Here is a 72,089-nt window from a genome sequence, read left to right as displayed (position 1 = left end):
GGTCTATCTTTCTGTCCCCCTCTCTGCCTTCCCCTCCTCTCTCCATTTCTCTCTGTCCTATCCAACAATGATGACATCAATAACAACAATAATAGTAACAACAACGATGATAAACAACAAGGGCAACAAAAGGGAAAAAATAACCTCCAGGAGTAGTGAATTCATGGTGCAGGCACTGAGCCCCAGGAATAACTCTGGAGGATATATATATATATATATAATTTTTTTATTCAAGTTTGGCAGATACTCTCTGCCCTAATACAATTTTCTAGTTCTATACGCAACTCTTTTTTTATTTTTATTTTTATTCTTTTATTTATTTATTTTGTTTAAGAAAGTATTAGTTAACAAAACCATAGGGTAGGAGGGGTACAATTCCACACAATTCCCAACACCCATTCTCCATATCCCACCCCCTCCCCTGATAGCTTTCCCATTCTCTATCCCTCTGGGAGCATGGACCCAGGGTCATTATGGGTTGCAGAAGGTAGAAGGTCTGGCTTCTGTAATTGCTTCCCTGCTGAACATGGGCATTGACTGGTGGGTCCATACTCCCAATCTGCCTCTCTCTTTCCCTAGTAGGGTGGGTCTCTGGGGAAGCCGAGCTCCAGGACACATTGGTGGGGTCTTCAGTCTAGGGAAGCCTGGCTGGCATCCTGATGACATCTGGAACCTGGTGACTGAAAAGAGAGTTAACATACGAAGCCAAACAAGTTGTTGAGCAATCATGGACCCAAAGCTTGGAATAGTGAAGAGGAAGTATTAGGGGCATACTCACTGCAAACTCTAGTGTACTTCTGCTTTCAGGTAGATATTTTGCAGTAGTTTATGGATACGTGTGAACAACTCTTGACATCATCTTCCCAAACAATATTTTCAGTCCACCTCCATGTTAGCTATCAAGGCTGAGCTAAGATTTTTAAACTCATGGGCCTCTAAGTATACAGTTAAAATAGACTTCCTAACTTCTTTCCACCCTAAGGTCCTGATTCTTATCTGCTCTATTCCTACATTTGGGTTCTGTTTATTAACCATTTTGGCCTGCTTTATATCTTACTGCCTTTCAGGCACCAAGTTTCAGATGCTATTGATTCTATTCTGACTTCCCTGAGCAGCTGACTTCACCAACTTGTCCTGGGACCTCACCTTTCCAGAGCTCTATCACACTAGGGGAAGACAGAAACAGGCTGGGGCATGGATCAAGCTACCAATGTCCATGTTCAGCAGAGAAGCAACTACATAAGCCAGAACTCTCACCTTCTGCACTACAAAAAGAGCTTTGGTCCATACTGTTAGAAGAGTAAATGATAGGGGAAGATGACCAGAGGGCTCTGAGCCCCAATTCCACAAGGACCCAAAGCATCTGTCAACAGAATTTGTTTTTATAACATCAGTGAAAGGGAGATGAGTCTGGAAACACCAGAGAAAGTAAGGCACTCTTTCTCTTATCTGTGAGACATGAGGAAAACAGGAAGGATGCTGGGAGGTGGCATAGGTGTGACTTAGAAAGGAAGTGAAGGCAAGACCACAGAGAAAAAAAAGTAGATATAGATAGATAGATAGATAGATAGATAGATAGATAGATAGATAGATGGAGATATAAAGTCAACAGATACCTGTGGCCTTGAGAGAACTACTGCAGTTTCCAATGGAGAGGATGGGAACACAGAACTCAGGTGGTGGGAAAGGTGTGGAATTATATCCCTATTATTTTATAATCTTTTAAATCAATATTTAATCACTAATAAAATAATAAAGAAAATAAATTTTAAGACTAAAATGAAACCAACACTTAAACTGAAAAAAGAGATTCACAAATGTAACACTGCTACTTCAGAAAGTAAACCTGACTACCTAAGTAATTGATAATAAAAAAAAACCTTGTCTAAAACAGTAAAATAATGATAGAACTTCAACATGTAAAAAGTTTTTAAAAAGTTGTGAAGACATAAATTTAACAGTTTTAAGTAAGTTCGCTGAATATTAACAAAATGGACAAATAGAGTGGGGAAGGTTGACTGAAGATCAAATATGTGATCATTAAATGAAAATCCTGTTGGAAAGATTAAACATTAAATGTTAAATAAAAAGGAATTAGAAGATGGCGGACTGAGAAGTCGCTGACAGCGAGCGCTCTGACCGCATCGTCGGCAACGGTAGGATTTTCTGCCTTTAGCAGGCCAGTTAATAAGGGGTGACACCAAAAAGTGAGTACAATTTAATTTGGGTTAAGAATTAGAGTAAAGGTGACACGGACTAGCGGGGCTCCAGAATTCCCAGGGCGCCGGGCAAGGCGAGTGCGCCGGGCATTGTCCTCCGCCCACCCAGGAAGGCGGCTCCTCTGCCGGTTGCAGAGCGCGGCGGGCAGAGGAACCGGAGAGAGCACTTTAGCTCGGGGGCTTTCTCTTGGGAGTCTGCAGGGTCCACCATGGCTCTGAGAGCAGATCCAAAGACTTCTTGAGTATAGCTCTCATTGGATCAAAGGATTTGGAGCTAGTTTTCATTTTTGAGAAATCCTTTAAAAAAGTCTGGAGGGAGGGGTTTCCCGGAAGATGGCGGACTGAGAAGCAGCTAGCCTTGGAGTTCCGGACATATCTCATGTAAACAATAGGATTTTCTGCCTTTAGCAGGCCAGCCAATAAGGGGCCATAGCGGTCATACCAAGGATGTGTCTATAACTTAATTTGGGTTAAGAATTAGAATAGGGGAAAAAAATTCTTTTTTCTTCCTTTTAATTTTCAAGCATACATCCTTCCCGCCGCCCCTGCCCCCCCATAAGCAGTGCCTGGGACCAGCTACTAGCAGGATACCCCATACCACCAAACAGGGTTTTTTTTTTTTTTTTTTTAAACTCACTGATACACATTTGGGAAGTTCCTCACACTGCTCTTTAATTACAACCCTTCTTCTTATCTTCTCCCTTTTCTCTCTCTTATCTCTCTCTATCTCTTTTTTTTTATTTTATTATTATTTTTTTTATCTTGTCATACACTTCTTTCTTCTTTGCCTTTCTGAATTTGTGAATTACTTTGGGGAAGAAATCTGACCCAGAGTGGACTCTCTATGTGTGTATCTCTGCTCTAGTTCCCTTTACACTCTTGTTACCCCTAGAATATACACTGGATAGTAGATTTGCATAACTGTCTATTCTTGCTATCCTCTCTTTTCTCTTTCTTCACTGGGATTTGGTTACTATTTTTTCACGGACTGGAGAAATTTTTTTGGCTAACTGGTAACGATTAAACTCCTTCAATACTTACTTCAGTTGCTACTGTAATTCCGAAGGTTGGTGAGTGCAATTGTCATAAAGGTATTTAGTACAGTGTTACTTGTGCTCAAATCACAACAACTGAAGAACAACAGAGCATTAAAAAAAAAAGAGAGAGAGAAACACATAAATAAAAAAAAATGGGTAGATTAAAAACAAATAAAACTGCTACCCCAATGAATGAAGACAAGAGCCCAGAAGAAACCACAAATCAGTCAGAAGTAACCATAGATAAGAAAAGTATGCAAGCAATAATAAACTTATTAATCACAGAAATGAAAACAACATTGGAGGAAAGGAATGGCAGTATTAGGGAAACAACAGTTGAGACCCCCAAGGAAAATACTGATTATCTTGAAACAATTAGAGAACTGAAAGCTGAAATAGCTGTAATGAAGAAAGAAGCTGAGGCAAGGGAAAGCAGATTAACAGAAGCAGAAAACAGAATTAGTCAGATAGAGGATGAGTTAGAGAAAACTAAGAAAGAGGTGAAAGAGCTTAAAAAGAGATTGAGAGACACTGAAAACAACAACAGAGACATATGGGATGATCTCAAAAGAAGTAACATTCGTATAATTGGCCTGCCAGAGGAAGAAAGAGAGGAAGGGGAAGCAAACATTCTAGAGGAAATAATACAAGAAAATTTCCCAGACCTGAATAACAGAAAGGATATCAAGGTGCAAGAGGCCCAGAGAGTACCAAACAGAATCAACCCAGACCTGAAAACACCAAGACACATCATAGTCACAATGAGAAGAAGTAAGGATAAAGAAAGGATCCTAAAGGCTGCAAGAGAGAAACAAAAAGTCACATACAGGGGAAAACCCATAAGACTTTCTGCAGATTTCTCAACTCAAACTCTAAAAGCCAGAAGGGAGTGGCAAGATATCTATCGAGCCCTGAATGAAAAAGGGTTTCAACCAAGGATAATATATCCTGCTAGACTTTCATTCAAGCTAGATGGAGGGATCAAAACCTTCTCAGACAAACAACAGTTAAAGGAGGCAACTATCACCAAGCCGGCCCTGAAAGAGGTACTAAAAGACCTCTTAGAAACAAGAACATCACTATAATACTTGTAATATATCAGAGTAAACAAATCGTTTTTTAGAACAATGGCACTACAATACATTAAATCCGTAATATCAATAAATGTCAATGGCTTAAACTCACCCATCAAAAGGCACAGGGTGGGGGGATGGATCAGAAAACATAACCCAACCATATGCTGCTTGCAAGAATCCCATCTGTCACAACAAGATAAACACAGACTTAAAGTGAAAGGATGGAAAACTATCATACAGGCTAACGGACCACAAAAAAGGGCAGGAACAGCCATTCTCATCTCAGACACGATAGATTTTAAATTAAATAAAGTAATAAAAGATAGGCAAGGACATTACATAATGATTAGAGGATCAATCAGCCAAGAAGACTTAACAATTATTAACATCTATGCACCCAACGAGGGACCATCTAAATACATTAAACACCTATTGAAAGAATTTCAAAAATACATCGATAGTAATACAATAATAGTGGGAGACTTCAATACCCCACTCTCACACTTAGACAGATCAACAAAGCAGAGAACCAATAAAGATACAAGAGAATTGAATGAAGAGATTGACAGACTAGACCTCTTGGACGTTTTCAGACTCCTCCACCCCAAAACACTGGAATACACCTTCTTTTCAAATCCACACAACACATACTCAAGGATAGACCACATGTTAGGCCACAAAGACAGCATCAATAAATTCAAGAGCATTGAAATCATCCCAAGTATCTTCTCAGACCACAGTGGAGTAAAACTAACTTTTAACAACAAACGGAAAATTATTAAAAGACATAGAATTTGGAAACTAAACAACATGCTCCTTAAGAACCACTGGGTCAGAGACTCACTCAAACAGGAAATTCAAATGTTCCTGGAAACTAATGAAAATGAAGACACAACCTATCAAAATATTTGGGACACAGCGAAAGCAGTACTGAGAGGGAAACTTATAGCTATACAATCACATATTTAACACCAAGAAGAAGCCCAAATGAACGACCTTACTACACACCTCAAGGACTTAGAGGAACAGGAACAAAGGAACCCTAAAGCAACCAGAAGGACAGAAATCACTAAAGCAGAAATAAACAACATCGAAAATAAAAGAACCATACAAAAGATCAATGAAGCCAAATGTTGGTTCTTTGAAAGATTAAACAAAATTGACAAACCCCTAGCCAGACTCACCAAACAAAAAAGAGAGAAGACTCAAATTAGTAGAATTGTAAACGATGCAGGAGATATCACAACTGACACCACAGAAATCCAGAGAATTCTGCGAAACTTCTATAAAGAACTATATGCCACCAAGCTAGAGAATCTGGAAGAAATGGAACAATTCCTAGAAACCTATGCACTTCCAAAACTGAACCAAGAAGAACTACAAAATCTAAATGCACCAATCACAGACAAATAAATTGAAACCGTTATTAAGAATCTCCCCAACAACAAAAATCCTGGACCAGATGGCTTCACAAATGAATTCTACAAAACTTTCAGGAAACAGTTAATACCCATACTTCTTAAGCTATTCCATAAGATTGAAGAAACAGGAATACTCCCTTCCACCTTTTATGAAGCCAACATCACCCTGATACCAAAAGCTGATAGGGACAGAACAAAAAAGGAAAACTACAGACCAATATCTCTGATGAACATAGATGCCAAAATATTAAACAAGATCTTGGCCAACCGGATACAGCAACACATCAAAAAGATTGTTCATCATGACCAAGTGGGATTCATCCCAGGAATGCAAGGCTGGTTCAACATCCGTAAATCAATCAATGTCATTCATCACATCAATAAAAGCAAAGCCAAAAACCACATGATTATCTCAATAGATGCAGAGAAAGCCTTTGACAAAATCCAACACCCATTCATGCTCAAAACTCTACAGAAAATGGGAATAGATGGGAAATTCCTCAAGATAGTGGAGTCTATATATAGCAAACCTGCAGCCAACATCATACTCAATGGAGAGAAGCTGAAAGCATTCCCCCTCAGATCGGGGACTAGACAGGGCTGTCCACTGTCACCGTTACTCTTCAACATAGTATTGGAAGTTCTTGCCATAGCAATCAGGCAAGAGAAAGAAATCAAAGGGATACAGATTGGAAGGGAAGAAGTCAAGCTCTCACTATTTGCAGATGATATGATAGTATACATAGAAAGACCTAAAGAATCCAGTAGAAAATTACTGGAAGTTGTTAAGCAATATAGCAAGGTATCAGGCTACAAAATCAATGTACAAAAATCAGTGGCATTTCTTTATGCAAACACTAAATCTGAAGAAGAAGACATCCAGAAATCACTCCCATTTACTGTTTCAGCAAAATCAATCAAATACCTAGGAATAAAGTTGACCAAAGAAGTGAAAGACTTGTATACTGAAAACTATGAGTCGCTACTCAAGGAGATAGAAACTGATACCAAGAAATGGAAAGATATCCCATGCTCATGGATTGGAAGAATAAATATCATCAAAATGAATATTCTCCCCAGAGCCATATACAAATTTAATGCAATACCCATCAAAGTTCCACCAGGCTTCTTTAAGAGAATAGAACAAACACTACAATCATTTATCTGGAACCTGAAAACACCTAGATTGCCAAAACCATCTTAAGGAAAAGAAACAGAAATGGAGGCATCACACTGCCAGACCTTAAACTATATTATAAAGCCATCATCATCAAAACAGCATGGTACTGGAACAAAAATAGGCATACAGACCAGTGGAACAGAATTGAAAGCCCAGAAGTAAATCCCAACACCTATGGGCATCTAATCTTTGATAAGGGGGCCCAAAGGATTAAATGGAAAAAGGAGGCTCTCTTTAATAAATGGTGCTGGGAAAACTGGGTTGAAACATGCAGAAGAATGAAATTGAACCACTTTATCTCACCAGAAACAAAAATCAACTCCAAATGGATCAAAGACCTAGATGTCAGACCAGAAACAATCAAATACTTAGAGGAAAACATTGGTAACACACTTTCCCACATACACCCCAAGCACATCTTTGATGAATCAAACCCAATTGCAAGGAAGACCAAAGCAGAAACAAACCAATGGGACTACATCAAATTGAAAAGCTTCTGCACATCCAAAGAAACTATTAAACAAACAGAGAGACCCCTCACAGAATGGGAGAAGATCTTCACATGCCAGACATCAGACAAGAAACTAATCACCAAAATATATAAAGAGCTCAGCAAACTTAGCACCAAAAAAGCAAAAGACCCCATCCAAAAATGGGCAGAGGAAATGAACAAAACATTCACCACAGAGGAGATCCAAAAGGCTAACAAACATATGAAAAACTGCTCTAGGTCACTGATTATCAGAGAAATGCAAATCAAGACAACACTAAGATACCACGTCACTCCTGTAAGAATGGCATACATCAAAAAGGACAGCAGCAACAAATGCTGGAGAGGCTGTGGGGACAGAGGAACACTTTTACATTGCTGGTGGGAATGTAAATTGGTACAGCCTCTGTGGAGAGCAGTCTGGAAAACTCTCAGAAGGCTAGACATGGACCTTCCATATGACCCAATAATTCCTCTCCTGGGGTTATACCCCAAGGACTCCATAACACCCAACCAAAAAGAGGTCTGTACTCCTATGTTCATAGCAGCACAATTCATAATAGCTAAAACCTGGAAGCAACCCAGGTGCCCAACACCAGATGAGTGGCTGAGAAAGCTGTGGTATATATACACAATGGAATACTATGCAGCTATCAAGAACAATGAACCCACCTTCTCTGACCCATCTTGGACAGAGCTAGAAGGAATTATGTTAAGTCAACTAAGTCAGAAAGATAAAGATGAGTATGGGATGATCCCACTCATCAACAGAAGCTGACTAAGAAGATCTGAAAGGGAAACTAAAAGCAGGACCTGATCAAAATGTAAGTAGGGCACCAAAGTAAAAACCCAGTGGTGAGGGGTAGGCATGTAGCTTCCTGGGCCAGTGGGGGGTGGGAGTGGGCAGGAGGGATGGGTCACAGTCCTTTGGTGGTGGGAATGGTGTTTATGTACACTCCTAGCAAAATGTAGACATATAAATCAGTAGTTAATTAATATGAGAGGGGGAAATCAATTGTATGTCTCAAAGTTTCTCAAAAGACAAACTGAATCTTTTTAATATATAAGCTATGTATTTGATATGCGGACTCTCTCAAAAGCCTAGACCAAGTAGATTAGAAGCTTCCAATAGCACAACTATATACAAGATACTGGGTACTGTCCAGCAAACCATAACAAAGTGACTTTTCAAAGTTAACCCAATTAACAAATAATGTGATGATAATATTAACTATTGATTGTCTTTTTGAACCCTAAGACAGCAGGAACCTCACATCTTCACTATAGAGCCCCTACTTCCCCCAGTCCTGGAACCCTTGGATAGGGCCCACTTTCCCGTATGCATCTCCCAATCCAAACCAAATAACATTGCATCTGCCGATCACAACCTAACCAAAGCAACGATTGCTACCTCAACATGCTTCACCTCAGAATGTATCCAGAGACTTCACGTGTGGAATGACAACCCTTCAGCTTCATTACTCGGGTGAGACCTTTCCTTTAATAGTACACTCTAATTTCATCTCAGGTAGCTCACTTTCCAACAAAGTCCCATAACCTAGATATACACCAGTTTCTGTGAGAGAGAGCTTATGTGCACACGTATCCATAAACTACTGCAAAATATATACCTGAAAGCAGGACTACACTAGAGTTTGCAGTGAGTACCTCCCTAACACTTCCTCTCCACTATTCCAAGCTTGGGATCCATGATTGCTCAACAAATTGTTTGGCTTCATATGTTAACTCTATTTTCAATCACCAGGTTCCAGATGCCACCAGGATGCTGGCTAGGCTTCCCTGGATTGAAGACCCCACCAATGTGTCCTGGAGCTCAGCTTCCCCAGAGTCACACCCTACTAGGGAAAGAGAGAGGCAGACTGGGGGTATGGACCGACCAGTCAACGCCCATGTTCAGCGGGGAAGCAATTACAGAAGCCAGACCTTCTACCTTCTGCAACCCTCAACGACCCTGGGTCCATGCTCCCAGAAGGATAGAGAATGGGAAAGCTACCATGGGAGGGGGTGGGTTATGGGGATTGGGTGTTGGGAATTGTGTGGAGTTGTACCCCTCCTACCTTATGCTTTTGTTCACTAATCCTTTCTTAAATAAAAAATTTTTTAAAAAAAAGGAATTAAAATATTTTTTATTTAATTTTTTCTAAATTAGCAAAATAAAAGTTAAAAATAATTAAATTAATTTACCTAATAAATATGCTATATGTGTTTCACAAAATATCATAATGTTTTAGAAGCTTTTCAAAATGCAGAGTAACCATTTTGAATAATATGTTAGAGGTTAAGTGAATACAATATCTCTACAAAGTTTTCCTTTAGGGTTTAGACATTGGATTTCTTGTCCAATTGACTATTCTTCTTTTTCAAAAGTTAATTTTTTTTCTCAACCTGCGTAGTGATGCTATGGAGAAAGCACTGGCCTCTCCAGCCTCTGGTTCCAAGACAGACTGATCTCTAGCACTGTATTGCCAGAGTGATGCTCTGAATCTCTCTCATTAATAAAGAAATGAAAAAATCTTAAGAAAAAAATATAGACATGATATTTTGCTTTCAGTCGCATTAACAGTGTTGTCTACTTCAACATCCTTGAATTTAGTATGACCTTGTGACTTGTTGATGTGTGAGTGACACAATCTTAAATCTTCCAGTACCGGACAGTCCACCAGCTGACTGCAGACCTGAGTGAGCCCAGCAAAAACCAGCAGAAGAATCCTCCAACCAGCCCAGAAATAGTGAGAAATATTGTTTCTGCTTAAAGCTACTAAAACCTGAGGCAGCATATTGCACAGAAATAGACAGCTATTGCAATTATTATTTGAATGCATCAGGGTCTTGTCCAAGTTTCAAATCCACATTACCCTGCCTACATAGGAAGTGTCTGCCAACCAAATGCATGGTGCCTGCTGGGGAGATCTACCAGACTGGGAAGCAGAAAAACATAAGACAGAAAGACGGTGAAGACAATTTCGGATATGAAAGAGAATATCAGATGTAGGAGCTAGGTGGTGGCGCACCTGGTCGAGTGCATATGTTACAATGCTTACGCAAGCACCTTGGTTCCCACCTACAGAGAGAAAGCTTTGCAAGTGGTGAAGCAGTGTTGTAGGTATCTCTTTCCCTTTCAATTTCTGGCTATCTCTATCGAATAAATAAATGACAAAAAAGGGGAGGATTAAAAAAATAAAAAGGGGGGATTAAAAATAAAAAGGGGGATTAAAATAAAGTAATTAATTAAAAAATAAATAATAAAAAATTAAAGAGAGAGGTAGAGAGAATATCAGGTGTGCATTCCAAAAGAACTGAAGGAAGAACACATGGCTGAAAACAGGTGACAGAAATGACTACAGATAGGTGGCAGTCTGACCACAGTACCAGAGGTTTTGCTGGATAGACCATAATCTGAACTCACCTCACCACGCTGACTATGGTGATAGCAAAACTATATGCAGATGTTCTAACATATCTCTTTACTGACTCTTTTCACCCCCACCCTCAAAATCAACAAGTAAAACATACTTCTCCCCCTTGAATATGGGCTGACTTTAGACACTAACTTATGGATATGATGCGACAAAACTGAACTTTATGGACAAGATGTCTGTGTTCCCATCAAATTCGTGGGTGGAAGTCCTAGCCCAAAGTACAATGGTGTTAGGAGGTGAAGCCCTTGGAAGACAATTAACCTGAGATGGCTTCAAGAGGATGAAGCCCCATGATGAGATTAACACATCTGTAAGAAAATGGAAACCAGAGTTGGTTCTTTTTGCCAGTTGAGGATACCTGAACTCACCAGGACTGGAAAGCTTAATTCTAATCTTCAGACCTGAGATAGAAATGTCTCTCAGCCATTCAAGTCATGGTATTTATTACAGCAGCCAGTTATTAAGACAGTGATGCTGGGAGACTTCAAAAAACAGCTCATAAACATGTAGCCAGCTTCCTTCCAACTCCTTTGCTCTTTCTCAGAATTTTGGATCCCGAAGTCAACATGTTAGCTATCACAGCTACCAACACAGGCTTCATAAGAGACACATACAGGGAGAGAATAAGGCTTGGGGAGCACTAGATGTTTGAGCCTTTCCAAGTTAGTGAGTGAGCTTTCAGGTGACTCCAATCCCTGAGCTTCCAGCTCCTCCAAACTAGACCAACTGAAGCATGGATGACCCATCCCCACTGAGTGAAATTCAGCTGATGATCCAAGTCACTACTATACTGCAGGACTGCTCCTTCAACTTCTATTTCTAACGGGGTTTAAGAAGCAGATTAGTAGGTATGTTGAACTTTTCTATATAAAAAGGGGTGAATCCATCTGTCAATGCCCATGTTCAGCAGAATTACAAAACCAGACCTTTCACCTTCTGCATCCCACAATGACCCTGGGTCCATAATCCCAGAGAGTTAAAAAATAGGAAAGCTATCTGGGGAAGGGGTGGGATACAAAGTTCTGGTGGTGGGAACTGTGTGGAGTTGTACCCCTCTTAGCCTATGGTTTTGTCAATGTTTCCTTTTTATAAATAAATATAAATTAATTAATTAATGAATTTAAAATGTGTAAAAATTCACTAACAATAGATGCTGAAATTTCTTCCACAAATGAAGTATGTGAATTTTGTGTCTAAACATTTCAATATTGATTTGGGTTTTCTGAAACCTTTTTGTACCTGATTCCTAAGGTTTTTTTTTTTCTCTTCCCAGAGGCATACAGTTGAGGTCCAGATCATTAAACAGAAGTATTTTATAGGCCTTCCTCCACACCAGTTTTCACAGACTATGTCTGTAGTGCTTACTAGAGAGGGGTAGTTATTGTTAATACTGACTCTTAATTAGATGTTCAAGGGAATTTCTTTAAATATGGAGTCTGCACTGATAGTTCTAGTCACCTTTGATTTTACACAATGATTTTACAAATGCCAAGAGAACTGCTAACCTTGCTTTTATTCAATTAAGCAGCTTTAAGGACCCAGTTAAGACATGAAAACAGACTAAGAAAAAATAACTTTCCTGTGGGACTCAAGCTCTCCACAGCAGAGTCATTCACTTTTTATGATCGTTATAATTATTAGTGGTGATGGTGATAACAATCTATCATTTATATAGCACTTTAGAACTGCACAGAGCTTTCTGACTATCATTTATTAGCTAATCTTCAGAACACTCTTCTGCAATAAGTCAATATCTCTGCCTCCATTTAACAGGTAGGAAATTGAGGCACAGTGGGATCGAGTCACTTCTCTAAAAGTCAGCCGAAAGTCAGTTTGTAGCTTGAGTTGAACACTCAGTAATGGAAATAAAAGCACTGTCCTCCCAGGCTAGCCTAGGTCTTAACCTAACAAAATGGCTCACTGTTTCTATCAGCAATGATTTCAAACTTGATTTTAAAAAGCAAATTCTCTGACATATTGGTAACATTCAGAAGATTTCCCTCACTGTGAAAATTCTCCTCAACTTGAAAGTATAAAGTGAAGGTAAAAAACAAAAAAGTGCAAAAGCTACATATCTATCTGTTTAAGATCCATTACTTAACAAGGAAGTCTCTCAAGGTTATTACTAAAATCCTTCTGAAAATAATGAAAGAGTAGAATTATACTTGTACTACACCTGGAATTATTCATCTTACTTTAATTTCTGGGATGGTCTATCCCTCAACAGTTTCGTGTATAGCCTAAAGAATATGTAACAGTTAATAATTCGGTTAAATAGTAAATACCAAGTTAAATAAGAAAGGTTACAACAGTTTTTTTAAGCCCATACCAGAGGGAAACTAAGAACTCTAGTTACTAGATATTATACTATCATTCCTAAATCTCATGAATATGGTACAATGTCTATTAACTTACTTATGCATTTCTCCATGTAAATCATGTAGGCATCACACCTACTATCTTCATATATGTCTTTTTATTTTACTTATTATGGGAGATAATGAGAAAGGAATGAGGGAGAGAAAGTACCAGAATACTTTCGATACTACCCAGATGGTATAAAGTGATGCTAAGAATTGAACCTATGGCCTTGGGGGCCTCAGGCATCTAAGTCGAAGCTTTAACAGACTAAGCTATCCCACCTGCCCCTCACCTATTTTTTTTTTATTAAGAAGATTCTGGGAGTCGGGCGGTAGCGCAGCGGGTTAAGCGCACGTGGCGCAAAGCGCAAGGACCGTTGTGAGGATCCCGGTTTGAGCCCCCGGCTCCTCACCTGCAGGGGAGTCGCTTCCCAGGCGGTGAGGCAGGTCTGCAGGTGTCTGTCTTTTTCTCCCCCCTCTGTCTTCCCCTCCTCTCTCCATTTCTCTCTGTCCTGTCCAACAACGATGACGACATCAGTAACTACAACAATAAAACAACAAGGGCAACAAAAGGGAAAGAATAAAATAATAAAAAAGAAATAAAAAGTTTAAAAAAGATTTAAAAAAAAAGAAGATTCTACCTCTCTTCTCTGTACCTTCTCCTCCTCCCCCATATCTTTCCTCTCTTTATTCAATTAATGAAACACAGTCAATGGCTAGATAAAGAAGGCAACCTAGGATATCCCCAATGCAAACTAGTATCTTGTATCTCAAAGAGCGGAACAAAATATTGATAGAATCTCCTAGTATGCTCTTGCAGAACTCACTAAAACTTGGTTATTATATTCTTATCACAAATACGACAAGTCAAAGACTTATTTTTGGACTTCCCTTTAGAGATGCCCATCTCCCAGCATCCATTTCATGTTAGGGGTTGGCTAGTTTTATCCTGGGGCTCACACACTAGCCCACACACGCACACATACACAAATACAACATAGTGCCTAAGGAACCAGAAGATTTCTTTTCTTTTGCTGGCACCCCCATCCTCCAAGCAAGAATCCAAATGTCAATCACTTTTAGTTAGATTTCATGGAGCAGCATCATAAAAACGGTAACCAATCCAACTGCAAATCACTTGATGAATCTTCTTTGAAGAGTTGCCAATAATGCTAATCATCAAATGGTTGAATCCAGCTTTGTAAAGATGCGTTTGTGAAGAACAGCAATCTCTGTGACTTTGACAAAGGAACTGCTGACTTGCATCACTGTTTGTCTTTTGATGTGAAAGAGCAAATCGATTTATAGAGCTTTTGCTTGCAGATGTAGGATATGATTAGTATGCAGAAAGACCTTTCCACAGTGTCATTTGTTTATTTAGCTGCCTCTGCACTCAGCTCTGATTGTGTATACCTAATTAATGTATACAAAGCTCAAAAAAATAAAACCAAGGACCCACAATCACAGGATACATACTGTATAGTATGTCATTTGTCACCATTGGGTAGGGGACAGTCCAAGTTTACTGTCTGCACACCAAATAAAGCATGTGGATTTATAAAACATTAACAATAAAAAATGCAAGATTTTTTTTCTCATCAAAGTCTCCTTAGCTATTTATAAACTCAGATAGGTGCAAATTAACCTGTTTAAATATGAAAAGGATGTACTTTCTTTTCTGTCTTGGTATTTGAATTTTTATTCAAAGCAGTTGTTGAGTCTTTATGAAAAGTACTGTGATTTCTTCCAGAGGTCAAAGTACTTTGTAAAACATCCTGTGAGACCTGAATCATCCCATTCTTCAAGGCTCTGCTGTTCAGATGCTTGGAAATGTTAGCAGAAAAAGAGTTTAAAGTGAAAAAGCAAAGACTCTAGAGACCTTCATGTCAATAACGAATGATCAATACAAGTCACACACTTGAAAATTGACATTCAGTCAGCAGAGCCCTCTTATTTATGCACATTATGCATTGTCTATTCAGGATCTGCTGGAGGCATTGGTAGCAAAATGGCAAAGCTGCTGAAATCTTGAGACTACCAAATAATGAAATCCAGAGTGACATCTAGTGACATCCTGCATTAGAAGCACTTGCTTTGCATCTCAGAAACCCAGCGACATCTTTCAGCATCAGCTACTCATTAGCCTTTCCAGAATAGGACGCAACACCTTCGGTCAAGTCTCTGAGATTCTCTTAGTTGAGTTTTTCCAATGGCCTCCACTGTTTGCTTCAGCCTGACACAAACAAAATCTCTTCTTTTCAGTCGCTAAACTATGAACATTTTAATCATTGACGACAAGTTTAAATGGCTCTCTGAATTTCCCCACAGCTGTTCGAGCCATGGCAAGCAGGTCTATCACGACTTCCCCACTGCTCCCATCTCTGCTTTAACATGAACAGCATGCCAAAGTCACTGCCTTAAATAATGCCAGGGAGCTGCCAGAATAGTTCAAACCTCTCCAAGAGCAAAAGCCAAGGGAGCTGTTATCTTATTGCTGAAACCCAGAACATGCTATCCCATCTAAATCATTGGTGTCACAGTCTCATTTGCAATGAAATTTCTTTGATCTTTTTTTTTTCCCCCAGTGTATTGGAGGATTCTTTGTGGAGGTAGGAATGGGGGTGCTTTAAATAATATCACCATGTTAGATCCAGAGAAAAGAAAGTTTAAATAGTAAGGATAGACGTCATGTTCAAAAGAAAAGATACAACAATTATGCTTTTCATGGATATTAGTATTTTACAGTGACTCCTTAACCTTGTGTGAAGCTCAATTTAAATATATTAAAACATGTTCAATAAAGTTCTCAATGTAATGTAATGAATACATATATTTTTAATTTTAAAGTATTTTTTAAATAATTATTTATTTCCTTTTGTTGCCCTTGTTGTTTTATTGTTGTAATTCTTGTTGTTACTGATGTCGTTGTTGGATAGGACAGAGAGAAATGGAGAGAGGAGATGGAAGACAGAGAGGGGGAGAGAAAGATAGACACCTGTGGACCTGCTTTACGGCCTGTGAAGCGATTCCCTTGCAGGTGGGGAGCCGGAAGTTTGAGCCGAGATCCTTCCGCTTAACCTGCTGCGCCACCGCCAGACTCCCATTTTAAAGTATTTTTAAATAGAAGCATTTCCTTTTCTCTAAGCTGCTATTCAAATGAGGCATAAATAATGTGTCATATATAGAATAAATAAATTCCCAAGTGGAAATCAAATGATATGTTTTCTGTATGGGTCATTCTGGCTTCTTCTTATACTGGTATAAGAAGATCAGTTAGGAAAAAACAAAGGAAAAAAATGTCCTTTCATACATGTGCAGGGTTTACATGGCTATAAATTCTAGAGAAAATGTGGCATACTGAAGGTTTACATTCTTGAGATAAGGAATGGAATAGGGGCAGATGTCAATAAGAGAAGAATAAGTTCATTTTATGAAGACAGGACAACTCCTATGACAAAACCAGATGCTCTATATATTTTTTAATTTTTTTATTTGGGGGACTAATTATTTTTTAAATATTTATTTATTTATTTATTCCCTTTTGTTGCCCTTGTTGTTTTATTGTTGTAGTTGTTAGATAGGACAGAGAGAAATGGAGACAGGAGGGGAAGACAGAGGGAGAGAGAAAGATAGACACCTGCAGACCTATTTCACCGCTTGTGAAGCTATGCCCCTGCAGGTGGAGATCTGGGGCCTGGAACTGGGATCCTTAGGCCAGTCCTTGCGCTTTGCACCACGTGCGCTTAAACCACTGCACTACAGCCCCAGTCCCTGGGGGACTAATTATTTATAGTCAACAGTAAATACAAGAAAAGAAAATAAATAGCCTGTTCTGGATGCCTTGAAAAAAAGTCTGTCTGAAGCAAAATAGTTCATTTAGATAATGTGTTGCTTTGTCATATGTGCAAAGTTTGAGCCTGGTTCCCACTGTACTGGATGAAGTTTTTGTACTGTGGTCTCTCTCTCTCTCTCTCTCTCCCTCCCTCTCTCTCTCTCTCTCTCTCTCTCTCTCTCTCTATATATATATATATATATATATATATATATATATATGAAAAGTCTGAACTTCTCTCTCTCTCTCTCTAAATATATATATATCTATATAAGAGAAAAGTCTGAACTTCTCTCTCTCTCTCTCTCTCTCTCTCTATATATATATATATATATATATGAGAAAAGTTTGAACTTTGGGGGGAGGAGTCTCTCTCACAGCAATAGCCAATATTAAAACCTGGATGATATAAGTCCATCTTTTGATCCTATATTAAACAAAAATCATAAGCAATATTCCTCTCAAAGATTCATCAGGATTCTCAAATAAATAAGGTTATGACAATTATAATTTTTTTAAAAAGGTTTTTAAATACAGGAAAGAGTTTGAAGTGTATACCATGTGCCTTGCCACCATGTATATAATCTACTCAAAGCCATCTATTTTCCAAAAGCCTAACTGGTAGGTTTATCCGCAGCCAGACAATTTCCAGCACCTAATTGCTAAGCTCATTTATGTTACTTGATCAATCCAGAAAAATGGCACATATGATCAGTTAAATAATGCCTTCCCCAGATATCCAGAATCTGATTGCAGAACTTGTGGATGTTCTTATATAACAAAAGAGAATTTGCAAATATGATTAGGTATCTTGAACTGAGGAAAATAACTTGGAATATTAGAATGGGTCCTAAATGTAATTAGATATGCCTCTATAAAAACCGTAGAGAGAGATTTGATTGCAGATAAAGAGAGAGAAGCAGAATTTTAAACCGCTCTGTTTTTTCGGTTTTGTTTTGATTTTTGCCTCCATGGTCATTGCTGGGGCTTGGTGCCTGCAGTAGGAATCTACTGCTCCTGGAGGCCCATCTTTTTTTTCTACCCATTGTTGTTGTTACTGCTGCATAGGACATAGAGAAATGGAGAGAGGAAGGGAAGACAGAGAAGGGGAGAGAAAGACAGACACCTGCAGACCTGCTTTACCTCCTGTGAAGCGACTCCCCTGCAGGTGGGGAGCCGGGAGGCTCCCACCGGGATCCTTCGGCCAGTCCTTGTGCTTTGCGCCATGTGCGCTTAACTTGACGTGCTACCGCCCGACTGCCAGGAACTCTTTAGGTAATATCTATACGACCTCCATTTAACATAAAAATGTTTCACTTCAGAGGCGAACAGTATATAGCAAAAGAAGAATATGACTCATTTTACATTCAACTTGAGGGTGCTACTTTCACTGGAACTGGCTGGTTTGGAGCCTATATACTGGTAGTCTCCAGTATCCCCCTTTGTGACAAGGGATATGGTGAGGGTTTTTCCATTTTATATTTTTAACTCTAATGTCATTCATACTTGTTTTTTGGAAGTTGTTTTCCATCAAGCTTATTTTGTCAGTGAATATGTTTAATATGTTTGTAGTTTTTTTTACAGGCGGTGAAGCAGGTCTGCGGTGTCTTTCTCTCCCCCTCTGTTTTCCCCTCCTCTCTCCATTTCTTTCTGTCCTATCTAACAACAACGGCATCAATAATAACTACAAAAATAAAACAACAAGGACAACAAAAGGGAATCAATAAATAAATAAATATAAAAAATAAAGAGTTCTTATGAATATGCAATATATTGAAAGCATGCATTGAAAACTTTCATTGAGTCAATAAATACACCAAAAAGTGAAAAAATATAATAGATGAACAGAAATACAAAATATAGTAGAGGGTGACGCCAACAGCAAATCAGAAGGCACCAAAGTGTTAAACTGGAGAATAGGCTACAGAAGAATCATCTTTAAAAAGAATAGAATAACAAAAGGTAAAACTAAAGAAAAAAAATGAAGATGGGGCAGGATGGTGCAAACTGAGTGGAGTGTACATATTAACATATGCAAGGACCCAGGTTCAAGGCTCAGTTCCCCCAGTCGCAGGGGGAGAGCTTTATGAGTAGTGAAGCAGGGCCAAAGGTGTCTCTCTCTAACTCCCTCTTTCAATCTCTCTCTATTGAGGGGAAGGGAATAGGAGAGAGAGGAGGGGAGGGAAAGGAAAGGTAGGAGAGGGAGGACAAAGCCCCCAAAACCTGGCTGAATTTTAAGAAAACTAAATGTAAAATAAAAGGGAGTGGTGGAAAAATATCAATAGTCATATCACATGGACTCTAGAAAGAAATGAAAGAAAGTCTGGAGTCAGGCAGTACCTCAGCGGGTTAAGTGCACATTGCGCAAAGCGCAAGGACCGGTGTTAAGGATCCTGGTTCAAGCCCCCAGCTCCCCACCTGCAGGGGAGTTGCTTCACAGGGGTGAAGCAGATCTGCAGGTGTCTATCTTTCTTTCCCCCCTCTCTGTCTTCCCTTCCTCTCTCCATTTCTCTCTATCTAACAACGATGACATCAACAACAATAACTACAACAACAATAAAGGAAAACAAAAGGGCAAATAAATATAAAAAAGCATATATAAAAACGAAATGAAAGAAAGTCACAGAGTTCTCATTTGAGAAATGTTAGCAAAGAAGTTTCTAAGCTGAAAATAGAACTACACTTTCAGATCCAGAAAGCTCAAAGTAAAAATAGATACAAACCTCAGTACTTCAGGACACATAACAATTTAAAAGGCAAAGATCATAAAGAGAGAGACAAAAATTAAAGCAGTGAGAAACATGCGAAGAATCAACTATAAGGAGATTTCTTCTTCCCCAAAATCCTCTATAGAGTTAGGTTATCAGTCAGACTTGAAGAACTGATGAAGAATTTTGTAGACAAGCAATATTTAAAGGTTCTCACTATCATGAACCAGTCCCTTGAGAAATACTAAAGGGACTTATATGAAAGAAAAATACTGCATGACCTCACTCATACAAAGTAAATACACCAAGCAAGGAAAACAAGTAAAGTTAAATGAAGTGTGTTTACTTAGATTTCAGTGCTGTTATTACCATAGGGGTATGAAGGGGTTAGAGGGGCCTGCAAGGATAGAAGGGGACCAATAACCCTGCACAAGGGACACCGGCACTTTGTAGATGGTAACACATTTTAAACAAGGGTGAAATCGTACTCCTAAAACAAGTATAGTCTTCTAAACTAAGATTACCTCAACAAATAAAATTATTATAAAATCATCATTTTTTTTTCTACTAAGACCAAAATGAAGAAAAGCTGTTTCCTAGAAAATACATACATATTCTTGGTCAGATAATCCAAAAAAAAAAAAAAAAAAGCAAAGAACTGGGAGTGAGGATGATTGATTTTGCCCTGGGATAATGTTTTTGTTTTTGGTTTTTGTTCAGAATGAACATTGCAAACAAGAAATGAAAATATGCAAGCTGAAAAATGCAAGGAAGTGGATTTGCAAGTCTCTGGGAGAAGGATTAAATTTCTGTGGACTCTTTGATTTTGGCTCTGTGGTACTGATTTTGGACTTGGATCTCCAGAACTCTAAGAGAACAAAAGTATACAGGAACAAGAAAATGGAAAGTTATACCAGTTAGAGTCCTAAAACTGCATCAAACCCAAACCTAAAATTTTATAGTTAGAAATTGTTAAAAAAAAAAAAAGTGTTTTAGGATATATTTAAATTAACACTAATTCACTTATTAAAAAAAAAAGAAAAGAAATTGCTACGATATATATTGCAGTGAAGTGAAGCAGTTTTTCAGGTGTATTTCTTTTTTTTAAGGAATTATTTATTTATTTATTTATTTATTTATTTATAAAAAAGATAGGCAGAGAAAGGAAGAACCAGATATCACTCTGGTACATGTGCTGCCAGGGACTGAACTTGGGACCTTATGGTTGAGAATCCAGTGATTTATCCACTGTGCAATCACCTGGACCAGATTCAGGTGTATTTCTCTCCCTCTTTTCCAATACTTTTCTCTGTCCTTATTAGGGAAAAGAGGTCACTGGGAGCAGTGAGTCATCATGCAGATACTGAGCCCTACCAATAACCTTGGTGGTCAGAAGAAAAACAAAAGTTAGTAAAGGCATTAAAACTTTGTCTCATGCAGATGTCTTTCTTTTTTTAATTGCTTTTCTAGTTTTTATTTCCCATAACTGCAGAGTTTATATGCAATCCATATTTAATTATCCCACTGTGACTAACAACTGCCACAATTAAAATTATTTAATATCTAAAATATCACATGAAACAGAAAATACTCCTGGATGTTTTTAAATAAGCACCTATACATAGATTAAAATATATAATGTGAAAATAAAAGTGACTAATATGGGATATATTTTATTGGTTGCTTTTTAAAAATATTTATTCCCTTTTGTTGTCCTTGTTCTTTATTGTAATTATTCTCATAGTCGTCATTGTTGGATAGGACAGAGAGAAATGGAGAGAAGAGGGGAAGACAGAGGGGGGAGAGAAAGACAGATACCTGCAGACATGTTTCACCGCTTGTGAAGCAACTCCCCGACAGGTGGGGAGCCGGGGGCTCTAACCGGGATCCTTAGTCCTTGTGCTTTGCGCCATGTGCGCTTAACCCACTGCACTACCACCTGATTCCCCTTTGGTTGCTAGTTTTATTAAAAGCTGGATAGTCAACTATTGGGAAATAATGACAAAATTAAAGTTGTTTTTTTTTTTTTAAGATTCTTTTTATTTTAATGTGGCGTCTGGGACTGATCACACCTGGAGTGTTAGGCATGCAAGTCCGGTATTTTCTCTGCTGAACCAGCTGCTTATCCCTAGAATCTAATTTTCTTTTTCTTTTCTTCTTCTTCTTTTTTTTTTTTTTTGATTCCAGGGTTATTGCTGGGGCTCAGTGCCTTCACTGCACCTGGAGGCCATTTTTCCCCCTTTTGTTGCTCATGTTGTAGCCTTGTTGTGGTTATTATTGTTGTTGTTGATGTCATTCGTTGTTGGATAGGACAGAGAGAAATGGAGAGAGGAGGGGAAGACAGAGAGGGGGAGAGAAAGACAGACACCTGTAGACGTGCTTCACTGCCTGTGAAGCGACTCCCCTGCAGGTGGGGAGCCAGGGGCGCAAGCCGGGGTCCTTACGGGTCCTTGGTGCTTTGTGCCACGTATGTTTAACCTGCTGCACTACCACCCGACCCCCTAGAACACAATTTTCAATGATCAATCTGGGTGAAAATTCAGTGGGATGCATTAACTTTCCCAAAAGTGTAGAGAAAAGTCAAGTCAAGGATGGATTGTTAGTATGTGTTGCTGCTCTAAGACCTCATCACCTTTTCTGTTCCTTGCTCAGACCTCAGAAGCTAATAATAGACAAGGTTAGAGAACGGCCTGGAAAAAAAAACGGTAATGATGGCTACACTTTGGTATATTTTATCCTTCCTTATTGTCCTCTGTGTCCACCTTTGTCTGAATTCCTTTTTCTGTTTCCTTTCAGAAATCTGACAAAACAGAATCTTACGACAGGTTCCAGTGAAGTTGAATATGATCTTGAAGAATGGCAAAATCGATGCAGGATGGCTCACTCCTTGACTTATGTTAAGTTTATTCAAATCTGTCCTGCTCTTTTTTTGAACCTGATAGTGCATAGATTTCTTAATGATGTGAAAATTAAAAGGACATTATCAAAGACTCAATAATCCAGGGCAAAAGAATTGAAAAAAAAATTTAGTAATGATTTCAAAGGAAATACAATATATTCTACTTTATGTAACTAGAACAAATATTTAAACAAACATAAATCCCAGAAGAATAATTAAAATGATTGCATCTTTCCTATATAATCACCCTGGAGAAATATCAAAAATAGATATTCCTAATTAGTCTCTTCATATTTAAACTCCATTCCTTAAATTAGTAAATGGAACCATTTTTTTTTTTAGTCTCTAGAGCATTGCATGCCAAATCAGTTATGTTTTCAGGAACACACTAGTGAATAGCTCTTACTGCGTTAGTTGCCCCTCATGTAATTGAATCAGGCTTATTTGAATTATGATATTAAAGGAATTATTCCTAACTTCAATCATAGTAGATACAAAAGCTCTGAAGCATGGAAAAGGAACATGGGCAAGTTAGTTGATCTCAGAGCCAGTCAGGGTCCTTAGACACATAGGTAATCATGTTCAATCAGAAATATGTTAGTTTGAATTTTAAATAAATGAGGTAGAACATTCTAGAGCATCAAGCAAAAAAAAAAAAAAAAACACCTGATATAGGGGGAAAACAGAAAGATTGATCAGATGTTTTGTTTTGAAAATCCCAAAGAACACTTTCTTAGAAGTCAGGCAGGGCCAAGTGGTGGCGCATCTTGTAGTGCTCACATTGGAGCATACATGTTACCACGTGCCCTGAAGAATCTGGGTTCAAGTCCACCATTCCTGCCTGCAGGGAGAAACTTCAGGGGCTATCAAGCAGTGTAGCAACTGTCTCTCTTTCTCTTGGTCTATCTTCCCATCCTTCTCGGTTTCTCTCTGTCTCTATAAATAAATAAATCTTAAAAAAAAAAAAAGTCAGGTAGTGTGGGTTTTTTTTTTTTTTTTCATTTTGTTCTGACTGTGTTGAAAGTGAACCATTGCGCTAAGTGCAAAGACCAACTAAGGATCCCGGTTTGAGCCCCTGGCTTCCCACCTGCAGGGATGTCACTTCACAGGCAGTAAAGCAGGTCTGCAGGTGTCTATCTTTCTCTCCCCCCTCTGTCTTTCCCACTTCTCTCCATTTCTGTCTGTCCTATACAACAATGACAACATCAACTACAAAAACAACAAAAAGACTTTAATAAAAAAAAAAAGAAAGTAAACCATCCCCTGTTTACTTTTGGAGAAACATGTCACTGTAAGATTCTAATAGTTGACAGGGCCCAAACTCATTAGAGAAGAAAAGGGTATATTTATTTCCTTTTTCAACTCTAGTTTCTGGGCCAGGAAAGATAACTACCACAAGCCAAAAGAGTCCCAACCACGAATCTGAATCAAGAACCAGCGACACAAAAAGGAAGTAGTTTTGCCTCTGTCCTGCTGTCTGTTACCAAGACACCAATTATTTAGCAGTGGGAAGGGCAGTGCTGCATGGCCAGCCCTGCTCCATGGGAGAATCTGACTAGGCTTTGAAATCAATGCCCTGTTGTTTCAGCATTTCCCAAGACTGAGGATTGTCATTATGCTACTGAGTTTCTAATATCTTACCAAACTATTCTTTCTTGGCTTAAGAAATGCTGACTGCTACAGGTTCAGTAGAAAATGGAAGTATAAGGCCTCCAATTCAAAAATGAATTCAAATAATAAGACAGCAATATCTGAGTCTTAAAACAAATATGGAGCAGTATATGTGGCTGTACATCTCTGAAACTGGAACTGCGAGTACGTCAAAGAAGGAAAGGTGCTTACTGGTAATGTTAGGCAAAGAAAAAAGCGTTGGATAAAATGAATTAAATGGGGGGGTAGTGCATGGGTTAGGGCAATGTAGCATGAAGTGAAAGGACCTGCACAAGGATACCAGTTAAAGCCCCTAGCTCCCCACCTGCAGGGGGTCACTTCACAAGCAGTGAAATATGTCTGCAGGTGTCTGTCTTTCTCTCTCCCATCGACCGCCCCCCATCTCTCAATTTATCTCTGTCCGATTCAATAAAAAAAGAAAAGAAATTAAAGTGCATTTAATGCTTTTTCTTCCTTCCTTTTTTGCCTCCTTCCTATCTCTCCCTTACCCTCCCTCCCGCTATCCATTCATACATCCACTCATCCATCTTTCCTTCCTTCTTTCCTTCCTTCCTTCCTTCCTTCTTTTTTTTTAAAAAAATTTATATGTTTACTTATTCTCTTTTTTTGCCCTTATTGTAATTATTGATGTCATTGTTGTTGGATAGGACAGAGAGAAATGGAGAGAGGAGGGGAAGACAGAGAGGGGAAGAGAAAGATAGACACCTGCAGACCTGCTTCACCGCCTGTGAAGCGACTCCCCTGCAGGTGGGGAGCCGGGGGCTCAAACTGGCATCTTTATGTCCATCCTTGTGCTTTGCGCCACCTGCGCTTAACCCGCTATGCTACCACCCAACTCCCTTCCTTCCACCTATATTCACTTTTTTCTTTCTCTCCCATTCTTCCTTGCTTCCTTTCTTTCTCTCTCTTACTTTCTCTCTTTCCTTTCCTTTATTCTTTCATTTCTTTCTTCCTACTGTTTGCTTGTCTTTGTATCAAGCTCCCAATCAGAGCTCACTGAAAGCTAATTAAACTATCAGGTTTTAATAGAGTTCAGTAGAATTTTCTGTGCCTTTGCAAAAATAAAGACCTTTCTTCTGTGTACACATTTTAGTAGGAAAGTTCTTGGTGGAATATACAAGCTCTGATGGAAGACTAGAAAATGAGTCAAGGGTATTTTAAATGTTCCAACACCAGCTCCACCTTTGAGCAAGCCCCACAAAGCAGCAACTTTTATTTTTGCTATTGAGATATGGTCGTACATCTAAGGTTTGGTCACACACTATTCAAGGGCCCTGTCCAGGGATTCTGAACTCCTTAGTGATCAATACATTCAAGCAAGACATAAGTCAGCTTCAACCAGCGTATCTACTTCCTCCCTTTCTTTTTCTTACAGTTTATACCTAGTAAAACTATGAAACCTTGATTTCACTCATAAATCTTATGTCTTGGTTTAAAATTCCATGAAATGTACTATTTGGTAGTAGGGGAAAAAATGTTACCAAATTGGAGTGGGGTGGTAGAGCAGCGGGTTAAGCGCACGTGGCGCGAAGCACAAGGACCAGCCTAAGGAGCCCGGTTCCAACCCCGGGCTCCCCATCTGCAGGGGAGTCGCTTCACAAGCAGTGAAGCAGGTCTGCAGGTGTCTATCTTTCTCTCCCCCTCTTTGTCTTTCCTTCCTCTCTCAATTTTTCTCTGTCCTATCCAACAACAACATCAATAACTACAACAATAAAACAACAAGGGCAACAAAAGGGAATAAATAAATATTAAAAAAATCAAATGTTACCAAATAGAGAATAAAGTCCCAAATAATCTGGAGACAGTAAATTTGGTTGGTGACTCAGTTGGGGAAGGATGACTTTAAGAATTAGCAAGTGGTCACGGCAACTACTATGACCTTCAAACAAAAGCCTTCTCTCTAGCCCCAGATATTTTTAGACCAGCTCTCACAATTTTATGTTAATGAAAAAGAAAGAATAAAATCTGCAGGCAGGTGAGTGACAGGCTTGAACTCCTGTGTAGTTACATGATCTATCAGGGCCAGTAAAACAGTTCACTTAGATAGCATGCCTGCTTTGTTATACACAACTCAAGTTCAAGTCTGGTCCCCACCATATTGGAGACAGTTTAGGTACTGTAATATCTTTCTCTTTCTCTCTCTCTCTCTCCCTCCTCTCTCTCTCTCTCTCTCTCTCTTTTTCTTTCTTTCTATATTACTGAGAAAGTAGGCCTAGAGTAGTAAAGTGTCAACAACAAAAAAGAAAACAACAAAATCAAAAACATCCTGTTACACAATCTTTCAACATATCAGCATGGGGTTAACAGACATACCTGAAAGAGAGAGCTCTGCTCTGCAGGCAGACCTGATAGAAGGACCCCCTCCTTAGCCCAGTGGCAGAGTTGTTGAGATGTTCACTCCAGAACTTGAAAGATTGCTTATGTGCCTACTTGGCCCCTTCCTCTATCTCATACAACCTCCCTAAGTTGACGTTGGTTTATTCAAATTAGAGCATAATTAAAAGCAGCTGCTATTTTATAGGTGATTGGAAGTCTTAATATTCTTTGGGAAGCAAGCAAAATTAACTGTGAGTTCACATAATTCAATAACCACTTTTTCACATTCATCTTCCTTAAATTGATTTTAATTATGTCAAAACTATTTATAAAGCACCTACTATATTCAAGATATCACAGTATCAATACCAAATCCTTTTCCAGGGTTTATTTCATGTTTTTCTTTCCAAGTATTCTATGAGCTAAATAGTATAACACTGAAATATGTGGTCACTTGAATAGGAGAGATGGCTCAGAATTACAAAGCATGTCTTACTTGTAAAGGGCCCTAAATTTTACCCTTCTCCCTTACTTCATAAATTGGTAAAGTGATGCACTGTGTGTGTGTGTGTTCTGTGTGTTTTACACAAAGAACACACACACACGAATAAATTTAGAAACTTTCATATAGATAAGATATGTAATTGATAGAATGACAGACTAAGGAATGGAAGTATAAAATTAAAACTGAGTTCTTGACTATGGTGGCTATCTTGAGAAGGTCATAGAACTTTAGTGGCCTGTGTGGCATGTATACATGTGGCATGTATAACGAACCCTGTAATCTTATAATTCTGTCAACCGTAAAAGTCACTAATAAAAATTCAAAATAAAATAGGTTTTTAATTAAAATAAAGACTCAGTTTTTGTTCTTAAAGTTGTCTTCTGCCACATCCAATAATTCTGGAGTATCTGTTTCATGTAAGGGATCATAATAAGAAGGAAGAAAAAATACAACATAAAAAATTTTGGGAGTAGGGTGGTAGAGCACACGTGGCACAAAGTACAAGGACCAGCCTAAGAATCCAGGTTCAAGCCCCCAGCTCCCCACCTGCAGGGGAGTCACCTCACAAGGGCAACAAAAGGGAATAAATAATAAATAAATATTTTTAAAAAATTCTTAGATCTAAAAAAATCAATATAAAGAGAAAGACACACAAATATGCATTAACTGCCACACAGATAGCAAATATTCTTGATAAAGATCTAAAAACAATTCAGTGGATAAGATAACCTTTTGAACAGGGGGTACTAGAACAATTACACATATATTTACAAAGAACTAGCCTGTGAAATTACCCAAAAAGAAAAAAAACTGAATAAACAAAACCTATTTACACACACATGTATACATGAATGCTTGTAACAGATTTATTATCTCTTAGAACTGGAAAGATCATCAACAACTAAGTTATGAATGGATAAACCCATAGTCACAGCATGAAGTAGCCTTATACATGAAATTAATTATATATGCACATATTAACTACATAAATGACAAAAGTATTTTTCTAAGTAAAAGATGTCACATGAAAGAAAAATATCATGTAATATGACCCTACTTACATGACGTTCTAGAAAATGAAAAACTATAGGGAAAGTTAGTGGTTGGGAGTCGAGCTCAATGGGTTAAGTGCACATGGCGCGAAGCGCAAGGACTGGCATAAGGATCCCAGTTCAAGCCCCTGGCTCCCCACCTGCAGGGGAGTCACCTCACAAGTGGTGAAACAGGTCTGCAGGTATCTATCTTTCTCTCCTCCTCTCTGTCTTCCCCTCCTCTCTCCATTTCTCTCTGTCCTATCCAACAATGATGACAACAACAGCAATAATAACTACAACAATAAAAAATAAGGGCAACAAAAGGGAAAATAAATAAATGTAAAAAAATAATATATATACATATAAGTTATTGGTTTCAGGAATGGAAATGGAACTAGGTGTTCAAAGGGACATAAAGGATATTTGAGGGTGATAGAAATATCCTTCGTTTCAATCTTGCTAGCAATCCCATGAATGTTTACATTTGTCTGTCAAAATTCATTGAACTATAGACTGGAAAAAATAAAGTGACTGTGGATCCCAGGCCCTTGAGTCCATAGCAATTATAGATACTTGGTAAATATCTTTCATATGATTGGGGATATTATCATATAAAGAAATATGTTACATCTGTAACCTCGGGGGGGGGGGGAAACTGCTTTGCATGCTTTATCCTGCGGACCTACATCTCTTGGTGTAGTGGCTCTGAGCTGAGAGCTTTCTGAGAAGAGATTAGCTAGCACTTGTATCATTCTTCCAGGAGAATGATGTGACCCAAACAAATCCCTAGGGTTTTAAAAGAGTGGAAGTGCAAGGGAAGGAAAAAATACATAAAGCAGGTCAGCAGGGAGAAAATTATGAAAAGGGTCAGTAAGTTTGCTGTGTTGTATTTCAAGTCCTCATTTCATGGAGGGTCACATCACCCACAGGCTATTCCTACTCCTACATAGCACCAAGCTATTTTCTGAGCTTGCTACTTGTGGATCTGGTGGACTTGGTGTGGAGACAGTCTTGTGGCATGCGCTGGCAAGCATGGGAAATGATTACTATGATCAGTTTGAGAGTGGAAGTTGCATCTTTTTTCTATGTGCTTAAATGGATGTGCAGGGGAGTCGGGCGGTGGCACAGCGGGTTAAGCGTACGTGGCGCAAATCACAAGGCAAATCGTAAGGATCCCAGTTCGAGCTCCCGGCTCCCCACCTGCAGGGGAATCGCTTCACAAGTGGTGAAGCAGGTCGGCACGTGTCTGTCTTTGTCTCCTCCTCTCTGTCTTCCTCTCCTCTCTCCATTTCTCCCTGTCCTATCCAACAACAACGACATTAATAACCACAACAATGTTAAACAACAAGGCAACAAAAAGGAAAATAAATATAAAAGAAACTTTAAAAAAATGGATGTGCGGGTGAAAAGTATATAAGAACTGGGACCTGGTAGGGGCTGGGTGGTGGTGAATCCATATTAGTGCATATGATACCCTGTGCAAGGACCTGGGGTCAAGCTCTGGTCAGTCCCCACATGCAGGGAGGCAAGTTTCACAAGCAGTGAAGCAGTGCTGCAAGTGTGTCTCTGTCTCTGTCCCTTGCTATCTCCCCTACCCTGCTCAATTTCTCTCTGTCTGTATCCAATACACAAGGATTGCTCCCATGACTGAAGGAAACATTCCCCACAGAGAAGAATGAGAACAGGCTGTTCAAATCTCTGATTCTACCACAGGTCACAGGGATCCATCAGAAACAACATGTACAAAACTCAATGAACTGAAAGTAAGATCAGTGCATTCTCAGGTTGCTGTTTTGTTGTTTCACTTGTAATTACTTTTTTTTTAAGAGAGTGGAACTAACTAGGCCATTTTAATGCACAATAGTGTAATTTTTTGCCACATTTCTATTAATATCAGTCATTTTCCTCTCTTCTGTCCAGAAGTGGTAGAGTCTCCTCTCTGTCTTTTGTGTTATGCTTTCTAATTCATTTTTCAGTCAGTCTGCTCTTGCTGTTTATCCACTGGAAATGAATTAAAAATTACAAAAACTATAGATTATTCATTTACAACCCAAATGTTGTTTGAAACAAATTGTTGTGCTGAGCAGCTTGCTGAATGTTAATCAGATTACATTTTGTCAACTTGGAGTCAGTGAAATTACAGTGCATAAATGGCTTGGGGCACAGTGATTAAGGATGAATCACTGGAGATCCCCACAGTGGTCGCTGGCAAAGCTTTCTGGGCCCCAGTGGGCATGCCAGTCAAGCAGTCTTATCACAAATGGTACTAGCAGCAGGACAGTGAGGGGAGCTCCTTTCTGATAGCAAACGCTGAGGAACCAGAAACAACTTGCAGGAAACTCCCAGGGGCTGCCCCAAAACACCTCGCATAGTCTACATTAAGCCTGTAGTATCCTTACAGTCTTCCCTTTCTTCGTTAAGTGGTGTGTATCTTGTACAAGGCTATTTCTGGGCAGGACTACTTTATAAGCTGTGGGGGCCAGCACTCAGTGAAAATGCAGGGACCTTTTTCAAAAATTAGGAGTAAGTGTTATTAGAAGCACTGCAATCCTAGAGTTTTTCTCTTTCATGATATCTCAGTTTGTCATGGCAGTTTTTTATTTGCTATTGTCACGTTAAGAAGCAAAAAATTAAATTTTTTGTTAGCATGAGTTCTTGCTTATGTTATATAATCCCAATTTTAAAGGCAAGTATCAAAACCCAGATGGAAGCCACTAAAATTACACAGTTGGTACTCTGCAACGTGTGCAATCACATGTATTTTATTCTTACTAGAACTGGGGCAGAGGTGTACCAAAATGGTTGAAATGCTTTACTTTACTTCCTGATGAATTCAAATTCTTCCAAGACTTTCTACATTTAATTTACTGATAAATATGTAAGGACAGAAAAGAAAAAGAAATTACAGGTTGTTTTATTATTGTTAGAGGTTGTCATTTTTATGATAGGTTTTTATTTGGCTAATTATTTTTGCATTTGTTGGAATAGTGTTGCTATTAAGTACTTTATCTATCTTTGGATAGAAACAGTGGTAAATTGAGAGAGAAAGGGGAAGTACAGTGAGAAAGAGGCAGGCAGAGAGGAAGAAAAGAAGAAGAGAAGGAGAGAGGGAGAGACAGACCTGCAGCACTGCTTTACGGCTTGTGAAGCTTCCCACTCTGCAGGTGAGAGCCAGGAGCTTGAACCCTCTTCTGTGCTCACTATAATATGTGCACTCTACTGGGTGCACTTCCACCTAGTCCCTTCTTGGAATATTATTACCTTCCTTTTATATCTGAAGCAAGTTTTGTTACTGAAGAGAAAGAATAACATCTCAGAGTCTTCTCTTTGAGTAGGTATTCCCAACTACTCAAATCTCTATTAGCATAGACAAAAGATCAAAAGAACAGTTTAGAAAGACTTCAACAACAACAAAAAAGTAGAAAACTGAAATAACCTACAGGTCTTTCAATGCACAGTCAGAGAAACTGATAGCTCATGCAATAAAAGGTAGCAGGGCAAGAGGAGACTGCTCACTGGCTAGGTCTCCTGTCCTGCCATGCCATGCTAGCCTCCAAGGTTCTTTTCACAGCACTACAATTGAGGAGCTGTGGCACAGGAGGGATCTCTGATGTTCTCTTTCTCTCTCTCACTCACTCTTTGAATGAAAAAGCATCCAGTAGTGGTGAAACCACATATGGGCAAGGCACTGGCTATTCAAAAAAAAAAAGTCACTGTTACATAGACTAAGAAAATGAAGTTGATGAATCTCAAAACAAGCAAACAAAAACAAACAAAAGAACACTGCACAGCACAGAAGATACTCTGATTCTTCTTTTTTAAAATATATTTTTATTTCCTTTTGTTGCCCTTGTTTTATTGTTGTAGTTATTATTGTTGTAGTTATTGTTGTTGTTAGATAGGACAGAGAGAAATGGAGAGAGGAGGGGAAGACAGAGAGGAGGAGAGAAAGATAGACACCTGCAGACCTGCTTCACAGCCTGTGAAGCGACTCCCCTGCAGGTGGGGAGCCAGGCTCGAACTGGGATCCTTATGTTGGTCCTTGTGCTTTGAGCCACATGTGCTTAACCCGCTGCACTACCGCCCGACTCCCATGATAGTTCTTTTTGAATATTCAGAACAGGCCACCCTAAGCATCAACAAAACAGAATATTAAATCCACAAAAGAGGCTCAGGGACATCTGGGAAAAATATCCTGAGAAAATTTACTGGGGAGCCAAGTATGTTCTAGAGCATGATGGTTGCAGCTTTTTGTCACATTTCATCAAATGGTATATTCAGAAACTTCAAACTTGCACTCTATTTATGAAATACCTCAGTAAAGTTAATTGCTTTGCATTTCTGTTTTAAGTGGTTATTCCTGTACCTTTTCTCATAAGAAAAACTGAAGGGGGTCAGGCGGTAGCACAGTGGGTTAAGCGCACGTGGCGAGAAGCACAAGGGCCTATATAAGGATCCGGATTTGAGCCCCTGGCTCCCCAGCTTCAGTGGGGGGAGGTCGCTTTATCTCCCCATCTCTGTCTTCTGTTCTCTCTCTATTTCTCTCTGTCCTATCCAACAACAACATCAATTGCAACAATAACAACAACAGGGGCAACAAAAATGGGAAAAAAATAATAAAGCCCTCCAAGAGCAGTGGATTCATATTACAGGCACCGAGCCCCAGCAATAACCCTGGAGGCAAAAGAAAAGAAAAGTAAAATAAAGAAAAGAAAAAAAAGAAAAGAGAAAAAAAGAAACAATAAAAAAAAAGAAAGGAAGAAAAACTGAAGATCAAATTATCAAGTGCCACAACACTTATATTGGCATTGGGACTGGATCAGAAATCACTTTGGCCAAGGAATAGCTCACCAGATAAGGCAGCTGCTTGAGTTCAAGCCCCAGTAGAATACAAGAGAGTGCTGTGGCACTAGAGGAAGTTTTGTTGTTATTTCCTTCTTTGTTTCCATGTATATGACCAGGGAATAGATAAGGTTGGCCCAGGAGTTGTGAAACAGTGCACGCAGCAGACCCTTACACCACAATAAATAAGTAAATAGGTAAATAGGTAAATAAATAAATGAATGAAAAGCAATCACTTTGTGTATCTATTTAGAAGTGTTCATATATATATAATCATGATTTTATATTTCTTAAGACTCAGAATTTTTTTTACATGACTACCATCTCTATAGAGAGTCTCTACACAGTTTTTTAATTCACCTGTAATTTATTTACCAATTGGCTTGTTTAAATATAACACTTATCTTATTTTCTTTTTGATTATCACTGATCAGTAAAGAAATCAATGAATGGGAGTTGGGTTAAGTGCACATGGCGCAAAGTGCAAGTACAGGCATAGGGATCCCGGGTCCAGCCCCCCCCCCCACACCTGCAGGGGAGTTGATTCACAGGCGGTGAACCAGGTCTGCAGGTGTCTGTCTTTCTCTCCTCCTCTCTGTCTTCCCCTCCTCTTTCCATTTCTCTCTGTCCTATCTAACAACAACAACAACAATAAAACAACAAGGGCAACAAAAGGGGCTAAGTAATAAATAAATATAAAAAAAAGAAATCCATGAATATTTAGAAACCTGTCATTGGAACCACCACAATGGGTGAATCTTATACACACAACAGACACATACACACACACACACACACACACACACAGAGATGTAAATGAAAATTATACTATTAAATTTTTATGATATTATAAGTGTTAAGTAAATAAAAAATAATAATTATACCAATTTTTTTAACATCTACAATTGGTTCTGATAGGTTTTTCTTTTCTTTACCTCCAGGATAATCACTGGAGATCAGTGCCTCCACTACAAATCCATGGCTCTGTGGCCAATTTTTTTTTTTTTTTTGGATAAGCCAGAGAGAAATTGAAGGAGAGGAGAAGATAGAGGAAGAGAGACAGAGATAAACCCACATCAACAATTATGAAGCGAGCCCACTCTGCCTGCAGGTTGGGAGCTGGGGGTCTAGCCGGGATCCTTGTGCGGACTGTGCTTCAGACTATGTGCGCTTAACTAGGTGCACCACTGCCTGACACCAAGTTGTTCTTTTCTTTTCTTTTTTTTTTTGTAGTTGATTCTAAGCATCTTCTCTATAGTGAATTTTAAGATTTGAAAGCTACATTACTGTTTTTTATTTTTCTTTTATCTTACTGGACTGGCAAGAATAAGTACAATACTGTGAAACATGTGTTGAATAGCCGTAATAGAAAGGAGATTGCGTTCCTGTATTATTTATGATGTTTTCATTATTTAACTATTAAGATGTCTGAGTTTGTAACAAGTATCAGATTTAAGAAATTCTACTTGGAGGAAGATTATTGTTTGGTTGTGTCACTGGTCTGATAAGTAGATGATACATTTTTATCAAACTGTTTTGTAAAGTATCAAGATGCTCTCATTTTTTGTTTCTCAAAATGTTGGTGTGGTCATCTATCAATCTATTAAAAATGTATCAATATTTAAACCTTTTAAATGCTAAAATAAACTATTTGCTGGTAGTATATTAGTCTTCTAACATATGAGTGGCTTCCATTTGCTAATATTTTATTTAGACATTTTCCCATTGATTTTTATAGTTTAGATTGCTATTTCATTTCTAATTTCTCTCTCAAAGTATGTCTGGCTTTGATATCAGGGCTATGCATGCTCTCAATTGACTTTGGGAACTTGCCAGTTTGACTTTATTTTTGAAAGACTCAAATATTGAGAGAAGATTTGGCACAAGCTGTCCGTTAAATTATCTAGGCTTTGTACATTTGTTTGAAATTACCTCCCATTTCAATTTTCCCTATGATTATTAGCATGTATGGGTTTTCTTGACTGTTCTTAATCTATATAGTTTTAAAATATCTATCATTTCATCTAGATTTCCAAATATATTGGAATATAGTAGCAGGTATTATTATGCCTTGTTTTTTAAAAGTATCTTTTTTCACTCTTTTACCCAGAAAATCCTGCCAAAGGGTAATCTTCTTTATTGGTCCTTATTGCAAAACAAGTTTTACTATTCATCTGTATTTCTTTTTTTATCTCATAAAATCCACTCTATTTATGTTACCTGTTTCCTTCTATTTTTCTTTTTTTATTTATTGAACTTAAAATCTCATCCATAAATTTTCAATCCATTTTAATCTAGAAATTGTATTTTAATACTGCTAATCTCCCCCTGAATACTGCCTGTACTATATCCAATGAGTTCTAAAAGGAGTCATCCATTTTTAAAAATTAATTGATACTTTGATTTCTTTTTGATCTCAAGAGTTTTGAAAAAGATTATTGACAGCATTTTTAGTAACTGGTGGAATTTTTTTTTTTCACTTTTAGACTGTTTTTATGATATGGTATATGTGGATGTAATATATATTTTCCTGATCTGTAAAATATGAAATATGTGCTCAAAACACTAGCAATGATGGAATTTATGAAATCTTCCTTAGATTTATGCTGGTTCTGAGATTTTATTGTTCAAAGTTGTATCAAAAAATTAAATTCTTATGGCTATTCATGTAGTTTTGGTAGACATTTAGCTCTTATCACCTGAGAATATGGTTTTCATTTGGATTTTGTTTCATTTTTTGTATCTGCTTTATTCATTTCACATTTGCCTAAAATGTTTTTGAACTTGTTTTCAAATATGCTACTTCACTGTATTCTAAGAGTATCTTCTGAAATTGTATTGATATTTCATTCTACAGTGTTTGCTTCCTTTGAATTTAACAGTATAATCTTGATCTTTCATGTTTATTTCTACATATTTAATATTATATAAATTCAATTTAAAATGTTAAGCATGATACTTTGACATAATAGTGAAATTATACTGCATAAGGAAATGACTACTAGAGTTTAGCCATTTAATACATGTGGCTTCTCACTTAACTATCACTTGTGTGTAGTGCGAACATGTGAAATGTACTCTCAGCAAATATTTAATACAATATTATTAACTGTAGTGATTAAATTGTACATCATCTCTCTAAACTTCCCTAGCGTATATAACTGCAAATTTATACCTTAACATTTTTTTTTCTTCAGGGTTATCACTAGGGCTCGGTGCCTGCACTACAAATCCACTGCTCCATTGTTGTTGCTGTTACTGCTATTGTTGCTACTGGATAGGACAGAGAGAAAAATGAGAGAGGAGGGGAATAAACAGGGGCAGAGAGACATATAGACATCTGCAAACCTGCTTCACCACTTGTGAAGCAAACCGCTACAGGTGGGGGCCAGAGGCTCGAACCAGGATCACTGAGCTGGTCCTTTCGCTTTGCACTATGTACGCTTAACCTGGTGCACTACCGCTTTCCCCATCCCCCATCATTTTTAATACTACTTATTTCTTATGTTTTATTTTATTCTTTAGAAATTTGTTTCTACTTTTTTCAGTTCCTCATTAAAATAGGTTTTGTTCATTTCAACTTTTTTTAGTGACTTATAAGTTGTAATGATAGTTTACTCTCCTGGTATCTCACACATTTTTATACATCTTGAGAGGCCATGACTACCATGTGTTCTAAACTAATTCCTGTATGTTTACACAGTGAGCATCCTTAAAAAAAAAACAGAGGGAATATCTCCATGTGTAGATAGTACCAGTTTAGATGGTAGAAATCATTGTTCTCTCTGGAACACAGAGCAAAAATATTTACTCTGCATTATAAAAGATTCAGTTTCCTGAAGTCCATGGTTCCTGTTCTGTAATATAACCCATTAGATGTTCCTCTGAAATGCCCATGAGTTCTATCTTCTGCCAACATTCCTAAAACTCGTACGCTAATTTGTTAGCTTACATGCCAGGTAATACCTCAGATCTTTACAGTTGTTGACAGCATATAGACAAAATTTTATTTTATTTTATTTATTTTATTTTGTTTTTATTTTTGCCTCCAGGGTTATCACTGGGGCTTGGTGCCTGCACTACGAATCCACTACTCCTGGAGGCTATTTTTCCCCTTTCTGTAGCCCTTGTTGTTTATCATTGTTATTATTATTGTTGTTGTTGCTGCTGCTATCGTCGTTATTGGATAGGACAGGGAGAAATGGAGAGAGAAGGGGAAGACAAAGAAGGAGACAGAAAGACACCTGCAGACCGGCTTCACCGCCTGTGAAGCGACTCCCCTGAAGGTGGGGAGCCTATGGCACAAACAGGGTTCCTTGAGCCGGTCCTTGCATTTCACTATAGCCCGCTGTGCTACCACCCGGCCCCCAGACACAATTTTTCAGTTGCAATGTTTCTCAACATGCAATTTAAGCACCATGGGAATGCTATCTGTGAGTAAACAAGTGCATTGTGAATGTGGTAACCTGAAGTAGAACATGCGCGTTAACACCACCTTTTCAATGGCTTCAAATAGGCTGAAGCTAATGGCTACAAGAGTACATGCGAATATGAAAATGTTAATCTTTGGAAATTAGGTAAATTCAGAAATCCTACAAAGGAGACAACATTGGGATGGCTTAGGTGGACAGTGGCAATTCCCTATGAGAAACTACATAAATCAGAGCAGCAATAGGAATGGTGAGCCCTAGAACTTTGATATCTTGGTGTCTCTCTATCTGCTCAGATAAGCAGGAGGCAGAGGGCTCTGGAAGAGAGCAGGGTCTAAATCCAGCCCAGGTATGTAATCTTAGGTGTGCATTTCCCACCCACGAGACATCTGAACCGAAAAGATTACTGACTGAGTTCTTTCCTTTTTGTTGCTCTGGATGTTTATCGTTGTCATCATTATTCTTGTTGTTGTTGGATAGGACAGAGAGAAATTGACAGAAGGGAAGACAGAGAGGAGGAGAAAAAGATGGACACCTGCAGACCTGCTTCACTGCTTGTGAAGCGACCCCCCCTCCCCGCATATGGGTAGCAGGGGACTAAGATCAGATCTGGTCCTTAAGCAGGTCTTTGTGCTTCACGCTGTGTGTGCGCTCAACACACTGCTCTAACCACCCGACCCCCGGCCAGAACCTTTTAATAGCAAGCTTTACAATACATCAAGAACACCAGGTTACAAGTAAGTTGACTCAGCAAGAAGCAAGACAAACTGGTACGTGGAAAAAAGCTTTAGGATACAGGAAGCGGTAATTGAACCTAAACATAGATCTCATCTCAGTATCTTGGCTACTGATTCTCTACATCCACATTAGGAGTCAGCTAAGCCAGGGGTGTTTCCGTCCTGTCTGCTTTTGCAATGGGCCCCTCTCCCCCCATCCATGATTGAGGAGCTAACAGAGTCCTCCAGGTGCTGGGTTAGGTATTATGTAGACATCGAGTCTGAAAACATCAGATACGTAGTTGTAATGTGCTGCTACACTTAGGTTCAAATAATCACCAATTTGGGCCTGCCTGTCAACTAGTGCTATGATCTAGAACTCTTTTGGGAAAGCTCCACGATAAAGGGTTTTTGATCTATGGTTATATTCGTTTAACACCTACAAATTTCACTGCTGTAATAAAAAGCAATGAACTTGAGAGCAAGAGAGAGAACATGGTTTCTTAATGGAGAAGACAGAGCATGCAAGTTAGAACTACAGCTGAGTCTCAGTAAGAGAAAAGGCAAGATCCTACCCTACTGGTGACATCTCCGCACCGCAATTGTTTATGTGGCACAGAGAGTTCCCTGGAGAAAAATTGCCAGGACCAACCAATGTCAGCCTTATTTCCTTCTCTAGGAAAGGAAGTGTCTTATAATGTCTCTGGAAATTGTAGCAACTAGAAGATACACACCACAACCAAAATATAAGAGGGCAGAAAGGGGGTTCTGGCATCAAGCTTCTACTGAAACTGAAGGAGGTCATTCGCTGCTTGGAGCTCCTGAAAAAGTAGTGTCAGGCCAGGGCTGGCTCCAGAGTTAGACTGCTAACACTGCACGGGCTGGCTATTCTCTCACTCAAGAGTTGTGACAGGCTTCCATACAGATGGGTTCCCAAGACTCTGAAACTCACATCTTGTCAAGTGTTGGGTTTTTCCACTTGGTGGCTTTTCTGCCCTCCCCCCTGCCCACTGTGCTTGTAAATACAGACAGCACCACTGTGCAAATACAGACAGCACCACTGAGTCCCAAGTCTACTAGACTGTAAGGGGGAAAGTCTGAAAGATAAAAAAGGATTATAGAAATTTAACAGATTACTGGACCGAAATTCCTATTAAGAATGGCAGGAACCTCTCTCTTGCTGCTGATGCTGCTGAGGTATCTAGATATAAGTATCTAAAAACCTCTAGAATTGGGATAGTTAGGCTTAACCTGGTTTTGCCTTTTTTAGATTAAGAAATAGAAGATTTTAAAATTGCCTTTCCTCCAGGTTGTCTAAAAACAATTTCCCCCATATCATTTTGTTTGTTTATTTTTGCTTTTTTTTTTTTTTGCTGCAATACAGGTGAAAGCAGGTATGATGAGATAAAGAGATGATTAATCCAAAATACAGGTGGCCAGGAGAAGGAAGCTATAACATAAACATGATTTTTTTAAAATTATGTTTATTTATTTATTTTCCTTTTTGTTGCCCTTGTTTTTTTATTGTTGTTGTAGTTATTATTGCTATTATTGATGATGTCGTCATTGTTGGATAGGACAGAGAGAAATGGAGAGAGAATGGGAAGGCAGAGAGTGGGAGAGACAGACAGACACCTGCAGACCTGCTTCACAGCCTGTGAAGCGACTCCCCTGCAGGTGGGGAGCTGGGGGCTCGAACCGGGGTCCTTATGCTGGTCCTTGAGCTTTGTGCCACATGCACTTAACCTGCTGTGCTACCACCCGAATCCCAACATAAACATTATTAGTGCTATGTCAGAGTCTGCCTGCAGCTTTCAAAATAACCAGTATTTACATTCTTGTATCTATAAAACATTTTCAAGGTTGAATTTATTTCACTATGTAAAAGATATATATATAGATAGATAGATAGATAGATAGATAGATAGATATTAGATCATGAGATATTTCTCTATACAAAAAATATGTTATCACTTTTCTGACAAGCCAATATATATCTTGTAACTATAACCAAAAATGAATAAAGAAAGGGATTTTTAAAAAGTTAACTTCAAATCATGTGTTCAAACTTTTTTCTTTCCAGTTGTGTTTAATTGTTTGGGCTTGATTTGCAGAACAGGATTGCCTCTATTTCAAATGGAGTTTATTTTCCATATTTTTCTCATTTGATATGATCCTGGGAAAAAACACAGATATCCCTTAAGAGAGACAAACAATTCACGTCATGAAAATGGGCTGCATAAAATAGTAATAAATACATATTCAAGAGCATAAATATGTAGTAGCACATTGCAGCTAAAAATCAAATATGTGGTAGGATTTCCCCTAGGGAGGAAGCAGGCTGCATCAAAAGCAATTTCCCGTTTCCCTGAAGGCCCAAAATATCCCACATTCTCAATTCACACATCCTGCCTTCTGGACCACTTTTGACATTAAGAATTGGTAATATTTTCATGTGTTCTTGTTTTTGAATCATAGTGTCACTTCTAAGCAGGAGGGGTACAAATTTGTTTCCCTTAGAGTAACAGCTATTGCCTCACTTTCTCAAAATGCCCAAGACAGTAATTTACATCTTTTTTTCTCAGGTTAGACAGGATAGATTTTCATCTCCCACTCCAAATGAAGTTTTATCTCTCTATCTACAGTGACAATTGGAAGGAACTTAGGATCACTTTGCTTTTTCCATATTTTCCTCAAACATGAATCTTGTCAAAACCTTTTAAATTACAACTATGTATAATGAACAAAGCTTTTGCCATAATTCCTTATTACAAACTCCAATCTTTCCACAAGACACAAATTCCTAGGAAATTGCAGTTTAAGTGAGGTCTAGGGTGAAGAAGATAAAGCATAGGAAGGATCAAGATCTTTATACAACCATGCCAGAGAACTCTGATCCCCAGCCAAGTAGAATCTTGGTGAGGTTCATCTTCGCAGCTGCACCTAAATCATTTCCTCTGATACTCTGGTCCACCCCCTAACCCCCCAGACCCAGCTCCTAAGTTTTCCAAACTCCAGCTTAGTAAAATAGCCTGTGCATTTACCTGTTTTGCCCAACACTGGAGTCAAAGTAAATGCCTGTTCTACAACTCTACCTCCCACTGATGAACCATACAATTACCCAATTACAGAAGAGGGGATTTATGTTAGACTTTTTATAGAGCTTCACACAGGAATTAGCTGATGCCATCACCACAAGTATTGTTATTATTATCCTATAGATCTTTTGAGTTATGGTAGTGCTTACTTATTGTTCTAGTTTTAGGGTTCCATTTATTTAAAAATTGTTTCAATCTTCTCTCTTTCAAATTCCAACAGGATGATGCCTTAAAGAGATATCTTAATGTCCTGTTTCATCAAGACCAATAAAATCCTGTCATGGCTTCAGTTTCTTAATATATTATCATTCTATAAAAATACAGCCTTATACCTTTGGACATCTATGCTTCAACAAATGTGCCCAGACTATTGAATGAGGAAAGGAGAGTCTCTTCAACAAATGGTGTTGGAAAAAATGGATTGAAATACGCAGAAGAATGAAATTAAATTACTACATTTCACCAAACACAAATGTAAATTCCAAATGGATCAAGTTAAATTTGATAGATGAGAAACTACCAAATACTTAAGAGGAAAATATAGGCAAAACTCTTTTCCATTTAAATTTTATAGGCATCTCCAATGATACAGACCCAATTATAAGAAAGACTAAAGCAAAAATAAATCAATGAGACTACATCAAATTAAAAAGCTTCTGTACAGAATAAAAACTACCACCCAAACAAAAAGACCTCTTACAGAAAGGGAGATCTTTTACATACCATGCATGAGATAAGATGATAATGGCCAAAATATATAAAGAGCTCACCAAATTCAGCCAAAAAAAAAAATCCAAAAATGGGGAGGAGATATGAACAGAATATCATATCCTCAACACAATTTGTAATAGCACATTCACAGCACAATTTATAATAGCCAAAACCTGGAAGCAACCCAGGTATCCAACAACAGATGAGTGGTTGATAAAGTTGTGATATATACTCAATGGAATACTACTCAGCTGTTAAAAATGGTTAATTCACCTTCCTCATCTCATCTTGGATGGAGCTTAAAAGAATCATATTAAGTGAGACAAGTCAGAAAGAGAAGGATGACTATGGGATGATCTTGCTCATAGACAGAAGTTAATAAATAAGAAAAACACAGAGCAGAACTTGGACTGGATCTGGTGTATTGCACCAAAGGACTCTGGGGTAGGAGCTGAGGGGTGGGGGTGTTCAGGTTCTGAAATATGATGGTGGAAGAGGACTTAGGTGGGGGACTAGAGTGCTACGAGGAAAACTGAGAAATGTTACACACATACCAACTACTGTATTTTACTGTTGATTATAAACCATTAATCCCCTCAATAAAGAAAAAAAGCAGCCTTATCACCCCACCTGAGGTATACTTACCACTGTGTTCAAGTAATGATAGGTATGTGAATGTGACAAACAACTTTAATTTGATTATCAAGCTTTCTCAATGAAATGAAGCAAAGGAAGAAAAAAAAGAAAGCAGTAAAAATGATCAGTAGGTGAAAGAATTATGCCCAGTTTTCTTTTGATTACATAACAAAGAAGCCTAATTCTACAATTTGTTGAAAAGATACTTGGTAAAGAAATAGTTTAAAAACTAACATACAAGAAATCTGGAAGTTGAAAAATAAACACATAAGTTTATCTCCTAAAAACAGAAAACATTAAACTTTTACCTTTGATTTGAACTGGAGTATAGTTTGCTTCATTGCTTTTTAACATAGAATTTGAAGTTATGATGATGTTATACAAAGTTTAAATCCCAGTTAAATACATCAACTACAGAGACTACAGAGAACAACAGACAACCAGTTTTGCCACTGTCTTTATCATCTACTACCTAATCCTGAATAAGATACTTAACTTCTCAGTGCTTCAAAATTTTTTTAATCTATAAAAGTGGAGATAGTAACAGAATTTACCTTATATGGATGATTTCAGAATACAGTGAAACAATACATGAGGACTAAGACTTGGGTCTGCTCCATTAAAAATCATACCCACTATTATGCAAGGACTTCTGCTGGTTTTTTTGAGAACTACTCAATGTTAGACACATTAAATTACTAATCACCAACATAAAGTTTTCTCAAATCTATAAAATGTAGAATTATGTAGGCATGCAACTACATAAAACTATAAAAAGATTTATTCACTGGGGCCCTAGTTGGGGAGTCCTGAGATTCCCAAACAGACATGATGGGCCTAGAGCTCAAATAAATCCCTCTCCCCAATGTTACTGGTCATCTCTATCAGGAACAACACTAAAGACCCCTTTGTAGGCCCCCATAGGACTTTGCCCTCAATGTGGATCAACAATGGTAGAAAATGTTCCATCCTCCAAAAGGAGGCTGGACAACATACTCTATGCTCCACTTGAGGAAGATGGGTCATGAAATTGGGGCAGCTCGAATGTTCCTACTCACGACCACAGAATGTGAGGTCAGATCTACAGGGATGGTCACATATGGGCCCCTGATCAGGTCAAATCGATGGGGTTTACAGTCAACAGTATTTGTTTGGCTTTGTATGTTAACTCTCTTTTCAACCGTAATGACCTTGGATCCCAGAGGATTAAAGAATAGGAATGCTATCAGGGGAGAGGATGGGTTACGGAGTTCTGGTGGTGGGAATTGTGTGGAGTCGTATCCCTATTATACTATGGTTTTGTCAATGTTTCCTTTTTATAAATAAATTTTTAAAAATTATTCATTTAAAATTTTATTAATGTATTAAAATTTTGATTCATTTATTTATTAAAGATTTATTCATAGAATTTTGAACTCAGAACACTTTTTTGTCTTTAATTGGATCTCTGGTAAGAAGAATACTTCATTTTTCTTTTCATATCAAGTTCTATAAGACTTAAAAGATTCACTTTCTTGTCTCTTAATTTTTATCCCCTCCCCCTTTTTTCTCCATCTGCATTTCTCTGTCAATCGATTCCAACACACATAAGCACAGATGCCTCCTCCATATATATGCATCATTGAAAAGATTTAAATATACATACATAGTCTTAAAAATAAATTGAGTCATTAAATGTATATATCATTCTTAATTTACATAAATGAAATTATACTGCAGATTTTAGTAAGTCCTGTATTTCACTCCACATGATGGTTATAAAATCTAATCACGCATCTGTATTTCAGTGGTATTTTTTTCCCTCCACTCCCATCACCAAAGGTGTATCCATGCTTCTGAATAGATATGTATACATCTAGTTCATTGGTTCTGACAGTTGCATAGAATTCTATATATTCACAGAATTTTATACATCTATTGTCTCACAGGCTCATTTATGAGGTTTTCAACATGAGCTAGTAGTAATTCAACTACAAGGAATATACTTATTCATGTTCTTATATGGAGCTGGTCAGTGAGTGCTTCCCAAAAGTGAGATTCCTGAATAAAGTGAAGCCATAACTAACTGTACTAATTTGACTAGATTACTTATGGAATGACTGCATTACCTCCTCACACCTTGGCATTGCTATAATCAAGGCATTTCTCATTTTCACTGATCTAAGGATAAAGACACCTCATATTTCTGTTACACTCTACATTTATTCTAACAGCAAGTAAATTAAGAGTTTGTGTTAACATACTCATCTGCTATCTGTATGGCATTTGTACTCATGCCATTTAACTATTTTCTATAGGATTCCCTCCCTGTCATCTATGTATTTTCAGACTTTGAAATACTGGTTTAGATAACACAAATTTTTTCTCTTGTTTTTCATATGCTATGTTTCCACTCATTCCTAATGCAATGTTGCTATTAACCGAGATTTTACTTTTAATTATCTATGCGTTATTTTCCCTATTACCTGTGCTTTTGAATTATTATTGAAAAAGTATTCTTCCCCCCTCCAAAATCACAAAAATATTCATCTACATGTTCTTCCATTAACATGTCCAAATTAAACAAAGTCAGATACTAGTTTAAGCAATAAGGACAGGTTGTAGTCAGCAATATTACTGGAATAGAAGAAAAGGCTTAGCATGGAATGAAATCAGCTTTACTAAAACAAAGGGCTGGAATGCACTAAGGGGAAAAGCACTGAAAATGCCAGGGAGAATTAGTCTGTGAGACTAGGCTACCTGGATGTATTAACTGATATTTAACTTGAAGAGAAACAAACTTTTATCTCTATGACAAGAGGCAGAGGTGCAAGTTGAAGCAAGGTCTTCAGGTATGTTAGACACTTACCCTCCCACAGGTTAAAGACCAGAGTTACTACCCAGAGTTACTTTGCTTCAGTGTCTATGAGGCAATAGTTTGAGATGGGAATTTTGCATCACAAAAGGGTGTGTGTGTGTGTGTGTGTGTGTGTGTGTGCGTAATAAAATTAAAAGGATTTATAACTGCAAGTTTTAAAGTTACTGATCTAGATGGAAAGCAAGATAGTTCACTCATCATACTTGCTATGCCATGGACCCACGCTCAAGCCCAATCCCAACTGCACTGAAGGAAGATTCAGTGTCGTGCTATCTTTATCTTTGTCTCTGTCTCTACCCTTCTTTGTGAAAATATCATCCTGGAGCAGTGAAGCCCCAATGACAACAACAACAAAATGTAAATGACCTAGCTTCTCTAAAGAAACAGAACCAATAGGTATATAGGGGTGGTGTGTGTGTGTGTGTGTGTGTGTGTGTGTGTGTGTGTGTGTGTGTGTCCATATTAACCAAAACTGTCAGTGGCATATTAAATTGGAATAAGATTGATAGGCATTCTTGTCTTGTTCCTAACTTTAAGAAAATATATCTAAAACTGTAATATTTACTTTCTATAAAGCCTGTATTTCTCCCAGTCTGCAACCAGTACTGCCTCAGCATGTTTCACTTTGGACTGCATCCAGAGACATCAGACGTGGAATGTCAACTCTTCAGTCTTATTACTCTGGTGAGACCTTTCCTAGCTCACAGGACTCCTTAATTCCAGGTCAGGTGGTATACTTCTTAATATACCTCGAAACCTAAATATAGACCAGAGCCCATGAGATAGGGCATATGTACATGTTAAGTTAGGGGAAAACATATACCCTAAAGCAAATGTGCACAATAGTTTGCAGTGAGTCAATAAATGCACCAAGCAAGCAAAAATACCTAAAAAGACACCATAGAGTACCTAATGAAATAGTTTCTACTTAGACCTAGATGTCCTCCTCACCTACCTGCTATTGCATGTCCCTCAACCACTCCAAAGCTAACCTTGTCAGACATAGTCAGGACTATAAAAGCTGAATAAGGGCAAGAGAATGGCATACTTTAATGATGATTATCAGGCTATCCCATCACCTGGGACCCTGATCAGGGAGTGCTGGGATTCCCACACAGACATAATGGGCCTAGACCTCTAGTGGATCCATCTCACAACTGTCACTGGTCATCTCCATCAGGAACAACATAATGGACCCCTTTGTATAGGACTTTGCCCTCAATCCAGAGTTCCAGTCCTTTTTTCCAAGCATGACACCATTTCCCCAGACAATAATTTAGGCCACCTGCATCTTAGATATCAAGCTCAGACAAAAACTATTAAGTCATAGACCCCTTGGAATATGCCTAAAATAAACCTACTAGCTTTTTCCAAAATGGAGACCCCCAAATCTTCATCTGCAATGAATTCTTGTCTTTAGGTTCATGATTAGTCAATAATTTGTTCTGCCTTATATCTTAACTCTTTTTCGGCCACCAGGTTCCAGATGCTATTATGATGCCAACCTGAATTCCCTGGGCAGACGACCCCACCAAGGTGTCCTGGAGCCCCACCTCCCCAGATCCCTACCCCACTAGGGAAAGAGAGAGACAGACGGGGAGTAAGGATCAACCTGTCAATGCCAATGTTCAGTGGGGAAGCAATTACAAAAGCCAGACCTTCCACCTTCTGCACCCTATAATGATCCTGGATTCATACTCCCAGAGGGACAAAAAATAGGAAAGCTTTCAAGAGAAGGAATTGGATATGGAGGTCTGGTGGTGGAAATTATATGGAATTGCACCCCTCTTATCCTATGGTCTTGTTGATACCTCCATTTTATAAGTTAATTGTAATATTTAATACAATTGATTTGTTTTTTGACATACTAAAACAGTAAAATTGTTGAATTTAATGGTTATCTATTTTGCTATGTATATGTTGTATCATGATTATAATTTCATGTTTATATGAACCAAAGAAATGGCTCATTTTTATCTTTCTTTTTCACTGTCTTTGTTCTGTCTGGTTCCAAGTTTAATATGGTTTCATAAAGTATATGGTTATTCTCTTTCTATTTATATTTTTGTAAAAATCTTGCATGAACAAAATATTTTAGAACTTGCAGGAAGCCTGCCAATGAAGTAACATTATCTCAAGGGAGGGGATGGGATACAAACTCTGGTGGTGGAAATTGTGTGGAATTGTACCCCTCTTATCCTGTGGTCTTGTCAATATTTTTAATTTTATAATTAAAATAAGAATTTGGTAAAACTTAAATGCCAAATGGAATAAATCATACAAGTCTCTATTAAAAAAAATCATTCCCCCAAAACACAACTATTGACAACTAATGAAATTAACAAACCTTGAGACAACAACAAACTTAAGAGCTGAGACATCCAAAGAAGCACCATAGCTCCAGGTGGGTGCTCACATGTGCTCAGGGGGTGAGAAAGGGCACAGGACAGAAGGCAGCCATGCAGAAGCTGGCCTACAGTCAATGGTGCCATATTTGCAGTTATGTGAGGAAACATAGTGCTGATGGCAAGGAGGGTGAATCTATGGGCTTTTAACCCATTACCTCAGAGGATTCTGGGCACTGAATTGCTGTCAAGGATTCACTATAGTGGCAGTGAAACTATCTGGCAGAGAAGTTGTGCAGTTTGTCCCAGCAATAAGGTAGACTCTCAGAAAGATAAAACAGATCCCTAGAAGTTAGTAGTTGAGTGCAACAGTAAGCCCCTGCTTCTTCAAACACACAGAAGAAGCTGCCACTACACAACTAGACCCTGAGGTCTGGACACTGGCTGAAAGTCTACAGAGTGGCCCTATATATACCACAGAGACTTTAAAAACAGCTTAAGGAGGGAGTTGGACGGTAGCGCAGCAGGTTAAGCGCATGTGGCACAAAGCACAAGGGCCGGCATAAGGATCCGGGTTCAAGCCCCCGGCTCCCCACCTGCAGGGGAGTCGCTTCACAGGCAGTGAAACAGGTCTACAGGTGTCTATCTTTCTCTCCCCCTCTCTGTCTTCCCCTCCTCTCTCCATTTCTCTCTGTCCACAGTATGTGAATTTTCAAAGTTATATATTTGCTATTTACTCTTGATTCCATCACTTAATTTTTTAGCGTGTCCTGTTTTCAGGTGTTCTGTCTCTTAAAGTATCCTACAGTGTATCTATCACAGAGAGAGAAGGAGGAGGAGGAAGAGGAGGAGAAAGGGAAGAAAGGAGAAAGGGAGTGAGGGAGGGTCTAGACAGTAGCACACCTGATTAAGAGCACACATTGCAATGCACAAATTTGCAAGTTCAAGACCTGGTCCCCACCTGTGGGGTGTGGGGTATCTCTCTGTCTCCCCTTCCCCTCTAATTCCTCTCTATCTTTATCCAATAATAAATAAATAAAAACATTTTTTAAAAGCTTTTAAAAAAAGAATCAAAGAAAGAAAAAGGAATGGGAATGAGGAAAAGACAAAAAAAGACTGAGGGTTGAAGGGAGTAAGTAGGAGAAAAAGGCCCCTTTTCTGAAAAGGGCCCCATATGGTAGTTAAATAACACCAGTCCTTGAAAAATGCAGTTTAAATTTCAGTTGCATTGGCATATAAACTATGATCAATATATACACATTTCATTGAGACATTCTCAGTCTATCACTATATAAATACATACCTATATAATACATATAAATACATACATATATAAATCACTATATACATACATACCTATCTCATCACTTCCTGGTAAGTCTACAACTGGTCACTGTACATAAATGATACAATGTGCAATTCTGTTGTGTTCTTGCCACCTAGTGATAAATTCATGTAGCAGTGCACAGAACAAAAGAGATGGTGATCAAAACTTGGGCAACAATGATAAAAGTGCAGCAAAGAAATGAAAAACAATGCTGCAAGTAACATTCAAATTGGACATAAATGGAGTTAGAGAAGAAATAGCTGGCTGTGGGAATCCTGCCACTGCCCCTGTCAAGAGACTCCAGATATGATTGTTGCATTGGGGGAGACGGGTGGGGGATGGGGAGTCCGGAGCAGAGCGGGAACACAAATCTTTATTCACGAGGACACCCCAGAAATGGGTAATAGCAGAGTGGTTCAGGCCACATCGAGCTAGCAAAATGGCTGCCTCCCACTACACCTAGAAGCCCTTCTCTGGCTCTCATTGTGGAAGAGAGGAGAGGAGCAAAAAAAGGGCAAACTTGCAGCAGCAGCAGCGGGCTTTATAGGATAAAAACCGGAAGTGACAAGTCTGGACGGGATTGGCTAGGAAACAAGGCACTCCGGGAATAGGGTTTCAGCTCTCGCAGGAATAGGCGATACCCTGAGGGTATCTGCACAATTACCCAACATATGATGCCAGAGGAACTTAAAGAAAAGCAAAGCCAGGGATGTAAATGAGGGCAATGCTGCAAAGAAGGAGGTAATGTCCCAGACAAATGATGCCTATAAAGCTTCACAGTCAAAAAACTCTCCAAGATTACATCACAACAGGGAAAGTGTAAAAGATACAACATGGAATGCAGATTTAGACTTTTAAAAAGCAGGACAATTTCCTAAGACATCATATCACAAGTGATCCAGTAAGAAACCAAACATTGTTTAATCTTGACAAACCTGTTCTTACAAAGAAAAGTGTGAATTCTCAGTCTTGTAATGTTTTTAATTGCATTAAGTAAATATCAGTCTACATTTCATTTCTTGTATTTTTTGTCAGTGAGTTTACAGTGTTTTAATAAAGTTCTCGAAGATAGTAGAATCATCATAATTTTTCTAATAGATCTTTTTTTTTTCTTGTCATTAGGGACCATGGCTTTGTGCTTAGGAGGTTCCACTCCTCCCTAAAGACAATTTTTTACTTTCAATCACAGATAGAAAAAGAGAAAGGGGGGGACCAGGTGGTGGTGCACCTGGTTAAGTGCACATGTTACAGTGCTCAAGGGCCCAGGTTCAAGCCTCTGGTCCCCACCTGCAGGGGGTAAGCTTCACCAATGGTGAAGCAGTGCTGCAGGTGTCTGTCTGCCTGTCTCCTACTCCATCACCCCCTTCCCTCTCAATTTCTGGCTGTCTCTATCCAATAAATAAATAAAGATAACAAAAAAATCCTTTAAAATTACTTATAAAATGAAAGTTTAGAAAAAGAGAGAAGAGAGAAGAGAGAGCAACAAAGAGAGGAGATACTACACTGTCACTACTGTTAATGAAGCTTCCCCTCGTGCACCATGCTCCCATGTGGAAACTTGAACCCAGGTACTCCTTTCACATTGTAAAATGTGCATTTGGCTGGGTAAGCTATTTCCTGGCTTAGATTTTTTTCTTATTGCCAATAGAGTTATTTCTGGGGCTCAGTGCCACTATGAATCAACCACATCCAGTGGCCATTATTGTCTATTTGTCCTTTCTTTCTAGTATATTTAATAGGACAATTTAATAGAAATTAAGAAGGGAAGGGATATAGAGATGGAGAAAGAGAGATAACTACACACCTGCTTAACTCCTTGTGAAGCATCTCCACTGCAGGTGGGAGTCATAGAAGGTCGAAGAGGCCGTATGGTAAACGTCCGCAAGACACGATTTGGCATAGATGGCTCGGCCATGTTTAGGATGAAGATTATAGCATATTAAATCGAATCCACTGATGGTGAATTGAGCAGCTTCATCGACTGCTATATGTGTTTCTTGTAGGCAGATAACATCTGCCTGATGCTGAATCGCCAATTGACCAATAAGAACGTGTTTGGCAAAGGACAGCCCCTCAACATTAAGTTGGAGGACTCGAAGAGCAGGACCAACAGCTTGAAAACTGGCAGGAGCTGCTTGTTGCTGGCTTTGAAAGTGACTGGGATCCATGTGGATTCAGTCGGCTAGGAAGGATCGTCAGTTTCCCCAATGAATGGGTACTCATGAGATGCACCACGGGAAGGTCGATCCAATGCATCCCAATCTGGTCCCCTACGCCTACACTGAACTTCTCTGTTCTAGACTCTTGGAAACAGAGTTGGCAGTCAGCTGAGGTAAAGAACAAACACCTCATCACAGACCCCTGCAAGCGTCAACCCGTCTCTGACCTAGCACGTTATGATTGGGCCCTCCTCAATCGCTATCGAACAGGCCATGGCCGGTGCACCACTATGTTCCATCGCTGGGGAGCCAGAGACGACCCGAACTGCCCCTGCGGCTACAGACAGAAATATGACCCACATAGTCAACAAGTGCCACCTCTCCAGATTCAAAGGAGGTCTCGAAACTTTACATCAGGCTCAACCTGATGCTGTTGACTGGCTACGGAAGAAGGGCAAACGCTAGAAGAAGAACTGCAGGTGGGGTCGGGGGGGAGCTCAAACCAGGTCCTTTTACATAGTGACACATGTGCTTGATAGAGTGTGCCATTGCCAGGCCCTTCCTGGTACAAACATTTCAAATTTTATTTTAATGAGAGAAAGACAGAGATGGGAGAGACCAGAGGGCTGCTCAGCTCTAGAGTAGAATGGTGCCAGGGATAGAATCAAGTACCTCAGACATGCACTTTATTGCTCTGAGCTATCTCAGTAATTGCCCACTGTTTAAGAAAATTTTGCGAGAGTCGGGCAGTAGTGCAGCAGGTTAAGTGCAGGTGGTGTGAAGCGCAATGACTGGGTAAGGATCCCGGTTTGGGCCGTGGCTTCCCACCTGCAGGGGAGTCGCTTCACAAGCAGTGAAGCAGGTCTGTAGATGTCTTTCTCTCCCCGTCTCTTTCTTCCCCATCTATCTCCATTTCTCTGTCCTATCCAACAACGATGACATCAATAATAACAACAATAAAACAACAAGGGCAACAAAAGGAAATAAATAAATATTTAAAAATATATTATTTTAAAAAGTAACATCTCTTCTCTCCTTTCAACTCCAACATTTTTCATATCTGAAGGGCTTGGAAATTAAAGCTTTTAAAACTAATGTGGCACCAACTTCTGTACCATTTCACTTTACCTCACACCCTGGAATTAAGATCTTAGTAAACTCAAGCCCAAGTACTAGCCCTGGTGGCAGAAAGGAGGGGGAGAAGAAAAAGATCTCAGTCAAAATGGAAATGGAAACACATCCATGTTTACAGTCATTTCTTCAATTTATTTTATGAAAACGAGCATAAATAGGGGGCCGGAAGGTAGCACAGCGGGTTAAGCGCCCATGGCACGAAGGATCCGAACTGGCGTAAGGATCCCAGTTGAAGCCCCTATCTCCCCCACCTGCAGGGGAGTCGCTTCACACATGGTGAAGCAGGTCCGCAGGTGTCTGTCTTTCTTTCCCTCTCTCTGTCTTCCCCTCCTCTCTCAATTCTCTCTGTCCTATCCAACAACTACAGCAATAACAACAACAATAATAACAATAATGATAAACAACAAGGGCAACAAAAGGGAAAAAATAGCCTCCAAGAGCAGTGGATTCGCAGTGCAGGCACAGAGCCCCAGTGATAACCCTAGAGGCCAAAAAAAAAAAAAAAGCATAAATCTTTGAATATCAAAAAATACCATTATGGAGCTGGAGCAAGAGCATAATGGTTATGCAAAAAAACTTTCATGCCTGAGGCTACAAGTTCCCAGGTTCAATCCCTAGCACCACCATAAGCCAGAGCTGAGCTTCTCTCTGTAGCCCTCTTATCAAAATAAAATAAAATATTTTTAAATGAGAAAGAAAAAGAGCCTATTATGAATAGCTATATATTTCCAGATTAATTTTCCCAATTTAATGCAAAAAACTTTAAAAGACTGAATGCTTTGTTTATTTTCAACTTTTGCTATGGATGAATTTAGCTTAATGATTTCAACGCATTTCTAAACATAAAAAATAAAAGTCTGTGTACATCTGAGGATGAATTATATGTCTAATTCTGCAAAGAAAGGGGAGAGTAATATGTATAAGTGCTAACACAAAAAAATATATGTATACATATTGATCTTGCTCCTAATACACTGAATTTTTAAGACACATTCCTGAAGTGCCTTTGTGTAGTGTGGATGATCTTGTTTAACAAGGCATTTAAAAAACAAAATAACAAATATGAATGAAATATCCACTCTTTAAAGTGTAAGTCAAAGGCTATCCACATGGAAGGCTGAAAAATAACCAGCTTTTAAATTCTGTCCTTTCAACAATACAACTGCACTTCCAAATGTGCTTTGTTGTTTTCTTTTAATTCACTAAAATTAATCTTATAGATGTAGATGCCAGATTTGCATTAATTAAAACTCTACTGTAGAAGCCAGGCTTAATTGCAATCAAATTTGCTTAATTATGCATGGCGAGAGATTCCCAAACGAGAGAGGTTTTAGTAAGGATTTTGGTTTTTTGCATTGACAAAATAAATTGAAATTGTCATTTTTTGTGTTTTATGTAACACTTGTAAATAATTTGTGGAGCACCTTAAGTCTTCTATGTAAAGCAATGTTATTGCTTAAGTAATTATAACAATCTGCATTTTTCATTGTTAATTGTGGATGTCAGACTCATTAATTTTAATTTACAGACTGTAATGAAATTAAGAAAATTTTATGCTGATCTGCTGAAACTTGTCTTACAGGAAGTTGTTTAATATAACTAAAGTTTGAAAAAGTCAAGTCTCATTTTTGTAGTTTGTATTTTAACCAATACAATCATTTCATGACAGTTTTCCAGTGGAATCTCACTTCAATATAAAAGCAGGCCAACTTTACAAATAATTTTGGTTTACAAAAATCACTTAATTCTTCAAATTCAGCAATAATGGAAGTTGAATTAGTCTATGCCCATACCACCTTGAACTCGCCCTATCGCCTCTGAAGTTGAATTAAAGTCTATCTTGGCACTCTAGCTTTATCTAAAGAAAAGCTACAAACATTAGCATATAGTTTAGTTATACCTCATCTATTTTCTATAGGAAACTGTGGTAATGGGAGGGGAATGCAGACATAGCCAAAAATCAATGTAACCATTCTTATAACAATGGATTATCAGTTTTCTTCTTAAGTTACATTCAGTGTGTATCAGCAGACTTACTCTATCTCAGATATTTGAGATATATGTCACCCATCCATAGCTTCGAATACTACATTTGTAATCTCACTTAATTTTTGTTTTATTTTATTTTTTTTAATTTATTTATTCCCTTTTGTTGCTCTTGTTTTATTGTTGTAGTTATTATTGTTGTTGTCGTTGTTGGATAGGACAGAGAGAAATGGAGAGAGGAGGGGAAGACAGGGAGGAGGAGAGAAAGATAGACACCTGCAAACCTGCTTCACCGCCTGTGAAGCGACTCCCCCGCAGGTGGGGAGCCGGGGTTCGAACCGGGATCCTTATGCCGGTCCTTGTGCTTTGCACCACCTGCGCTTAACCCGCTGCGCTACAGCCCGACTCCCAATCTCACTTAATTTTAAGGTAAAATGTGCCATTGCCAGTGATCAAACTAGGTCCTCAAAAAAGTCTTCAACTCTATCCACTGAGTCATTGCCCGAGTTGTTCACTTGATTTTTAAATATAAATTTAAAACAAAATAGCCCATCCAGAGATTTTTAAAGAATGCATTTGAAATATAGAAACATAATGACAAGGAAAAATGCTTAATCTCCTTGATTTTCCATGTTAAGACACTACATTTTGCTCTTAAAGCCTGTTTAAAATTTAAGTGGTGTAATTATTAATATAAAAATATAATGGAAACAGAAAGTATCTTTAATGCTTATTTCGTAGGAAGTCAACTCATAAGGAAATCAGTGAAAGAGTGTTCACCTCAATTATTATTCATCCAATTAAAAATTCCAAAACAATTACTATAATTCTGCTTAAAATCAAGCATGAAATTTTGGAAGTCAAACACATTTAGAATTGTTGAATGTCTTAAGAAGTGACAAAGCAAAGATTATTCCATAATTAAGACTAACCTTTAATTATAGGTCTTTTTAAATCAAGTGATTCTGAAGAGATAAAATAAATTATCAAAAGGGTCTTGGCAGTGCATCATTACAGGTTATACTTTACAACAAGGTATTTATTGGTGGAAGGTAAAAACCACTGCCTTTTATTAATTTCAAAAGAGATATAACAGAGGTAGGCACATGAGAAAGTACTTCCCCACCTTTCATAATCAAAGAGAAAAAAGAATATAGTCCAGTGTTTAACAAACTGACAGTATAAATTCAGAAGGAGCAAAATTTTAGGATTAAGCACTTTCTAGCCTAGACCAACTTCATTAATGACTGTGCATTATATTTACTCTGATAAAAATTCCAAAGCTATTTATTTTTGTAGTTCCTCACAAAAACGCTTGATTGCTAGTATATTTCTCCATTTTTAATTCATTTCTTTTCATTTTCTTCTGCTTATTTATTTCTGAATTTAATGTCACTGCTCAGGTCTGACTTATGGTGGTGTTAGAGATTGAACCTGGGACCTGGGAGTCTCAAGCATGAAGATCTTTTTGCATGACCATGCTATCCCTCCGACCCTTCCATTTTTAATTCTAACCAATTTTCTTCTTCTCCTACTTCTCCTCCTCTGCCTTCACCTTCTCCTACTTCTTCTCCTCCTCCTTCTTCTATTTTTTAAGTAGAGCATTGCTCAACTCTGCCCTATGGTGGTGCAGGGGATTGAACTTAGGACTCAGGCATGAGAGTCTCTGCATAACCATCATGTTTTCACCTTGCCCCTTCTAACCAATTTTCACCAGACCCTGAAAAACCAAGAGTATCTATTACTGCAGACAAAATTATCTATGATTTTCTGTATTTACCTGTAGGATTTATAAAGGATTTCTTTTTAGTGGAGACAAAGTCTTGCATAGGCACAATTTCACTGCTTTGGATTGACTTTTTTAGATCAGCAAGCAGAAGAGAGACAGAGAGACAGACAGATAGACAGACAGACAGACAGACAACTACACCACTGAAGCTTACCTGGCTGTCATAGAACTCCCATGTGGTGTACTGGGAACTCAAGCCTGAGATGTAGACACAGCAAGACAGATATCCTTCCAATTATACTATCTTGTCAGCCCCCCAAGGATTTCTTTATGGAGATTAATTCATTGTGCCCTATGAAATAAGATTTCATATCTTTATAAAGACTTATTACAATGACAAAGCAATAAACAAACTAAGTTATTTTCCAATATTCTATAAGCTTTAGAGTATTTTTATACTTATTTATCCCCTTTTGTTGTCCTTGTTGTTTTATTTATTTTATTTATTGTTTTAATTTTTTATTTATTGTTATAGTTTATTATTGATGTCGTTGTTGTTGGATAGGACAGAGACAAATGGAGAGAGGAGGGGACGACAGAGAGGGGGAAAGAAAGATAGACACCTGCAGACCTGCTTCACCTCCTGTGAAACAACTCCCCTGCAGGTGGGGAGCCGGGGGCTCCAACCTGGATTTTTACTCAGGTCCTTGTGCTTTGCACCAAGGGCGCTTAACCCGTTGGCTACCGCCCGACTCCCTTGAGTATTTTTTTTTAATCTGTATTATCCTTTTCTCTATTTCTGTTTAAATTTTCATTGGTAGCTTGATTTCTCATTAGGAAATGAGTTACTCACTCTGTCTCCCTTACCATTGTCTGCCCTAATTCCTCAGCATTTTTCCAGCCATAATTTCACTCATCTCTGTGATTTTTCTGTCACTCGTATGCTCTACTCTATTCGGTTCCATTTCATCCTGTTCTGGCTTTGCCCGTAGTTTCACCCAGAGACGCTATTATAGTGATTGATTTACACAGTACAGAACATTCCATAGGTATCATATTGCTATACAACATACACATCCCATACAACAATAAATCTGAAAATAACTAGTAAAAGGAGACATTTAAGTTGAGAATTAAAAGTGCTCACAGGGTCAACTGGTACAGTCATTGTGTAGATGGTAGTTTCACTACCTTGGAGATAAATGGGTAAGAGCCAATGGAGCTGGGCACTCATGATGAAATCAGTAATAAATCAGACACAGAGTATAAGCATGAATCAAATTACTATACTCAAATAAGAACTAGGCACAGGACTGAAAGGAAAATAGGTCATTTCCTTCCTTTTCCCCCGTCTCACTTCCATCCATCTTTTGTCTCTCTTACTTGATGCCTGTCTTTCTCATTCCCATCCTTATTTTTTAAGTTTCCCTTATCCTATAATTTTCTAATGGAAGAAGACTCATATCCTAATTCGAAAGGAATGAGATTCATATCCTAATCCTGAAATGCTTATGCTTCTTATTAAATGTAATTTGAAGTGTTAACCCTAGATTGCAGCTCTCTAAAGAGTCAGATGTGTAATGATGAATAACATCTGTATATCTCAAGAAGTAAAATCCTGTTCATGATTCAGAAATGAACAGACATAGCAACCAAGGATAATTTGTAATCTTTATATAGACTCTAATAAGAACACTCTTATCACTAGCAAGAATACCTCGCTTTTTTGTTCCTTTTCTGTTCCTAGATTCACATTTTTTTCAATTGTTCTTTCAATCACTCAGTAACCACCCTCCTCACAGGTGTAGCCACAAGTACCTATGTTAACCACTTGTGAGACATTTTAAGCACAACCTCAAACAATGCACTGGAAATATTGATTTGTGGGAAACAGCATCAGACAAAATGAACTAGCTACACTCATAAATGGGTCACTCATTAAGGCATCAATTCAGGTTAGTTTCTGAGGAAAAGGCCAAAAAAAAAAAAAAAGGACAGATTTTGTTAACTTTCAAGTTTTATTGTTGTCTTACTCTTTTAAAAAATATGTTGTATTTACTCTGAATAGAATAAACACAGAGAAGTTGAGAGGCAAGGGAGAGATAGACAGTGAGAGAGAAAAACCTGTAGCACTTTTTCATTGCTCATGAACCCCACCACCACCACCACAGGTGGGATGAGGGGCTCAGACCTGGGTCCTTGTGCACTGTAATCTACCTAGTGTAACCTTACTAGGTTTTGTTTTGTTTGTTTTTTATTCTTTGAGGAGTTAGAGTCACATGCAATTTCACTATTTCTCTTGACTTTTTCATTCAAGGATGGTGAGGGGAAGGGGAAAAAGAGAGAGGGGTGGGGGGCACACTTTAGCTTCATACATTGCCATGACACTTGCATGTACTAGGCTCAAACCTGAATCTTGGTACACTGCAAGACATGTGTCCTAACTGGTAAGCTCTCATCCCCTTGCGATTTCCTTTAAGAATGTAAGTATTGGGGGTAAGTGATGGTGCACCTGTAGAGAGCACACATTACAGGCCCAAAGGACTGGGATCAGCATTCCAGCCTCCACCTGTTGGGGGGGGAAGCTTCACAAGTGGTGAAGCAGTGCTGCAGGTGTCTCTCTTCCTCTATCCCTATTGTTCTCTACATCTATCAGAAAAAAAAAGAAAAGGAAAAACAAAAACTGCCAGGAATGGTAGATTTGCCATGCAGGTAAGTGCCCCAGTGATAATACTGGTAGCAATATACATATTTGCATACATACATTTAAAATTTTTAAATATTTATTTATTTATTCATTCTCTTTTGTTGCCCTTGTTTTATTGTTGTAGTTATTATTGTTGTTGTTACTGGTGTCATTGTTGTTGGATAGGACAGAGAGAAATGGAGAGAGGAGGGGAAGACAGAGAAGGGGAGAGAAAGATAAACACCTGCAAACCTGCTTCACCACCTGTGAAGCGACCCCCTGCAGGTGGGGAGCCAGAGGCTCAAACCAGGATCCTTAATCCGGTCCTTGCGCTTTGTGCCACGTGCGCTTAACCCACTGCGCTACCACCCGACTCCCACATACATTTTTGAAAGGAATGAGTGTTATATGTATTTTTAAGAATATGAAAAAGTAAAGAAATAGTGATATGAAACCCATGTATCTACAATGGAGCTTTTCCAACTCCTCCTCGTCTCTCCTAGTTTCTCCCACCATTATTTCTCAACTATAAAAGCCACAAACTCCAAAGTTTTATTAAAGAGCTGTCTTCTCTTAAGTTATAAAAGTTTCTCATATTTTAAATATCATTGATTTCCTGCAATGTTATGTAATTTTAATAAATAAAAAATATTCATCAGCTATCTAGTAGGTAGAAAAAGTGAAGACTGTCAATCTAACAAGACTTCTGTCACAGGTGTACAATTTCGTATGACCCATGACAGATGTCAGGTCACCACATTCCTACCCACTTATCCTCTTCCACTTTACTATTTCATTTTTATTTAAAGCATTGATACATGATGATGAGAATGTGTCCCAACTGATAATAGAGCAATCCTGAGCAGCCAAGAGGAGAGAACAGAAAAACATGTCTGGAGAACAGGCATAAGGAAAATATTGTTTATGCCTACATTAGTTACCCTATTTCATACATGATTTTTCTTTATATTAGCAAAAGCATACTCCCAGTCTTATCTCTACATTTTTATGAATAGCACATTAAGAGTTGTTGGAAAGATAGAGCAAAGAGGAATGACATCCATGATGTATCCCTTAAGTAGTTTCTATTTCTTCTGGGAAAAATGTCAAACACAAAATACACTTTCCTTTTACACTATTTATAGTGAACATTTTCCATATCTGTCCAGGAAAATGTAAATCAGGGATTGTGTGTGAGTGACTTGAGTTTATCAACTATGTAAAGCTGAGATAAATTCCTTGACAGAGCAAGCTAAGAAGAACCTGTGATTCTATTTAAAACAGTAGTGTTGCGTGAGCTGTGGAGAGAGTACATTTTCTCATGTTTAGATCAATTTGAATCAGGATCAATTAGAGATTTGTTTAAATGTCATAGAAACTAATTCTGAGAAACTCAAATTTTTTTTTTCTTGTCGAAGCAAGTTGTCTATTTCGTGAACTAACATGCCTAGGAATACTTAGCAACAACTCATACAGATCAGGTTGCATTGAAACTTGAGAATGAAGAAAGAGAAATCCTCATATTAGCTAACACCATCACACTCACTGTTAGATAATATTAACTGTTTTAACCACTTGGTATTTGAGGCTGAAAAATTATAAAAGAGAGGGATTTAGTAGAATAATATTGGACAACTTCCCTAAAGAACGTGAGGCTAGCGGATAAGATTTGAAGATAGAAACAGGCCGGGGGTATGAATCAACCTGACAATGTCCATGTACATACAGCAGAGAAGAAATTACAGAAGCCAAAATTCCTACCTTCTTCACCCCCAAAATAATTTTGATCTATACTCCCTGTAAGAAAAAGAAAAGGGGAGGGGCATTTGGTCTAAGTCCAATCAATTACAGAATTTATGATGACTTCTTTAAGCACTTCAACCATTATTGAGCACTTTGATTTTGAGTTATATGATTGCCCCTTTTTTATGGATATGTGTACACCTGTCTCCAGTACCCTAAACCCTAGGCAAATCTGGTATTTGTTACTTAGTTAAATGATGTGCCATCTAACTTGGATGTAGGTAGTTACATGTGTTAGGAAAGGTCTCACCAGATTTGAAGAGTTAACTTCAGAGAAGACAACTGCTGTAGCTTACAACAGAGGGTTGGGGATTCAGAACTCTGGTGGTGGGAACAGTGTGGAAACGGTGTGGAGTTGTGCCCCTATTATCTTATAATTTTGTAAATCAATATTAAATCACTAGTAAAATTTAAAGAGAGATAGTGTATGAGATTTGAAAACCGGGCAGAAGCAGGGCTCTACCTACACCATACTAGGGAATAAAGTTATTCCCAAAAGGAAAGTTGGGCCTTTAAGTAAGGGAGAATGGCTGCTGAAAAGACAAAGTATAAAATGAGCACTGGAAACCATTCTTTCTCCATGTAAATCTATTAGAATTTACTGCAGGGAAGAGAAAGCAGCAGAGTTTTATGACTAGAATAAGATTATTATTCTTCTGTTTTCTTTATGCCTCTTAATTCTAGATTGGGTATATACCTCATAACAAGGCTTTTCCAAGTATGAATTGCATTTTCTAAAAACAGTACTTCATATGTGCAATATATATGCAACCTCTTATTTCATTGTCAGAACAACCTTATGGGCTTGGCATTACATTATCTAATTGATGGGAAAGACACAGAGAAATTAAACAGCCTGCTTAAGAATGGACAAATGGAAAAATAAAAAAGCAGAATTCAACAATTTTCAGAAAATGAGCTTGAAGTTTTTCATTACAACAATGAAGAGGAGGGGACTGTATGTGAGCCAGCATTAGAAAATGAACACTAATCCTATGGTTTTGTCAGTGTTTCCTTGTTTTTTTTAACCTTTATTTCTTTTCCCTTTTGCTGCCTTTGTTGTGGTTATTGCCTTTGTTGTGGTTATCGTTGTTGTTGGATAGGACAGAGAGAAATGGAGAGAGGAGGGGAAGACAGAGAAGGGGAGAGAAAGATAGACACCTGCAGACCTGCTTCACCGCCTGTGAAGTGACTCCCCTGCAGGTGGGGAGCCAGGGGCTCAAACCAGAAGCAGGTCTGCAGGTGTCTGTCTTTCTCTCCCTCTCTCTGTCTTCCCCTCCCCTCTCCATTTCTCTCCGTCCTATCCAACAACAATGACATCAATAACAACTATAACAACAATGAAAAATAACAAGGGCAACAAGAGAGAATAAATAAATATTAAAAAATTATTGTCATACTTTTTAAAAAACATATTTGACTTCATGGGAACATTATAAGAATCATATTCATACAGATAAAATGTATTATATATAAATCTGATTGAACTGATTCACTATTCAGGAAAAGAGATGAGCAAAACATAACATGAGATAAAATTTAGTAGGCTAATAAGATGACTGAGAATTTGAGAGGATAAATCCATTTGTAATAAAGAAGAGAATCTGGTTTGCTAAGAGGAAACAAGCCCTCACTATATAGAAAGTGATATATATATATATATGGCTGTGATTTCAATCTTTGAATAAAACTACAGTTTTCATAGGCTAGTAGTCTTTATTATCTTATTCTTGCTAATTAGTAATTACAAGTCATGTATTTTAAAATATGAACTAGGAAACAATGAGAATTTTTAAAAAGCTAAGTCAAACTGGGCTAAATGCCCCCCCCCCCAAATTAAGAATTTAGTTTAACACTCCTGGGATTTCTATGTATGAATATGTGTCTATGATTAGGTTTAATAGACATAAGTAATTTAAAATAAAAGATAAATATCTGGAAATTAAACTGTAAGCAGTGTTAGAGATAAAAGAGTTTTTTTTATAAAATCAAAGTCCAGTAGACAGAAAATGCCTCTCAAGTGACTTAATTCAAAGTTCCTTTAAAATAAACTTAAACTGTTCAACTTGTCTGCATTTAAAATCAAAACTTAAAGACAGAAATTTCTCCCTAAGCCAATATTAAGAAATATGCTACAAGGACCTCACCAGTATGTCCTGGATCCCCACTTCCCCAGAGCCCCACCCCACTAGGGAAAAACTGAAACCGGCTGGGGTATGGATCTACCTACCAATACCTATGTCCAATAGAGATGCAATTACAGAAGCCAGACCTTCCAACTTCTGCACCCCATAATGATTCTGGGCCCATACTCCCAGAGGGATAAAGAATAGGGAAACTTCCAATGGAGGGGATGGGATACAGAACTCTGGTGGTGGGAATTCTATGGAATTGTACCCCTCTTATCTTGCTGATCATTATTAAATCAATTAACAAAATTTTTTATAATTTTTTTTCCTCCAGGGTTATTGCTGGGCTCGGTGCCTGCACCATGAATCCACCGCTCCTGGAGGCCATTTTTCCCCCTTTTGTTGCCCTTGTTGTTGTAGCCTCGTTGTGGTTATTATTATTGCCATTGTTGATGCTGTTCGTTGTTGGATAGGACAGAGAGAAATGGAGAGAAGAGGGGAAGACAGAGGGGGGGAGAGAAAGATAGACACCTGCAGACCTGCTTCACCGCCTGTGAAGTGACTCCCCTACAGGTGGGGAGCCAGGGGCTCCAACCGGGATCCTTACAGCTGGTCCCTGCGCTTTGCGCCACGTGCGCTTAACCCACTGCGCCACCGCCCGACCCCCCCCCCCAATTAAAAAACTTTAACTTAAAAATGTGCTGCACTGGGGAGGTTGTGCAGTGGTGGAGCTCTGGACTTGAAAGCATGTGGTTCCTGCAACACATATGCCAGAATGCCTGTCAGGTCCATCTGACTCCTTTATAAAATATATAGAATTAAACTAAAAAATGACATAAATGCTTATTATTAGAATAAGGGGTTAAAAGAGTTTAAAGAAAACAAGGTTGAAGTCAAATTATAAAAATTAAAGAGAATGGGGGCTACGTGGTGGCGTGCTCAACTGGACACACACATCAGCGTGCACAAGGACCCAAGTTCTAGCTCCTGGTCCCCACCAGCAAGCGGAAAGCTTCACGAGCAGTGAAACAGTGTTGCAGGTGTCTCTTTCTCTCTCCCTCTCTATCTCTTCTCCCCTCTCAATTTCTCCCTGTCCAATCAATAAATCAGTCAGTCACTTAATCTTAAAAAAAAGTAAAGAATCAATCCCAGAATTTACATGTAGAGATATACATACTGAACAGAAAAAAGAGGGAGCAATGAGTGAAGAACTTACAGAACTTAGAATATACCAGAGAATACTCTTCAGCAGAAAGCACCACAGTAAGTGACTCCTGCCCTTTCAGTAATTTGATTAGCCACGATTCTCAGTACTTCAGTATATAAGTTTATTTAAAAGCTATCTCTCTCTTTGTTTTTTAAACAATGCCTCCTATAGTGCTGCTTTGTCACGGCACTCCATATGTTCCTGCCCAACTACCTAATATTTATCCTGGGCATGTCAAAGGCTCTGTTTTGAATGGCTCAAACTAGGAAAGTCCATACAGCACATATGTATACCATTTACCCCAAAATTGATGAGCTATGACCCCAGCAGTATTTCTTGTCTAAGCAATTCTATCTAAAAGAGAAGTGACCATGCAGCATGCAAGTCCTGACCTTGGCCCTGGGGTGAAAAGACTTGGAACTCAGTGTGATGACGCTAAACAAAATAAGTTGGGAAGTGAAAGACAATTTCTGAATGCTTCCACTCATTTGTAGAATGTAAACAACTGAAGCAAACAAAATGGAAAAATATAATTAACACAAGTCTTGGAATCCATACAAAAAAATCTAGTAATTACTAGAGGAAAAGATGAAGGGGTAGGGGGAATGGGTGGAGGAACTAAGCTTGATGATATGACAGTGCTGGTATTTAGGTGGTAGTGGTGAGTCTCATAACACAAATAGAAGAGTGAAGCTGAACACCTGAATTTTATAGTATTTTAATATAGTGATAGATAAGAATAATCTGATTGAAAGAGATATCAGATAATACACAATAACTGCACCATACTATGTAGTAGTTATAATGCAGTGTGTGTGTGTGTGTGTGTATACACACACATGTGTGGTAGTTATATGCAGAGAGAGGCAGAGAGAGAGAGAGAGAGAGAGAGAGAAAGAGTGCAAGGTTCTTGCTCCCCAAACAAACAAAATAATGACAAAACTAAGCAAGGTTTGGGAAGGTTTTTTTTTTTTAGAACTCCAACCTATCAGCTCTCGATAATTATTGTCCGGGCATTGGGCGGTAGCGCAGTGGGTTAAGCGCATGTGGCACAAAGCGCAAGGATCGGTGGAAGGATCCAGGTTCAAGCACCGGCTCCCCACCTATAGGGGGGTCGCTTCAGGTCTGTGTGTGGGGGTGTGTGTGTGTACACATGTGTGGTAGTTATAATGCAGAGAGAGTGTGTATATGTGTGTGTGTGTGTGTGTGTGTACGTACATGTATTCTCCCTGCAGTGGCAAAGTCTTACATGATTCCACAGCTCCCAGGCTGATTTTTTTCATCCTTTTTTTATTACATTGAAGAGAATAACATAGAGAGGAGTAGGTATAGCACAGCACTCTTCTACATTCCATGAAGTTTCCCCTGATGCCATTCATGGCACTCCCATGTTGTGCCAGGGCTCAAACCAGGGTCCTTGAACATGCCAGGGAGCACGTTGTAGTGCATGAGCTCTCTCAGCCCTCTTCCTTCTGCTTTCAGTGCTGTCTTACAACAGTTTGGAGATTCTGACTGGAGATGATCAGTTCCTCTTTGTTCGTTGTTTATTGTCTATATCCCACCACCGTCTTCCCTTATCAGGTCTTTGTATTCCAACACTATTAATAATCTTAATCTCTTTAGAACCAAATATCAAATAAGGAGTGTCTTCTATGCCCTGTTGCCTGAGATATTATACAAATTAGCTAATCCACACAGAGCTCCCAAACCCAGACAACTCTACCCTAATTGGCATACATAATCTGATGCCTAGAGCCCAGATTCCCAGAAGCACACAACTGTGAGTTCTTACCTGCAGATTTCTTGAGTATGGAGCTAAGAGTAACAAATCAAATCAAAACAAAACAAACAAATTTAAAAAAAAAAAAAACTTCTTTCATCTATCCTAGTGTTTTACCATGCCATCAAAAGAATCTTCAAACCTTGCAAAATAAATAAGCCCATCAACAGCAATGACTCCATAAGATATGTTTTTTTGTTTGTTTGTTTGCTTATTTGTTTGTTTTGCCTCCAGGGTTATCACTGGGGCTTGGTGCCAGCACTATGAATCCACTGCTCCTGGAGGTTATTTTGCCCATTTTTGTTGCCCTTGTTGTAGTTGTTATTGTTATTATTGTTATAGCTGTTGTTGTTGCTGGATAGGACAGAGAGAAATGGAGAGAGGAGGGGAAGACAGAGGAGGAGAAGAGAAAGATAGACACCTGCAGACCTGCTTCACCCCTTGCAAAGCGACTCCCCTGCAGGTGGGGAGCTGGGGACTCGAACTGGGATCCTTACTTTGGTCCTTGCGCTTTATGCCATGTGCACTTAGCCCACTGCAATCCCGCCCAGCCCCCAAGATACATTTTTATCAATATATTTACCAACCTAAAGTAACTTAGATCTTGACAACTACAGTAGTTAAGGTTCAGTGAGCCACATCCATTGGCATCACCCCTCACTGATATTTTCCTTGTAGCCACCAATCAGAACAGAGGAGCTCCAGATAGAAGAACTGAAAAAGGGCAACAGAAGAGCAGACCAGAAAAAAAGGTTGTAGTGTGGTGATACCTCTGCATCCTGTTTAATCTTCAAAAACCTACCTTAAATGAATACTTTAAAGGCCTAAATAATTCTGACCTATTTTAAGAGCCAGAGGTAGATAACCAACATCAACTGGAAAGTAGCACCATCATCAAAAGCATTATCTGAGCCTCCATTCATTTTCTGTAAAAACTGAGTAATGAACTTTTTGTTCATTAGATTCACAGAGAAGAAGGATTTGCACCTACTCTGGTTCTTGAAGCAGTAACATTTAATCCGTAGCATTTGTATGTAAAATACAATTTCTGCTACTAAAATTTGCTTAATCCTTCAAGAAACCTTTCATAATTTCTTCTTCCCTCGATTCTTATCCTACCTTGACAGTTTTTCCTCATGGAAGACTTTATTAAATTACTCCAGTGTCTCTTGCCATTATTCTGCATGTAAATCCCTGGTATGCTATTAAAGGATATACAGACACCTACTGCTTCAAGTTTACATTCCTTCAGAATTCAGTTTTGTAGGTTTTTTTTTTTCCACCATCAATTTCCTTAGCTATACATCTGGTCAATTTTTCCCAGTCACCAAAACATGTTTCTACTAATCTGAGAGCCCTTGTTCATGCTCCCTCCCTTTTCCTTAGTGTGTCATTTGTAATATCACTACTGTGCTGTTTCCTGACCTGCAATTGCCTCTTGGGAGGCTTTTAAAAGAAAAAGTCATATTCCATTTCATTGCCAGTTCAGTATTATGTCTTCCACAAGCCATTCTAAAAAAACTTCTTTAAAAGTAATCACCACTTATCTTACTTCTCTCTGTCATCTCTGCATTTATATCCTATTTTTGGTACTATTAAGTCTGGAAACTGGTTTTTTTACACCTAAGAAAAGTATAAGTCTGATTGAGGCAAAAACTGGATCATTCACTTCCTTAGCTGGGTTAGCACGTGGCACTAACGGCATTCACTAAAGGTGTAATGCTTGAAAATAAACGTGCTTAAAATTAAAGCATTTATGAAAAATTTACTTTGTGTTCAGCACATGTCCTAGTGTCATTCACGCAGAAGGAATCTGTGGCTCCGTATCATCACCATATGCCATGAAGCATCACTGAGCCTGGCCACACTGTTTAAAATCTCAATTCTGAGTCATCCTCCAAGTAAGTCACATAGATCTTTGCTCCCTTCCTTAAAAATTCCAAGTTGTCCTAGCCATGACCACAGAATTCGAACTCACACCTATAGGGATACAGAGGTTAGAGGTTCCTGCACTGAATATAGACCCCAGATCAAATCAATGGAGTTTACAGTTTAAAATATTTATGTAATTTTCCCAGATTTAGGAGCTACTCTCTTCCCTGATCCAGCTTTTTAGTCCTATTTCCAACCCTGACACCATCTCCCCAAGTAATACTTTTGGTCCACCTGCATGTTAGCTATCAGGCTCAGGCAAAAATTAGTAGAGTCATTGCCTCCTTGGAATATACCTAAAATAGATCTACCAACTTTTTCCAAAAGGGAGAACTCAAATCTCAGCTGCTATATTCGTGACTTTAGGTTCCAGATTATTAAACAATTTGTTCTTCTTTATATCATAATGCTCTTTTTCAGACACCAAGTTACAGATGCTACCATAATGCCAACCTGAATTCTCTGGGTAGAGGACCTCATCAATGTACCCTGAATGCCATCTCTCCAGAGTCCTGACCCACTAGGGAAAGACAGAAACAGGCTGGGAGTATATATCAACCTGCCAGCACCTATGCTCAACGCAGAAGCAATTACAGAAGCCAGATCTTCTACCTTCTGCACCCTATAATGACCCTGCATCCCTGCTCCCAGAGACATAAAGAATAGGAAAACTTCCAGTGGAGGGATGGGATATGGGACCCTGGTGTTGGGAAATATGTGTAATTTTACCACTCTTATCCTATGGTTTTGTCAATATTTTCTATTTTATAAATAAATTTAAAAAAACAGTTATGGAAGAGAAAAATAAAATAAATGAGTGAAACTTCTAGCTTAAAAAAATATTCCAAGTTGTTTTTTGAGCTGTTGAACTCCTGGTTCATTCTCCTTAAAAAGGAGCCCCATTTTCTTAGCCCCATTGTCTAATTTTCATGACTGAGGTCTCAGTACAACTTGCAGTAATAGCCTGAGCTGCAGAACTAGGGATAGAGGAATGATCTTGACTACTATCCTGCTGATGAGGGTGAGGGTCAGAAACATACTTACCAGCTCCACTGAGGTGTTGTGTCAAAGAACTGGGACATCATATATATAGATATATATACACTAAAAGAGGCAAGAAAAATGTCAGAGAAAGAGAACTTCCCAGTGTCCTCAATAATCATATCGAGAATATCATATTTATGCTTTCTAACTCTAATGAAGGCCTCCAATCATGTTATTTTTTATTAGTTATAAATAAAATACAACCCCTGTCATCACAGAATTCTATGGATTATACTTAGACTAGTTCTGGGTAAAGATTTACTCTGTGTCCTTAAGGCATGCAACCTTCTTAAAATTACAAGCCTGAGGCACAGCCTTAGTTAATATAATCTGCTTTAATAAGTAATCTAGTAACTCTTCTTTGTTCATTTGGTTCTAATACATTTTCCTATTTTCAGTCAATACTAACAATAATTTTCATTTTAAAGGCCACACAAAATTCTTATCTTCGGAGGTAGAATACTACATGTTTTTGGCAACTGTAAACAGTTAAGTCAAATTGACTAACTTAGAGACTAATTGTAAAACTGAGAGACAGTTTGCTGACCCCAGATTCTTTACTGCCTTGACATTTCAGACTTAGGAGAAACCAGTGCTTTGTAATACTTAGCTATAATAAACAGACTAGAAATGATTTCTCTATCATTTAAAGTACAAAGTTAGTGCTAAAGAGAATTCTGGTTTACCTTTGTTCACATTGTAGAAGTACATGGTATGAAATAGTTAAACATTAGCTTGATTGTGTAGATCAAAATAAGGAAAACACTTTGAAATAGACATAGTTAATGGCTGCTTTTTAAAAGCAAAATCTAACTATAGGCACATACATACAGAGACACAGTACATCCATCAACCTTAGAAAAAGGTTTCTGGTCTGAGTATTGACATGTAAGATAGTAGCAGAGCTTAAGATAATGGAGAAGCTTTATTCCTAGAGTGAAGTTTTTAACTGGGATTTCATTGATGTGTTCAAGGCTTCTTGACTGAAAAGAACAAATCAACTGTGGTTGACTTTTCTGAGGTTCACAGATTATTTTTTTCCTAAACTAATTTTCCATACATCACCCTATTTCACTAAATCAAACTTCAAACAACTCGACATTATATTATCCATCTTGTATGTTAATTGTTGCATTCTTCCTGATTCTTGCCTAGTATTTACCTAAAGCTTACCCACATCTGAATCAACCCCATGCATCAATGTAAACCAGCATGAAATCAGAGTATAGTCACTAAAGAAATGCAAATGAATACAAATCTTCCCAATTTAAATGGCATAGAATATACTTAGGAATATTTTGAGATTTTATATTATGTGAGGTCTTTTTCTGACGTGGTACCTTTACAAAGATGTGAATTACTATCTTTAGTTTCTTAGTAAAAGCAGTTGAACATGAATAATATTGCCAAAATCTACATCTAACAAGTTGAACAAAAAAATAAAGCTAAAGAAATGAAGCTGTCTTGAGACCAGGTGGTGGCACATCTGGTTTAGCATACATGTTACAATGTTCAAGGACCCAGGTTCAAACCCCCAGCCCCCATCTAGAAGGGAAAAGTTGTTTGAAAGAAAGCAGAGGCTCTCAATTCAAATCAAATAATATTGCATCCGCGGATCGCAACCTAATCAACCCAACGAGTGCCACCCCAACATGCTTCACTTCAGACTGTGACCAGAGACTTCAGGTGTGGAATGACAACCCTTCAGCTTCATCACTCCGGTGAGACCTTTCCTTTCATAGTACTTTCTAATTCCATTCCAGGTGGTCCACTCCCCAATAAAGTCCCCAGACCTAGAATATAGTCCAGGTGCCCTGAGATAGAGCATATGTTCACACCTGCCGATAAACTAGGGAAAAATATATACCTGAAAGCAGAAGTACACAAGAGCATGCAGGGAATACCCCCCAACACCTCATCTGCACTATTTCAGTCTTTAGGTACATGATTGTTCAACAATTTGTTTGGCTTTGTATGTTAACTCTCTTTTCAGCCACCAGGTTCAGAATGCCAGCAAGATGCTGACCAGACTTCCCTGGACAGACGACCCCATCAATGTGTACTGGAGCTCCACTTCCCCAGAGCCCCACCCTACTAGGGAAAGAGAGAGGCAGACTGGGAGTATGGACTGACCAGTCAACGTCCATGTTCAGCGGGGAAGCAATTACAGAAGCCAGACCTTCCACCTTCTGCAACCCACAACGACCCTGGATCCATACTCCCAGAGAGATAGAGAGTGGGAAGGCTATCAGGGGAGGGTATGGGATATGGAGATTGGGTTGTGGGAATTGTGTGGAACTGTACCCCTCTTAGTCTATGGTTTTGTTAATGTCTCCTTTCTTAAATAAAAAGAAAGAAAGAAAGGAAGAAAGAAAGAAAGAAAGAAAGAAAGAAAGAAAGAAAGAAAGCAGGGCTACAGGTGTCTGTCTGTCTTTCTCTACCTCCAATACCCTCTTGATCTCTGGCTGTCTCTATCCAATAAACAAAGATTAAAAATTTTTTTCTGTAACCCATAATGACCCTGGGTCCATCCTCCCAGAGGGATAAAGAATAGGAAAGCTATCAGGGGAGGGGATGGGATATAGAGTTCTTGTGGTGGGACTTATGTGGAGTTGTACCCCTCTCATCCTATGGTTTTTGTCAGTGTTTCCTTTTTATAAATAAAAATTTTTTAAATATTTAAAAAAATCTTTTTTTAAAAAAAAGCTGGCTTAACCACAGTTCATCAAGCATAGGACTCCTTACTTATATCAAGTGAAAACAATTCTTTCCAACTCACAGGGTGCTTCTTTATTTTGGTACTTTTGAGAAAAAAAAATTTATTATTTTACTTATCTTGGATAGAGAAAGAAATTGAGAGCAGAAAGGGAAATAGAGAGGGAAAGAGAGGCACATGCAGCACTATTTCACCCGCTGGTGAAATTTTTCCCCTGCAGGTGGGGACTGGAGGCTTGAACCTGAATCCTTGAAAACAGTAATGTGTGCACTCTACCAGGTGCACCACTACCCTGGCCCCTCAGATTTACGTTATTTATATTTTGTCCAAATCTAAGTTTTTATATATTGGAAATTTCAGAGTCTGGCACTGGCAAGGTTTATTTATTTATTTATTTTTATTTATTTAAGAAAGGATAAATTAACAAAACCATAGGGTAGGAGGGGTACAACTCCACACAATTCCCACCACCCAATCTCCATATCCCACCCCCTCCCCTGATAGCTTCCCCACTCTCTATCCCTCTGGGAGCATGGACCCAGGGTCATTGTGGGTTGTAGAAGGTGGAAGGTCTGGCTTCTGTAATTGCTTCCTTCCCAGCTGAACATGGACGTTGACTGGTCGGTCCATACTC

The sequence above is a fragment of the Erinaceus europaeus genome, chromosome 5 (assembly GCF_950295315.1).
Source record: "Erinaceus europaeus chromosome 5, mEriEur2.1, whole genome shotgun sequence".
Classification (NCBI taxonomy): Eukaryota; Metazoa; Chordata; class Mammalia; order Eulipotyphla; family Erinaceidae; genus Erinaceus; species Erinaceus europaeus.
This window is presented reverse-complemented; position numbering follows the sequence as displayed.